This window comes from Pithys albifrons, chromosome 11 (assembly GCF_047495875.1).
Source record: "Pithys albifrons albifrons isolate INPA30051 chromosome 11, PitAlb_v1, whole genome shotgun sequence".
NCBI classification, from domain to species: domain Eukaryota; kingdom Metazoa; phylum Chordata; class Aves; order Passeriformes; family Thamnophilidae; genus Pithys; species Pithys albifrons.
The window spans coordinates 17,840-86,853 of record NC_092468.1 but is presented as its reverse complement, the minus strand read 5'-3'; the positions used below and the strand labels follow the sequence as shown (position 1 = coordinate 86,853).

At 50.3% G+C, this 69,014-nt stretch overlaps 3 protein-coding genes across 22 annotated transcripts; 1 reads left to right on the top strand and 2 right to left on the bottom strand.

The window, feature by feature from the left end:
• Positions 1-6,309: 6,309 nt before the first annotated feature.
• LOC139676800 (uncharacterized) lies at positions 6,310-14,368 on the bottom strand. 3 transcript variants are annotated; one of them, XM_071566127.1, is made up of 8 exons: positions 14,169-14,368; positions 13,645-13,689; positions 13,061-13,447; positions 11,410-11,454; positions 10,814-11,107; positions 10,405-10,443; positions 10,038-10,076; positions 6,310-9,952 (listed from the first exon to the last, which is right to left on the bottom strand). In XM_071566127.1, exons 1-8 carry the CDS (start codon positions 14,263-14,265, stop codon positions 9,795-9,797), a joined length of 1,104 nt encoding a protein of 367 aa, XP_071422228.1. In that variant the 5' UTR covers positions 14,266-14,368; the 3' UTR covers positions 6,310-9,794. The 3 variants fall into 3 exon arrangements, with proteins under 3 accessions (XP_071422228.1, XP_071422230.1, XP_071422229.1); XM_071566129.1 differs by having other exon boundaries at positions 13,061-13,354; XM_071566128.1 differs by lacking the exon at positions 11,410-11,454.
• Positions 14,369-27,566: 13,198 nt separating this feature from the next.
• On the top strand, positions 27,567-35,625 carry LOC139677170 (uncharacterized). 2 transcript variants are annotated; one of them, XM_071566880.1, is made up of 8 exons: positions 27,567-27,766; positions 28,246-28,290; positions 28,581-28,874; positions 30,481-30,525; positions 30,828-31,121; positions 31,492-31,530; positions 31,859-31,897; positions 31,983-35,625. In XM_071566880.1, exons 1-8 carry the CDS (start codon positions 27,670-27,672, stop codon positions 32,138-32,140), a joined length of 1,011 nt encoding a protein of 336 aa, XP_071422981.1. In that variant the 5' UTR covers positions 27,567-27,669; the 3' UTR covers positions 32,141-35,625. The 2 variants fall into 2 exon arrangements, with proteins under 2 accessions (XP_071422981.1, XP_071422982.1); XM_071566881.1 differs by lacking the exon at positions 30,481-30,525.
• On the bottom strand, positions 33,236-60,690 carry LOC139677171 (non-structural maintenance of chromosomes element 4 homolog A-like). Of its 17 annotated transcripts, none has more exons than XM_071566890.1 (6): positions 60,296-60,690; positions 59,420-59,651; positions 57,961-58,041; positions 56,701-56,857; positions 54,796-54,909; positions 33,236-34,633 (listed from the first exon to the last, which is right to left on the bottom strand). In XM_071566890.1, the coding sequence occupies exons 1-5, from the start codon at positions 60,344-60,346 to the stop codon at positions 54,798-54,800; spliced, it is 633 nt and encodes a 210-aa protein (XP_071422991.1). In that variant the 5' UTR covers positions 60,347-60,690; the 3' UTR covers positions 33,236-34,633; positions 54,796-54,797. The 17 variants fall into 17 exon arrangements, 12 of the variants coding, with proteins under 12 accessions (XP_071422991.1, XP_071422992.1, XP_071422985.1 ...); XM_071566891.1 differs by lacking the exon at positions 33,236-34,633 and adding an exon at positions 36,744-36,844; XM_071566884.1 differs by lacking the exon at positions 33,236-34,633 and adding an exon at positions 48,419-54,526 and having other exon boundaries at positions 54,786-54,909.
• Positions 60,691-69,014: the final 8,324 nt, after the last annotated feature.

Genomic DNA, 69,014 nt, shown 5'->3' with positions numbered 1-69,014 from the left:
GGTTCCAGTCTTAAAGATGTATAAAAGTGTGTGTGCGTATGAATAAAGGGCCTGTTGCTGCTGACTCCTGTGGAGTCGTCTCTCAGGTCCAAAAACCCGTCTCCCTCGGTTACAGGCTTATTGCTTTTTGAGGTTTTTGTCTTCCTTCCTTTTCCATCCTCGTCCTTTTCCACCTTAAAACTCCTGTCACTTAGCAATCTCTGGTAATAAAAAACCCCCTGTTTGTTAATCTCTCAAGAGCGTGTCTGTTTTAATTTCCAGCAGCCTTTTGAACCCACCCTAATACAGGGGGGAAGTTGGGCTAGAGACTCTTGTAGGTCTTTTCCAACCCAAACCATTTCATCAGTCTTTCATGCCCAGCTCCATCTCTACAGAGCTGTAAATACCTTCATACACCAGTTTAGCATTTTAATGGGACCTAATCTCCAGCACCTTATACAAATGAAAGAACTGCCAGTTTAGGAACATGAATTTTCAGGGTTTTGGAGGAACCATTCAAAAGTCAAAAGTTCCAAAGGAACTAAAAGATATTTACAGCATCTCTGCATGAAAGGCTCTCCAAGTGGTCAGTGGCAGAGCCATCCAGGATGACCTTGCAGCTGAGGTTGGGCGTTTCTGTCTCAGAGTCTGAGACTCATAATGGGCAGGCAGAGAGAGAATATGGGGACTGGGCAAGACTTGCCATGGGACATTTAGCAAAAAACAAAGTACTGGAATGGAAAGGGTATGGGGAACATTGTTGTCTCTGGTGCAATAAGCATAAGAAGTGTTATGGGTTTAGCCAAGTAGGCCAAAAAATTAGGCTTTAAAGTTCGGATTAGGCCTGAAATTGTCAGCTGACCTGAGCTGGGCTGAGCAAGCTAACAGCTGACTTCTTCTAGTCAATAATATTGTATTCCATACCATATTGCATCATCTCAAAGGCATAAGAGCTGGTGTGTGGGTGTGGCTTAGTCTGTTGCTTCACAGCTGTGGCCTCAGCAAGACACTCGGCCATCCCAGGAGGGATGGGGAGGCCCAAGCCCGGAGCACCAGCTCACCATCATGCTATCTTAGGGAAGTAAGGTGTTTGTTCTTAGCTTTTTTGCCTGCTTAAGTCTGTCTCTGAAGAATTGACCTCTCTAGAATGATTTGTAGTTAAAATGGTAGAATTTGTGTTTACTGGGAAGTGGGAAGTTATTTCTTGTTATACATAACTTGTGTGACTGTGTGTTATATTGTAGTTTCCTCTTAATTTTCTCTTCTGTATAAATACATGTAGTTAGTTTCAGCATAAACCTGCTTTGAGGGGTTTCTTTTCCTCTCCCTCTTCTCTTTCCCTTAGCTGGTTGGGGGGAGGAGGAACCCTCTTCACTCTGTCCTGGACAGCTGGTGTTTTGCCAGCTCAACCCAGGACAGAAGAGAGAGATATAAAGGGGGTGGAAGGATCTGGCCATGTGTAAAAAGGTGACTGGTCAGTGCCCATTCCTGTCCATGGCGTGAAACTGACCCCACAGCCTGTCCCATTTCATGAATCCCTCCATTACCAAGAACTTTCTGGGAAAAGGGAACTTTCTGCTTTTAGTGTGGAGGAAGGTCCAAGTGCCAAGCACTAGAGTGGGAGTCACAAACCATCAGGTCTTGTGTTCTTTGGAGGCCAGAAACTGGTGAGACTGGTGTGTGTGCACATAACACTGGTGGGTGTGTGGGTGGTGTAACCACCAGGGAGCATCAAACCAGAGCAACCAGCGTGTGGCAGAGGCCTGGGAGCCACTGTCTGAGATCATCTCCTGGAAGGATCCAAATTGTCTGGGTGTCTCTGGAGCTCTGCATCTTCTCCTGACATGGCAGAGCACACAAACAGCCCACCCCTGTGTCCCATTCTCCACTCAATATGCTTTGGTTTGGCCCAGAAACCTCCCGAAGTCCCTTCCAGGATGAGTCCCTGTGCACTTCCCTCCCTCGTGGGCCTTCCCTTCCTGATGCAGCATCTGTGGGGCAGCAAAGGTGGGTCAGTGCAGGGGCAGGGCTGGCTCTGACAGGGGCCATGAAGCCACTGCCAGGAGGTGACAGCAAGGACAGTCTGCAAAGGGGAAATTTAGATCTGGGGACTTTGTTGGAATCAAGAGGCCATTGTGACAAGGGAGAACCTCTTGGAATCAAGGACCCATTGTCACAGTGGAGAACCTCATGGGCAATGACTATTGTGACACTTCAAGTCCTCATGGAACCAAAGGAAGCCTAGGACAGTGAGGAACTTCATGGAATCAAGGGCCTGTTGTGACACTGCAGAACCTCATGGAACCAAAGGATCTCTGAGAGACCGTGGAACCTCATGGAATCAAACAGCCATTGTGACACTGGAGAGCCTCATGGAGACAAAGAAAAGTGGGGAAACTGCAGAAACTCATTAAATCAAGTGGCCATTGTGAAGTGAGGGACCTCATGGAAGAAAAGGAATCCTGAGACATTTTGGAGCTTTCTGGAATCAAGGAGCCATTGTGACACTGCAGGGAGTCATGGAATCCAGAGCCCATTGGCACACTTTAGTACCTCATGGAATCAAGGGCCAATGTGACACTGTGGAACCTCATGGAATCCATGTGGTAGGAAACCACTGGAGGTGGAAAGCTGCTGTGTGGAGTCCCACACGACAGGTCATTGAGGCTGCTGAAGGAGAGGGCGAGTCAAGCCAATGTGCAGAAGTGAAAGCCATCCCAGCAGCCCTACAGGTGTCTGGATCAGAACGGTGGCCTGGACTGTGTCTCTGCACTGACTCCTGGGTGGGGGCTGATGCCCTGTGGGAGTGGCTACAGCAATGGAAGAAGAGCAGCTGACAATGCCGGGGCAAACCCAGCTGGGCTGCTGCTCTGGGGCAGGACATCACTGCACAGGGGGAAAACATGACTCTGAAGGGGTGTCATGTCCCTGTTCACATGGCCAAAAGTTGTGCCACTGAGGAACACCAGAGCAATGAGCAGGTGGATAAGGCTGCCAAGGTTGGAATAGCCCAGGCAGACTTGGACGGGAGTGGAAGGGTGAGCTATTTGTAGTCTGATGGACCCATGAAACATCAGGACATCTGGGAAGAGATATGACATACGGATGGGCTTGTGATCGAGGAGTGGACCTGACCATAGAGGCCATCAGGTTATTCACGACTGTGAATCATGTGCTGCCCTCTGTCCCATGAAAAGGGGAGATTTCCTTGACCCTCAGTGTTTGATTTGTCTGTCAGGGCCCCAGGAAATCCGAGCCCCTCATTCCTGACCAGTCTGTCAGTGCCCCGTTCTGGGGACCCTTCACCCAACCGTCCTGCTGCATCAGAGGGGAATTCAACTGCCCTTCCCAGGGGGCTGAGCCAACAGCACAAGGGAGACCCCTCAGTGTGTCTTTTCACTTTATTCCAGTGGGTTCCTGCTGCAGCAGCTGCTGCGCCCAGGAAGGACTCCCAGGGACAGGTTACAGAATAACACTCTTTATTAATAGAAAACTGGGACAGGTTAAGGTTTGAAGGTTGCCAGTGACAGTGCCTGACTGCAAATACGTATTTAAAGCAACACCCAGACAAGTTCTAATCCCAATAAAAGTATTCAGTGTGTGGAGAGTACAGTTCTTACCCAACAAGCTCCTGTGGGGCAGAGACAGGTTCAGCCCTGCAGTTATGATGATTTCTTCCCTCACTTTTCCCCCATTCTTGAGTTACTTTTATGCTATTTCTTTATGTTTAGGTGGAGTTTATGTTTAATCATAAACACCCTTGTTCCTGATGGGTGTAAAATTCTCTCACTCTAAGAGAAGAGAGTCAAAAAATGCACATGCCCAGTGATGGGTGGTTCTAACCTGGAGGGGGGTAACTTTGGGATGGAAGTGTGTGTTAATGTTACAAATAGGCTTTAGTGATGCTGTGTATCAGTTTTGGTAACAGTGAGGGGGCTGCAGGTTTCAATGAGGTCAGAAGAGACTAAGGGTTGATTGACTCTGTTACAGAGAGAACTCCAAAATGGACCAGCCGGTGCCCAAAGCTGAGCCAATAAACAATTCTAGTGGCACCTCTGTGATAACCCTTTGGAGAAAGGACAAATTCCAGGGTGCCATAACTGAGACAGGAGTGAGGGAAATGTGAGAGAAACAACCCTGAAGGCACCCAGGGGAACAAAAAAGAAGGACTGAGAGAGTGCCTTGGTGGGCACCTGGCAGTCGAAAGCCAACCCCCAGCGCCTGACAGTGAGAGCTCAGGACAGCACAAAAGCTGCTTGAGCTCTGGAGGTTCTTTGCTGCAGCTTTTTAGCAGAGCTGCCACCTGGGCCAGCAAAGGTGATGCTGAGCTGTAAAGCTATAAATGTGGAGGATCAAAGAACATCACACAATGAAACTGTGGTTTTAGGTAGAATGCCATTTATTGATACACTGCAAGTGGTTTCTATAGGGTCAAAGCTACCTGCTAATTGGCTATAGTAATATTCACACCATGAAGCAACATTTCTTGTTGGTTCTATTCCATATCTCACAAGTCCAGTGTTTTGATAAAACATCCTAACGGTTCCCAGGTGAATATCAAGAGTCTTGTGAGAAACTTTCATGAGTTCTTGTGTGGAAGTCTGGGGAGTTGCTGTGGGAACTCCTGGGGAGTGATTTCTTCTTTACCACTCAGCAGCAGCTGTGCCTTGGTTTATTTGCTGGTAGCTGCTTCACTCTCCCAGAGTCCACACAGTCTGGATCGCTCACATGGCCATTTTCTGTAACAAATCCCTCTACAGACTGGGGTCTGAAACCTGTGTGAGCCTTGTCAGCTTTGGATGAAGTAGAATGATAGAAGAGTTTGGGTAGGAAGGAACCCTTAAAGTTCATCTAGTCCAACCCCCCTGCAATGAGCAAGGACATCTTCAACCAGATCAGGTTCAGAGCCCCGTCCAACCTGCCCTTGAATGTTTCCAGGGAGGAGGCATCACCTTTCTGGGCAACTTGTGCCAGTCTTTCAACAACTTCATTGTAAAACTTTCTTGTCATATCTAGTTCTAATCTGTCCTCTTTTAGTTTAAAACCATTACCTCTTGTCTTACCCCAGCTATGTCTAGGCCCTACAGAAAGTTTGTCCCCATCTTTCTTAGAAGCCTCTGTGCTGGTGCATCCCCCCCGCCGTTCTCCTCAGGCCTGCTCCATGATCTCAGGAGCTCCTGACAAGCCTTGACCAAATCAGCTGAGCAATGAAGAGCCCCTTGACCGTTCCAGGTGTGTGGTGAAGTGTCCCTTGACTGTACCAGGTGCTCCTGTATGATAAAGGTGGGAACAATCCTGAATGTAACAGGACAGTAAGTCATGCCCTGAAAGCCTTGGAACATTTCTACATAAATTGTAGCCCAAATGAAACAATTTGGATACAATTTCCAAATATCTTTTAAACTGCAGTAATTACTGACACGAGGATGGAAATTCAGTAGATAACTAAAGCCAGGCACCTTGTGACCCCACAGACAGCAATCCTGAGGGAGGCCCTGGAGCTCCCCAGCACCTCCCTCTCAGTGGGACACCCCTGGGAGCCTCTTGGAGCTCGGGAACCCTCAAGTTTGCAACACTCCAAAGAGTGTCCTTGTACAGTCTTGGGCGGAGGGGAGGCATCTCCCGCCTGCCTCCGGAGCCGAGGGGGCGCAGAGACAGGAGATGTTTCCACTCCGGAGGCGAGAGGCAAAAGACGTTTATTGCGAAATACACAAGGCTTTTATAAGTTACTGGGGGGAAGGTGCCAGGGCTGGGACTGGGTTGGGTAAGAACTCTGGAAGCGGAAAGGGGCTTAGGTGCTTAGCCAGCATATAGGAAAGGGAGGGGACTAACACCCAATAGAAACCCAAGGATTGGGGACAGATGGGGACGGTAACAAATAGAATTGGGATGTGGGTGGAAAGGGGCGGCAGCCGAAGCTCCGCTGCAGGAGGCAGAGCCAGACCGGCACGGAGCTGCTCTGCTTGGACTGGCGGGGGCCTCTCTGGTTCGTCCCGGGGCTGCGGGGGCGGCCCGTGCAAGTCCCGCAGCTGGCGCTGCTCCTGCCGCGGAGAAACAACAGCTGTCCTGGCGTGTTCCCGGGGCTCCTGCCGCGGAGAAACAACAGCTGTCCTGGCGTGTTCCCGGGGCTCCTGCCGCGGAGAAACAACAGCTGTCCTGGCGTGTTCCCGGGGCTCCTGCCGCGGAGAAACAACAGCTGTCCTGGCGTGTTCCCGGGGCTCCTGCCGCGGAGAAACAACAGCTGTCCTGGCGTGTTCCCGGGGCTCCTGCCTCGGAGAAACAACAGCTGTCCTGGCGTGTTCCCGGGGCTCCTGCCGCGACAGTGCGGGGAGAGCGGCGGACGGGGGGTGAGCGGGTCTGAGACCCTCCCGATCCCGGGGATGTCCCGGGAAGAGACAGTGCTGTCGATGATGGATGACTCATTCAGGAGAACAAACCTCCTGGAGACACACAGACCTGGTGTGGTAAAAGCCCATAAGGAAAGCTCTGTAAATGATTTGCGGGATAGAGACTCTATATATCCCATAAGGCTATAGAGAGGTACGTTTATTCCAGGCCTGGGTGCCTGGGGAACAGCTCCTCCAAAAACATGCACACCTGGTCGAGTTAACAACGTTTATATGTAAGTCAGTTATACATACTCATTATTTCCTCATGCATAAACATTATTTTCCTAGAGAAGGCAGGGTTATTATAATGAGTTCTAAGGACTGATTTCCAGCTTCTCGGCCTCTGTGCACCTCCTGGGAATTAGGGACGAAGGTCTCTGGTGGTCTTTGGGGATGAAGTTTGGAGTCTTCCTCATGTGTCCTTTTTACCTTTGGCTCCAAACTGTCCCAAATCGGATCTGTCAGCAAGGGTAACCGGTCTAATGGGTGAATTTGTCTAATTATCCTGTTCTTTTGACATCTGATTTATCTCTGTTTCATATGGTGTCCAGTCTATATTAGTTAATATGGGAAATCCCTAATGCCCCTTAGTATAGAAGCATCAAGGCCAAGTCCTACACATCTGTACCTTAGGATTTTTGCCAAAAGCTAAGCTACTTTATATGAAGTGATTTCTATAATAACTATTAAGCAAATTCTGATAGATGTTATCAATTATTAAGATCATCAATCAATAAAGAAGTCCCTCCAATCACAACAAGCTGGGACAAGTCATAAAAAAACTTCTGAAAAAAAACCCCAGTACTAGTAAAACTGCTTCATTCTAAAACTTCAGCAACAACTCTCTAGTATGCAGCTACTTAGGCTCAGAGTGCTTCTTCAGTGGTGTGCTCGAGGTCCACAATTAAAACCCGTTCTTTCCACTCTTCATAGTCTGGTGTGTTTCCCATCAACTGTTGCACCACAAAGACCTGAGGTGTTTTCTGAAACGAGCCCAGAAAATTGGACAAAAGGCTTTGATTATTGTCGATCACACTGTGGAAGAAATACATCACATGAGTGATCTGCAGTGCCACAGGGATCAGGAAACGTGTCCTCAGCTTTCCATGCACAGCAGTGGATGAGATGGACCCCTGGCAGGGCTCGAGCAAAGTGTAAGGGCAGGAACTGAGCTCCTCCAGCTCAGCCCACATCTAAAGAAGAAGGAGCTGCTGCTGCAGTGGAGCCACATCAGCTGCAGACCCTTTTGCTGAAAGGCCCCAGAGGCCAAAGCAGGAGTGGGAGGTGGGGGCTGCAGTGGGCAGGGCAAGGTGGCTGTCCCTGCTCCCCACAGCTGAGATGGCTCCTGACAAGCACAGGCAGGGCCTTTGGCAGCATGGTGTGGGGTGATGGCCAGAATAAGGTCTTGATTAGTTGAGGGCAATGCCTCAGCCCCGCTGGAGGGATGCTGATATTGATGGTGTTACCGAAGAATGGAATGTTATTGAATTAGCATGGCCTTTCTTCGCCGCACCCTGCGGCACCCTGCAGAGACCCAAAGAGCCACCCCTTAGGCATCTATCACCCCCAAAGTATTGACTTTAGTCACACAAACCACCTAAAGGAAAAAAAAGGTATAAAAAAAATTGAGTATAAACCAAAACTGGGGAGAAGTGCCATCATCTCTGTGGAGGTAACTGCAAGCGGCTTGTCCTGCCTCCTCCCACCTCTTCGGACAATGTAGGGGTGAGAAACTATGGGCTTTCTATACTTCATTTTTCATATCTTATACTTTACTCTCTTACAAAGCTTATTACTTTATGCATTCTATCTTATATCTTATGCTTACGGCTACTTTGATTCTTACTCTATAATCACCTTATTTACTTACTGTGTTTTGCTACTTTAATACTAATACCAGTGACTTGCTATACACTTTGCAACTTACTAAGTACTTTATATTAGTCGTGTTCTTTTGCAGCGTGCAGTTCTTTTTCAACGTGTGTTGATGAGAAGTAGCTCTGTTCTTTCCTTTTGTTTTGTGTTACAGAGAAGGGGGTGTGCAAGCTATTTTATTGCCCTATGTTACTGAGGGGGTGTCTAGATAAGGGTTTTGGGTGGTTGTGTTTCTAGTTAGTATTTTCTGTTGCTGATTTCTGTCTGTCTTGAGAATGGAATACACTGCTGTACTGAAATTTAAGTTTGATATGCTTGTCTCTGTAAAATGTGTTTTGTGCTGGTTTCTTTTGGGGTCTTTTGTTGTCAATTAAATACAATCCTGCAGCTCCACGTTATGACCGACAACACAAAACTCACAATAACTGTCACATACTTGTATTAATAAATGTTATTTCGGGAGCTGTTGTGGAAAAATTTATTTTCTTGCTATTAAGTGTCATCTCATAGGAGAGGCCAGAGACCCTTCTAACCCATGCGCTGTCCATAGTTTGACAGGCAGTGTTGAGACTACAAGACTCTGATTTTCTGGAGACCCTTAGAGCTAATAAGTTCTCCCTGGCTTAAGTGTGGTCCTCACAGGGAGGTCAAAAATCTTTCCAGCCTATGTTCTGTCCATTGTTTGACAGGCAGTGCTGGGTTCATAAAGCTTTGATTGTTCCGAGGATGCTTATAGCTAATAACTTTATGTTAATAGAGGTAAGACGAGAAATCTTTGCGTTTCTGTCTCTCCTTTTCACATGAAACCCATCTCACCAGTTTTCTGGACTGCAGTTCCAGAGCCTCATGCCTGTTGTACAAGGTACCAGTCCTGCCTGTCAAATCCTGAGGAGGAACTTCCCCCTGGTATGTGCAGTGACCTGCTTCCAGCCTTCATCTCTAACAGACCTTTGACTAGCAGTCCTCTGACTAATTACCGGGTAAGGCTCTGAGTCCACCTCCTTCTCCACTACAATGGAGGTTTGAGACTCCCCAGAGTGTTGAAACTGTAATCATCTCTCTCTTGCTCATTTGCTCCAATACTATGCAGCTTCTGCTCTTCTTCCTGTAGTTCTATCACCTGGAGACACAGCTCTTCAACCATGGCACACCCTGTCCAAAAGAACTCCTTGCTGGCCCCAGCCTCACCAAGAGGCATCAGGCACTCCTGGACACTGCAGAGCTGTGTCTGCCCACAGCAGGTCTGGTTGGCTGGTGGCCTCTGGCAGGGCTGGTTCAGTGACTCCTGCAGCTACAGGATGGAGCTTTACGGGGTGTCAACATCATAACTGCGGAAGGTTAAACTAATATGCTAATAAGTGCAAGTTCAACAGGGCTGTGCCTGAGGAGAGAGCAGGGGCTGAGCAAAGCAGAGCAGGGCAGTGGCAGCACATCCCTTGGGCACACTGCCCCAGCTGGCCTGAGCCCAAAGGGAGCTGGGGGTGGGGTTGGTCACATTCTGTTCCTGTGCAGAGACACAGGCACAGCAGGGAGTCCAGGGCAGGGAGGACATCAGAGGACAGTGGGGATGGGGATGTCTCCAGGCTGAGCAGCCCCAGCGGCACTTTGGCTCCTTCTCTCCAGGATGAGGATGATGATGGGGACAGACAAGAGGAGGAACAAGGTGAGGACACAGCGCAGGATCCAGATCCAGAGGGGAATGGCTGGCCCTGGAAGAAAGGGAAGGTCACAAAATGGAAAATGCAGAATAATAATGAAGGACATGGTAGAAAGAGCTCACCAACAATCACCTACCTCTGGATTGGAGCACTGTATTGGTCGAGGGGTTGCTGCCTACCAAAGGAATGCAGAGCTTGTGAGTCTCAGTGCTCTATGCAGGGACCATCCCAGATACTGAGCAGAGCCCCCAGCTCACATCTTGCTTCACTGGATGAATGTGGAACCACCCTGCTAAAGAAAATCTGCCCAATGTCCCTGACATGGTGTCTTAGAGGTAGAGAGGAGACCAGAGAAGGCATGATGGGGAGAGGAAGCTTAGACAAGTATATACCCTTAGAGGCAAGCTAGAGCCTGATTGAAGACACCCCTAATAAGCTGGTGGAGGTAGCTGGGCAGCCATGGCCTCGTCTTCAGGCACAAGGAGCATTTGGGGATCACTCACCTTCAGTGGATGTTCCTGTCAGGGAGCTGGACCCGCTGCCTGGGAGGAGAAAGGCACAGGGTGAGGGTCTGCAGCTCCCCCAGGTGCTGCACAGACTCAGACACTGTGGGGAACCCCGATAAACCATCCATCAACTGTGGGGATCAATAAATGAATGCCCTGCCCAGCTGTGGCTCTGTATTAGATGTGACACCACCACTCTCCCCTTTCCATCATGCTGGGGCAAGAGACAAGCAGGATTCTTTCCCTGACTAGGAAGAGTGTCCCTGGTGCCAAAGACTGGGCTGAACTGACCTCCAGCATCCCACCTGTCTGGAGACATGCCAGGGGGCAGGGCAGAATCCTTTACAATACCTGGGGTCTGTGGGACCTGAGTGTTGTTTGCCTGTACCCCAGGGCCACCTCTCACCTGTGACACTCAGGATCAGGGGAGCGCTGAGGGCAGAGTTCCTCACTCGGTTCTTGTTGTCCTTGTGCTGGTATCCACATGTGTATGTCCCTGAGCTCCCCCTCATCATGGTCAAGGGCACAAAGTAACTCAGCTTCCCCTGCTGGGCTTTCAGGCTGTGCACCTCCTCCCCCTCCTTACAAAAGACGATCCGGATATTGGGAGACCAATGGGCAATAAGGCAGCGGAACAGAACCTGTTCTCCCTGCTGAGCGTTGGAGGTGTTCATGAAGAGGGCAGGAGCTGGGAGGTCACCTGGAGAGATGGCACATGAATGGTCTGGTACAATGTTACTGTTATCAGGATGGGAACATGCTTCTGAATCCAGGAGGGGAACAGTTTTATCTCCTGGGGTTCACCCAGAAAAGGAAAACCAGAAAAGCAAACAACCAACAAAAACCCCTCAAACATAAACCCAAACAACACCACCCACAATCAAAAAAGCAAAAGAAACTCTCCAAAAACCAAAACCAACACCAACCCAAGAACAAAGCCACTCTCCCCTTCCATCTCCAGCCACACACAGTGCCATTTCCAGGACCTATCCCTGTACTCACCAGCACCCGGGGAGCTGCAGATCTCCTGGGCCATCACACCAGCAACTGCACCGTGGGGCACAGAGGGATTTGGTGAGTGGGGCAGCAACCCAGCTCAGCCCAGTGTTCCCTGTCCACATTCCCATTGCTGAGTATTTGCTGGGTGAACACATTCCCACCTATGTGGCTCAAACCTGTATGTCCTTTGTCCCTGTTTTGACACCTTCACAAACCCATTTTGGGTTGGTTTTCCTTCCTGGTGGATGTCTCTGCCTTCAATAATATACTTCAGCATCTGCCAAATCTCACACTATGACCAGAACTCCCTCAGAGGGGCTGGAAATTGCCCCCTTTACCCAGAGGTCCTTGGGAGCTGCAGGAAGCAATTGCCCTCCTGCCCTCCCCAAAGCAGCTCTGCCCCTCATTGCTGCACGGCTGCTCCACACACCCTTGCCCTGTGTCCTGCCCTGTGCCCAGCACGGGCCCTGTCCTGCCCCGCTCAGCAGCCCCCCAGTGCTGAGCCCCAAGGCAGAGCCAGCCCCCAGCTCACCCAGCAGCAGCAGCAGGAGGAGGAGGAAGAGGAGGAGGAGGAGGAAGGCTGGGCGAGCAGGAGACAGCCTGGCACATCCCACCAGCCCCAGCATTGTTTGGGCACTGCAGGAACAGCCTCTCCTGGAAGTGTCTGCTGTGGGATGAGCTCTGCACAGCGGCTCAAGAGCTGCCTGGCCCGTGGCTTGCAGCACCCGGGGCTGGTCCTGCAGCATGTCTGTGGCTGGCAGGACCTTCCCCACAAGGAGGGGCTGTGATGAGAGTGGGCCCTGCCTCAGCCCCACTGCGGCCGCTGCCCTGCAGAGCCCCCGCTTTCATTGGCAGACACTGCCAGCCCAGAGCACCAACAGTGTTTGCCCTTCCCTCTGGGGCAGCATCCTCCCTGCAAAGCCCTGCTGCCCCTTGGCCCCCACCCTGCTCTCACTGCTGCTCCCACCTCTTCTGACACAAGGAGCCAAGGGGAAACTGGCCATGGGCACAAGTGGCTCCAGAGCTCTGGGGGTGGTATCCAAGGCCATGGGGGCACATGCAGTTTTCTCCTCAATCCTGCTCTGGATGCAAGAAAGGGGATGAAGAGGAGGATTTGGATATTACAGGCCAAGACGTGGCTGTGATGCTGATTTGGGTCACAGAGTTTTGTGCTCTGTGTTTGCAGCTCAGCATCCACTGGGCAGAGCTGGGACCCACCTCACCAAGCAGGACTGAGCTGCTTCATCCAATAGGATGGTTGAGAGTTTAAAACTGGGAATGATGGAGGAAGGAGAAATGAACTGGGCCTGCTGTGAGGGAGTTACAGACAACACTCATAAGCAAAGGCCAGGGGTGATGGGACAGAAATGAAATCCAAGCAAATGAGGCTCCAGCAGGGTCACCTCCAGCACTGGGGATCAATAAGTGAATGCCCTGCCCAGTTTTGGCTCTGAATTAGATGTGACACCACCACTCTCCCCTTTCCATCATGCTGGGGCAAGAGACAAGCAGGATTCTTTCCCTTTGCTAGGAAGAGTGTTCCTGGTGCCAAAAATTGGGCTGAACTGACCCCCAGCATCCCACCTTCCTGGGGACATGCCATGGGGCAGAGTCTGTGGGGCCTGAGTGTTGTTTGCCCAGTGCCACCACTCACCTGTGACACTCAGGTTCAGGGGAGCGCTGAGGGCAGAGTTCATCACTCGGTTCTTGTTGTCCTTGTGCTGGTATCCACATGTGTATGTCCCTGAGCTACCCCTCATCATGGTCAAGGGCACAAAGTAACTCAGCTTCCCCTGCTGGGCTTTCAGGCTGTGCACCTCCTCCCCCTCCTTACAAAAGACGATCCGGATATTGGGAGACCAATGGGCAATAAGGCAGCGGAACAGAACCTGTTCTCCCTGCTGAGCGTTGGAGGTGTTCATGAAGAGGGCAGGAGCTGGGAGGTCACCTGGAGAGATGGCACATGGATGGTCTGGTACAATGTTACTGTTATCAGGATGGGAACATGCCTCTGAATCCAGGAGGGGAACAGTTTTATCTCCTGGGGTTCACCAGAAAAGGAAAACCAGAAAAGTAAACAACCAACAAAAACCCCTCAAACATAAAACCAAACAAAACCACCCACAAACAAACAAGTAAAATAAACTCTCCAAAAAACCTACCCAAGAACAAAACCACCCTCCCCTTCCATCTCCAGCCACACACAGTGCCATTTCCAGGACCTATTCCTGTACTCACCAGCACCTGGGGAGCTGCAGATCTCCTGGGCCATCACACCGGCAACTGCACCGTGGGGCACAGAGGGATTTGGTGAGAGGGGCAGCAACCCAGCCCAGTCCTGTGTTACCTGTGCATGTTCCCACTGCTGAGTCTGTGCTGGGCAAGCACCTCCAGCCTGGGCAGCTCCACTGTGAGTGTCCCTTTTCTCCCGATTTGACACCTCAACAAGTCCCTTTGGGTCGGGTTTGAGGTTCCAAGTGGATTCCTCCAGTTCTCAAAAGGACTCCAGCATGTATCACATCACATGATATGATCCCCTTAGAGAGGGATCGGAAATTCCCCCATTGCTCAGAGATCCCTGGGAGCTGCAGGAAGCAATTGCCCTCCTGCCCTCCCCAAAGCAGCTCTGCCCCTCATTGCTGCACGGCTGCTCCACACACCCTTGCCCTGTGTCCTACCCTGGGCCCAGCACGGGCCCTGTCCTGCCCCACTCAGCAGCCCCCCAGTGCTGAGCCCCAAGGCAGAGCCAGCCCCCAGCTCACCCAGCACCAGCAGCAGCAGGAGGAGGAGGAAGAGGAGGAGGAGGAGGAAGGCTGGACGAGCAGGAGACAGCCTGGCACATCCCACCAGCCCCAGCATTGTTTGGGCACTGCAGGAACAGCCTCTCCTGGAAGTGTCTGCTGTGGGATGAGCTCTGCACAGCGGCTCAAGAGCTGCCTGGCCCGTGGCTTGCAGCACCCGGGGCTGGTCCTGCAGCATGTCTGTGGCTGGCAGGACCTTCCCCACAAGGAGGGGCTGTGATGAGAGTGGGCCCTGCCTCAGCCCCACTGCGGCCGCCGCCCTGCAGAGCCCCCGCTTTCATTGGCAGACACTGCCAGCCCAGAGCACCAGCCGTGTTTGCCCTTCCCTCTGGGGCAGCATCCTCCCTGCAAAGCCCTGCTGCCCCTTGGCCCCCACCCTGCTCTGCCCTGCTCTCACTGCTGCTCCCACCTCTTCTGACACAAGGAGCCAAGGGGAAACTGGCCATGGGCACAAGTGGCTCCAGAGCTCTGGGGGTGGTATCCAAGGCCATGGGGGCACATGTAGTTTTCTCCTCAATCCTGCTCTGGATGCAAGAAAGGGGATGAAGAGGAGGATTTGGATATTACAGGTCAAGACGTGGCTGTGATGCTGATTTGGGTCACAGAGTTTTGTGCTCTGTGTTTGCAGCTCAGCATCCACTGGGCAGAGCTGGGACCCACCTCACCAAGCAGGACTGAGCTGCTTCATCCAATAGGATGGTTGAGAGTTTAAAACTGGGAATGATGGAGGAAGGAGAGATGAACTGGGCCTGCTGTGAGGGAGTTACAGACAACACTCATAAGCAAAGGCCAGGGGTGATGGGACAGAAATGAAATCCAAGCAAATGAGGCTCCAGCAGGGTCACCTCCAGCACTGGCATTTTCATCAGGAAGTGCCAACAATGCTCCATTGTGGAGAAACCCCCAAGCCCTTTCTGGGCAGTCCAAGTGCTGAGGGAATTCTGGGAAGGGCCTGTCCACTAATGCACCCCCTGTGAGGAATGAAGAGGATGAGGCAGAGATCTGGGTGTGATCTCAGTGCTGTGATCCTGTTGGGATCAGGGAGATGGGGTGCAGTGGTTGCTGTGAGTGTAGAGTTGTGATGGAGCCACACAGGTTTCCAGGAAGGACAACCAGGAAAAGAGTGGAGGGAGAGTTGCCCCTTATGTGATGGAGAGCTGGAAGCTGTGGAAGTGCCCTGGGGATGGGTGAGGAGGAAATGGAAAGCTCCCATGTTGGAATTCAAAGGGAGAGCTCCAGGTGACATTGGAGTGGCAGTCTGCTGCAGCCCATCTGAGCAGGAAGGACAAGGGGATGATTCCTCTACAGACAGACAGGAGCAGCTTCACGTTCACAGGGTCTGGTCCTTCTGGGGGACTTCAACAGCTCCTGTATCTGTTTGTGGGAGAACATGGCAGGATATCTCCTGTTCCAGCACACTGAGAGTCAGACAAGGCTGGACTTTAAAATCACTGAGACCAGTAACAAGCCTGTGTATGACATTTGCAATGCCACGTGCTCCATTCCATCCCCACAGGAGCCACCAGGAGCTGCCAACCTGGAGCAAGGAGATGTATCCACAGCTTCTGCAGCTGCCATTCCCTTGGATCCCTCCCTTTGCCTGTTGGCACTGAATCTTTCACTTCATCAGATTATTAATCAAATAGGAACAATGTCTTTTCTTGTGGTCCTGAGTGCTCAGACATTGCTGATTTTCACTGTCTGTGACCTCTTGGTCACTTGTAAAATTCTCATCAAGGGGGACCCAGATCCTTTCCTGCTCAGATTGCCTTGGACTGCCAGGTATCCAAGATTGCCTGAAAGTCGACTGCAGGTGTTTGGGGATCATTGTGTCTTTGCAGGCATTTTAATGGGCCATTTTAATGTATGGATCAGTCTTAACAGAGGTCCTTGAATTTCAAAAAGGTGGTGTTTAGTTGGGGTGGTTCCTCCCTTGAGGTGCCTGTTTATCTTCAGCTCAAAACAGAAGTTGTTTCTCTGCAGCATAAATGAAAGTGCCCTTCCCTGGGCCAGGATCCAACCCCACCTGGGTCAAGCCCAGTGCAGACAGTGCTGGCAATAAATCCCCTATAGAGCTGTCTCCTTGGGAGATTATTTGCATTTGTACTTGTCCCACACCTCTGCACTGCCCTTATGTCCCTGCTGCTCATTGTGAGGGGTCTGCAGACACCTGGGAAGGACTGAGAGACCCCTTGGGCTGTTCCAGCTGGATCACTTAGGGGCACATGCAGCCATTGGGTGACACCAGGGCACCACTTTGGGGGAGGTTGCAGAGGGCTGGTGGACCCATCTGGCTGCTGTGGCCAGGCCTGAGCCTCCTGCTCTGATCTCACAGCTCTGACAGCAAATGTGCTCAGGGAGGAAGTTCTGTGGCTGTGCAGATTAACCACAGCTGGAGGGACCTGTATTACTGACAGAGTTGGGTTTGCAGGGCTTGTGTTCTCAAGGGTGCAGTTCTCTGAGCTGGGAGATCAGATGAGGCTCTCTCAGGGGGAAGGTCTGACCATGCCAGCACTGCCAAACATCTCTGAGCAGAGCCCAGCCCTTCATTTCTGGTTCAAGGCAAAAGCCCTTCTGTGGAACTGGCAATCACCAGAGTCTTTCCTCCCTCCCAGGTCACAGCTGATCATGGGAGAGGAAACAACAAGAACAAATTGAACCTGAGTAAGTGTGTTTAACTCCAAGAGCAGCAGTGAGGATGTGTTAATGCTAAGCCTGGTATTCTCTGTTGTCCTGAGCCCATGGGAAGGACAGAGGGTGCTGGACTCAGCTGCTCACACACAAACCTCTCGGCACAGCAGAGATGCCCCGGGCTGTCAGTCCATGTACCCCCAGAAGGGCCCAGCTCTGCTGCACATGAGAGCTGCCTCACCCACAGGTTGGGGCTCAGTGCAGTTTGAAATGTTTTCAGCTTAGTGAGCCAGGATGTTTCTGCTTTCAGGTGCTCAATTGCCCTGCAGGAATTTTGGAGCAGAAACTTCAGACCAGGGGAGTCACTCAGGGCACATTTAGAGAATGACATCAAATGTTTGAAACTTCCCTTTGGTTAAACATGTTCCAATGCAATTCCATTCCTTTGCAGAGTGTGCTCTGGCCCCTCTAAGACCCTGCTCTAGGCCATGCTGGGAAGAGGGCAGAGAAGAGGAGAGATTCAGCAGCCAATTGAGGCCCAGGGTTTGTCCAGGCACAGGAATTTCTTGCTGGGCTGACTTTGCTCAAGGTGGGAGCCCCAGAGCTGCTCAGGAACAAACAGCCCCATGTCCAGTGGGCTGCTCCCTCCCACCTTCATCTCTCTGGGAGCAGAACAGACCCAGCTCCCAGGGATGAGGGGCATTTGCTGATGGCTTCCAGTATCTCTTGTTGAGAGATGCATCCCAAAAAACTTGACTGTTGGGGTTGCAGCTGCATTGGCTGTACCTGATGCTGGGCAAGCAGCTGCAATTGGCCCTGCTTGAGCAGTGGGGCTGGAGCAGATGAACTCCAGAGGTGCCTCCAAGCTGAGCCAGTGTGTGAAACAGCCCCCACTGTAGGAATTGCCTCGGGGGAGAGGGGGCTGTTGAGGAGGAGCCTCTTGCAGAGGTTTCCTCTCCTCTTTGCTGTGTCTGTGCAGGCTGAGTGTGTGTGGGGAAGGAAAACCCCGGCAGTGGGGACGTGTCTGCCCAGCAGCTGCAAGCAGAGCTTCCAGAAAGGATCAAGCTGCTTTGGCTCTGGGTTTGCTCTCACCAAAACACTCCTTTTAAGGCCCTGCCAAAATAGGGGTTTGGAGGTTTTACCATGTGATCTGTAATAAACAAAACCACAGAATGAAAAGACACGTTCAAGAGACAAAGGAATGACTTTACCTCTGTCCACCTGGGCACAGAGTGGCAGATAAAGCTCTGTTAGCTGGGCAAAGACAGAAAACACCATGGACTGGGGGAAATGCAGCCAAACTTTCAACCCTGCTCTGCATCCATGGGTGGAAGGGCAGCTTTGTCTACTGCAGGAATAGGATGAGGTATAGGGGGAAAGAGGGCAGAGTATTCAGTGCTGACCCCAGAGTTATCTGCTGTTCAAAGGCAGGGTGGGACTTGTCCCTCCCAGAACAGAAAGAAAGGGCTCACTCTGTGCTTTTTGTCTGCCAGCAGACTCCACCATCACCCACCTTGGATGGACCAGGGTGAGTTGTGGCAAAGCCTTGGTGACAAATAGGGGAGCAGGGCCCGGGGATGGGATGTGAGTGTCAGGGTCTTTGTTGGTTGAATGGGTTGGGGAGTCCCACAGGGCCATTCCCACCAAGAACTGAAGGGAGGCTCTTGCAGATAAAGATATTTAGAAGGTAATTTTTCATCAAAGCAAATAATTTTCATTTCTCAGAATTTTCTGTATATCTTTTCCCTGCAAAAATATTTCATGCTGAAATGTCACATGGAAAAATTTAGGGATTGTCAAGTGGGGAAAATAATCAAACTCAAACTGAAGGCAAAGGGCCCAGCTCCCTGCAGCTCTCCTGTAGCCCAGGGCCAGAGGGTTGTGCAGGGCTTGCAGCCAGCAGGGAAATAACACGGTTTCCTTTTCCCTCCAAAGCCTCGTGTGCAGGAGCTGAGCAGCAGCACAGCCCATGCCCAGGTGAGGCCCTCCTGCAGCCAGCCCAGGGATTGCTCCAGCACAGCCAGTGCCCAGGGAGAGTGGCCCACACTGCCCTGTTCTCTCTGACAGAGCTCCTGTGCTGGGAAAACGGGGCTGGGCTGTGCAGCCTGGGCTTGTCTGGGCTTTGCTGTGCTGGCCAAGGGCTGGGAGCTGGGAGCCCTGGGGCTGCTCCTCCAGCTCCTGCTCTCACCGTGTTCCCCCCCTTCCCTTCCCACTCCACTTCCACTCTCCATGGCACATGGGGTTTCCAGACATCCCTGCAGCTCCCAGTGGGTTTGTCCCTGACCCCATGAACGTGCCCTGTGCCAACCCCTTGGCTCATCTGCACCAGTTCTGTGGGGAATTAATTGTCAGTGCTTGGCTTGGGAGGGCAACAGCTCCCCACAGTCTCTGGCCATGCCAACATGTCCACACCCAGCCCTTGCACCAGGCCCAGCCTGTTTCACACCCCTCAGAAATGGATTCTGGATGGCTTTAACCAGTAGTCTCTCTGTGACTTGTACATGTATGTACAATGTCCGATGGATAAGCAGAAATCAAATATGTTCCCTATATTGTACATGATCACATGAGCTCCTTGAATAAAGACATGTCCATCCCACTGTGTCAAATGGAACACACGTGTCCATAAATCACATGATACAACTCCAGGGGTGCTCTTCTCTCTGCCCACCCTGATGCTCACCTGGATGCTCAGGTGCACAGGTACACAGGCACAGGTCTCTCCCAAATATATATTTATTAAAAAAAAAGTCTATTGTGCAGTGGGGGAAGATGCTTTAAAATTCTTTTAACTTTAGCATAGTATTGTTTGATCCCCATATCCACAGTTAATGCTTAGTTTTGTACCATACAGTGCTTTGTAGAAATGCCAGAAAGTAATGTGGCTCTCTGCTAACTCCCTACATCTGTGGCTAATTATTCTTGGCCAGCTAATGATTCCTTATTTACCCCTATCAGTGATTATTTTGGACTGGCAGATGTCTTAGCTTTGATAGCAAAGATTGTGTGCTGAAGCAAAGAATGTTAGAAGAAGTGCATCATGTCGTGACCACATAGTTGAGATTTAGAGAAAATATTCATTAAAAGATCCAGAGCCATAAATGGAAAACTGGGGGAACAAGATGTTCCCAAATGACCACCAAATACCCTCAAAAGACCCTCATTCATGCTCAGAAATATCCTTGGAATTAATTTGCATATCTCTAAGTAGTCAGGATAGGTAATGAATATGGAATAACAGTGTTGTAAATATGCATTAATTTCACTCATATAACCCGGTCTGTGAGGCTGCTCATTGTGCATTTAGGTGGAGGGGTACTCAGTGGTGCCTCCAGAAATGAACCCTTCATGTACAGCTGGAGGAACCAGGAGCTCAAGGATGCCCTGTGGAAACTACTGGAATACACATTACTCCAATAACAATAAAGTGCTCCTCATCCTCACAGGACTCACAGTGTAGCTCAGAAAATTCCAGGACCAGCAGCTGATAATAGATGTAAAGTTTTACTTGTGGGTTTTGTATTGGGATTTTGGGTTTTCTTGTGAGTTGGTGGTTTGTCTGTTTGTTTGTTTGTTTGTTTGTTTGTTTGTTTATACAGTTCTATGATACTATTCTTGGCCTCTGATGGGTGTTTTGTGATTCAGAGACATTATGGACATTTGGATCCAGGCTCCCTGTTGAGTTAAACTCTCTGAAGAGATCAGCAGGAAGAGCTTTGTCTCAGCTCCTGTCCATTCCCATCTCTTCCAGACCTGGGCCATGCCCAGCATGCAGGAGGATGTTCAGGAGCCAAGAGCTCAGAGGTCCCACTGAACAGAGGCCTGGTAGCCCCCAGAGCTGCCCCTCATGGCTTTGGCTGCCTCTGCTGACTGGGAGTCAGGGCTGCTGCTTCCTTGGAATCTTAGCAGTGGAATGCAACAAGATGTGCCTTTTTTAACTCTGGTCTCTTCTCCCTTCCACTCTGTCCCCTCATGTCCTTGCCTTTGTGTAATCCCTGAGGGCTCATGGAACTGGTGGCAGTGCTGGTGTCTCTGCAGCAGCACCCCTGGGCCAGTGTCAGAGCCTCTCTAGGGGCACCCCCATGAGCCTGGGGGCTCCTCGGAGCAGGCCCAGAGGGCTGGACACCTCTGGCGTGGGCAGGAGGGGGGTGGCAGAGCAGGAGAGCTGAGTGGGACTGAGCACCAATGGCTGTCAGGGCACTTGGCCAGGGTGCTCCATTCTCAGCCCTGAAACACCCGTCCCAGTGGGCTCCTGCACAGGACATGGTGTGGGGCTGGGATGGTGTCTGGACAGGGCACTGTCAGTGCACCTCAGGGAGGAGACAATCCCCTACCCTGTCCCTAACAGGCAGGAGGGGACCTCAGAGACAGGGGGAATGGAGACTGGTCTGTTCTTGGGCTGGCAGGCAAATCCTCTCCCAGCATCCCACTCATTCCCAGGTCCCCCTATGGAACAAGTAGGAAATGTGGAAACTGAATGCCAGGAAAATGATGAGATGGATGAAGGACCATCTGGAGGTGCCCTGGGGTGAGTCGGCCAACCCCATATACTACAGTGAGCCCTATAAAGAAAAGAGAAGTGCAATCATCACAGGGGAATCCCGTCTGAGATAAATGGAGGGCCCAAGAAACCAACCAGACTCACCCCACAGAAAGGTCTCCTGCCTCCCTGGGGCTCAGGAAAGGGACATTAGGAGTGATGCCTTAAAAGTCTGTAAAAAAGACTTCAAGCCAAACTTTGGTAGGAGATAAGATAAAAGGGTAGTGACTTTAATGAGCACCCAGGCTCACCCAGGGATACATCGACATGCACGTGGGCAAGCTTTAAATTCCATAGCTTTTATAATATGATCCATCCAATCATCACTTTACACATTTCCAGTTCCACCTCTGTCCTGCCCCAGTCCCACCCTCCAGGAATTGGGTATGGGGTCAGTGAGACCCCCTCTTCATCAGTCCTCCTCTTCCTCAGGCTCCTGGAAACTTCCAATGTTCTTTCTTCTGGGTCACTCTGACCTGCGTTTGTCTTCTTTTGATACCCTTCAATCTTGTACCTTGAACAAGAGACTAAAGAGCTGAGGAATCTGAGCTTTCTGTTCTGGGACAGGGGTAGCAATAGAAAGACATTAAACTTAAGCTGTTAGAAATATTAATACACTGGATCTACTTTGCTACAGCTACTGTGTTCCTAAAATCTATAAAATGGGAAAATCAAAACTCAAAAATCCTTCCTACATCAGGGGAAGGCAATAGAATCCAGTGGAATGACTAATTTCCTACCAAAACGATTTTGGTTTATTGTAATACTGCAGGAACAGCCTCTCCTGGAAGTGTCTGCCTTGGGCTGAGCTCTGCACAGCGGCTCAAGAGCTGCCTGGCCCATGGCTTGCAGCACCTGGGGCTGGTCCTGCTGCATGTCTGTGGCTGGCAGGACCTTTCCCACAAGGAGGGGCTGTGGCGAGGGGGGGCCCTGCCTCAGCCCCACTGCGGCCGCTGTCCTGCAGAGCCCCCGCTTTCATTGGCGGACACTGCCAGCCCAGAGCTGTGTGAGCACAGCAGTGCCTGTGTACCTGTGCCCCTGAGAATCCAGGTGAGCATCGGGGTGGGCAGAGAGAAGAGCACACCCAGAACTGGGTCACGTGGTTTGTGTACACACAGGTTCCATCTGACACAGAGGGATGGACACGTCTTCACTCAGTGTGTTCATGTGACCATGTACAATATATGGAATATATTTGATCTGTATTTATCTGTCAGACCTTGTACATACATGTACAAGTCACAGATATCCTTTTGGTTCAAGCCATCCAGAATGGATTTCAGATGCCTGTGGCAAGGCTGGGTGTGGACATGTTAGCATGGCCAGAGATTATGGGGAGGTGTTGCCCTTCAAGGCCAAACACTGGCAATTCCCCACAGAACTGGTGCAGATGAGCCAAGGGGTTGGCACAGGGCACGTTCATGGGGTCAGGGACAAACCCACTGGGAGCTGCAGGGATGTCTGGAAACCCCATGTGCCATGGAGAGTGGAAGTGGAGTGGGAAGGGAAGGCAAAGGGGGGAACACGGTGAGAGCAGGAGCTGGAGGAGCAGCCCCTGGGCTCCCAGCTCCCAGCCCTTGGCCAGCACAGCAAAGCCCAGACAAGCCCAGGCTGCACAGCCCAGCCCAGTTTTCCCAGCACAGGAGCTCTGTCAGAGAGAACAGGGCAGTGTGGGCCACTCTCCCTGGGCACTGGCTGTGCTGGAGCAATCCCTGGGCTGGCTGCAGGAGGGCCTCACCTGGGCATGGGCTGTGCTGCTGCTCAGCTCCTGCACATGAGGCTTTGGAGGGAAAAGGAAACCGTGTTTTTCCCCTGCTGGCTGCAAGCCCTGCACAACCCTCTGGCCCTGGGCTACAGGAGAGCTGCAGGGAGCTGGGCCCTTTGCCTTCAGTTTGGGGTTGATTATTTTCCCTACTTGATAATTCTTAAATTTCTACATATGACATTTCAGCATGAAATATTTTTGCAGGAAAGAGATATACAGAAAATTCTGAGAAATGAAAATTATTTGCTTTGATGAAAAATTACCTTCTTAATCTCTTTATCTGCAAGAGCTTCCCTTCAGTTCTTGGTGGGAATGGCCCTGTGGGACTCCTCAGCCCATTCAACCAACAAAGACCCTGACACCCACATCCCATCCCCGGGCCCTGCTCCCCCATTGGTCACCAAGGCTTTGCCACAACTCACCCTGGTCCATCCAAGGTGGGTGATGGTGGAGTCTGTTGGCAGACAAAAAGCACAGAGTGAGCCCTTTCTTTCTGTTCTGGGAGGGACAAGTCCCACCCTGCCTTTGAACAGCAGATAACTCTGGGGTCAGCACTGAATACTCTGCCCTCTTTCCCCCTATACCTCATCCTATTCCTGCAGTAGACAAAGCTGCCCTTCCACCCATGGATGCAGAGCAGGGTTGAAAGTTTGGCTGCATTTCCCCCAGTCCATGGTGTTTTCTGTCTTTGCCCAGCTAACAGAGCTTTATCTGCCACTCTGTGCCCAGGTGGACAGAGGTAAAGTCATTCCTTTGTCTCTTGAACGTGTCTTTTCATTCTGTGGTTTTGTTTATTACAGATCACATGGTAAAACCTCCAAACCCCTATTTTGGCAGGGCCTTAAAAGGAGTGTTTTGGTGAGAGCAAACCCAGAGCCAAAGCAGCTTGATCCTTTCTGGAAGCTCTGCTTGCAGCTGCTGGGCAGACACGTCCCCACTGCCGGGGTTTTCCTTCCCCCCCACACACTCAGTCTGCACAGACACAGCAAAGAGGAGAGGAAACCTCTGCAAGAGGCTCCTCCTCAACAGCCCCCTCTCCCCCGAGGCAATTCCTACAGTGGGGGCTGTTTCACACACTGGCTCAGCTTGGAGGCACCTCTGGAGTTCATCTGCTCCAGCCCCACTGCTCAAGCAGGGCCAATTGCAGCTGCTTGCCCAGCATCAGGTACAGCCAATGCAGCTGCAACCCCAACAGTCAAGTTTTTTGGGATGCATCTCTCAACAAGAGATGCTGGAAGCCATCAGCAAATGCCCCTCATCCCTGGGAGCTGGGTCTGTTCTGCTCCCAGAGAGATGAGGGTGGGAGGGAGCAGCCCACTGGACATGGGGCTGTTTGTTCCTGAGCAGCTCTGGGGCAACCACCTTGAGCAAAGTCAGCCCAGCAAGAAATTCCTGTGCCTGGACAAACCCTGGGCCTCAATTGGCTGCTGAATCTCTCCTCTTCTCTGCCCTCTTCCCAGCATGGCCTAGAGCAGGGTCTTAGAGGGGCCAGAGCACACTCTGCAAAGGAATGGAATTGCATTGGAACATGTTTAACCAAAGGGAAGTTTCAAACATTTGATGTCATTCTCTAAATGTGCCCTGAGTGACTCCCCTGGTCTGAAGTTTCTGCTCCAAAATTCCTGCAGGGCAATTGAGCACCTGAAAGCAGAAACATCCTGGCTCACTAAGCTGAAAACATTTCAAGCTGCACTGAGCCCCAACCTGTGGGTGAGGCAGCTCTCATGTGCAGCAGAGCTGGGCCCTTCTGGGGGTACATGGACTGACAGCCCGGGGCATCTCTGCTGTGCCGAGAGGTTTGTGTGTGAGCAGCTGAGTCCAGCACCCTCTGTCCTTCCCATGGGCTCAGGACAACAGAGAATACCAGGCTTAGCATTAACACATCCTCACTGCTGCTCTTGGAGTTAAACACACTTACTCAGGTTCAATTTGTTCTTGTTGTTTCCTCTCCCATGATCAGCTGTGACCTGGGAGGGAGGAAAGACTCTGGTGATTGCCAGTTCCACAGAAGGGCTTTTGCCTTGAACCAGAAATGAAGGGCTGGGCTCTGCTCAGAGATGTTTGGCAGTGCTGGCATGGTCAGACCTTCCCCCTGAGAGAGCCTCATCTGATCTCCCAGCTCAGAGAACTGCACCCTTGAGAACACAAGCCCTGCAAACCCAACTCTGTCAGTAATACAGGTCCCTCCAGCTGTGGTTAATCTGCACAGCCACAGAACTTCCTCCCTGAGCACATTTGCTGTCAGAGCTGTGAGATCAGAGCAGGAGGCTCAGGCCTGGCCACAGCAGCCAGATGGGTCCACCAGCCCTCTGCAACCTCCCCCAAAGTGGTGCCCTGGTGTCACCCAATGGCTGCATGTGCCCCTAAGTGATCCAGCTGGAACAGCCCAAGGGGTCTCTCAGTCCTTCCCAGGTGTCTGCAGACCCCTCACAATGAGCAGCAGGGACATAAGGGCAGTGCAGAGATGTGGGACAAGTACAAATGCAAATAATCTCCCAAGGAGACAGCTCTATAGGGGATTTATTGCCAGCACTGTCTGCACTGGGCTTGACCCAGGTGGGGTTGGATCCTGGCCCAGGGAAGGGCACTTTCATTTATGCTGCAGAGAAACAACTTCTGTTTTGAGCTGAAGATAAACAGGCACCTCAAGGGAGGAACCACCCCAACTAAACACCACCTTTTTGAAATTCAAGGACCTCTGTTAAGACTGATCCATACATTAAAATGGCCCATTAAAATGCCTGCAAAGACACAATGATCCCCAAACACCTGCAATCGACTTTCAGGCAATCTTGGATACCTGGCAGTCCAAGGCAATCTGAGCAGGAAAGGATCTGGGTCCCCCTTGATGAGAATTTTACAAGTGACCAAGAGGTCACAGACAGTGAAAATCAGCAATGTCTGAGCACTCAGGACCACAAGAAAAGACATTGTTCCTATTTGATTAATAATCTGATGAAGTGAAAGATTCAGTGCCAACAGGCAGAAGGGAGGGATCCAAGGGAATGGCAGCTGCAGAAGCTGTGGATACATCTCCTTGCTCCAGGTTGGCAGCTCCTGGTGGCTCCTGTGGGGATGGAATGGAGCACGTGGCATTGCAAATGTCATACACAGGCTTGTTACTGGTCTCAGTGATTTTAAAGTCCAGCCTTGTCTGACTCTCAGTGTGCTGGAACAGGAGATATCCTGCCATGTTCTCCCACAAACAGATACAGGAGCTGTTGAAGTCCCCCAGAAGGACCAGACCCTGTGAACGTGAAGCTGCTCCTGTCTGTCTGTAGAGGAATCATCCCCTTGTCCTTCCTGCTCAGATGGGCTGCAGCAGACTGCCACTCCAATGTCACCTGGAGCTCTCCCTTTGAATTCCAACATGGGAGCTTTCCATTTCCTCCTCACCCATCCCCAGGGCACTTCCACAGCTTCCAGCTCTCCATCACATAAGGGGCAACTCTCCCTCCACTCTTTTCCCTGGTTGTCCTTCCTGAAAACCTGTGTGGCTCCATCACAACTCCACACTCACAGCAACCACTGCACCCCATCTCCCTGATCCCAACAGGATCACAGCACTGAGATCACACCCAGATCTCTGCCTCATCCTCTTCATTCCTCACAGGGGGTGCATTAGTGGACAGGCCCTTCCCAGAATTCTCTCAGCACTTGGACTGCCCAGAAAGGGCTTGGGGGTTTCTCCACAATGGAGCATTGTTGGCACTTCCTGATGAAAATGCCAGTGCTGGAGGTGACCCTGCTGGAGCCTCGTTTCCTTGGATTTCATTTCTGTCCCATCACCCCTGGCCTTTGCTTATGAGTGTTGTCTGTAACTCCCTCACAGCAGGCCCAGTTCATCTCTCCTTCCTCCATCATTCCCAGTTTTAAACTCTCAACCATCCTATTGGATGAAGCAGCTCAGTCCTGCTTGGTGAGGTGGGTCCCAGCTCTGCCCAGTGGATGCTGAGCTGCAAACACAGAGCACAAAACTCTGTGACCCAAATCAGCATCACAGCCACGTCTTGACCTGTAATATCCAAATCCTCCTCTTCATCCCCTTTCTTGCATCCAGAGCAGGATTGAGGAGAAAACTACATGTGCCCCCATGGCCTTGGATACCACCCCCAGAGCTCTGGAGCCACTTGTGCCCATGGCCAGTTTCCCTCTGTCTCCTTGTGTCAGAAGAGGTGGGAGCAGCAGTGAGAGCAGGGCAGAGCAGGGTGGGGGCCAAGGGGCAGCAGGGCTTTGCAGGGAGGATGCTGCCCCAGAGGGAAGGGCAAACACGGCTGGTGCTCTGGGCTGGCAGTGTCTGCCAATGAAAGCGGGGGCTCTGCAGGACAGCGGCCGCAGTGGGGCTGAGGCAGGGCCCCCGCTCGCCACAGCCCCTCCTTGTGGGGAAGGTCCTGCCAGCCACAGACATGCTGCAGGACCAGCCCCAGGTGCTGCAAGCCACGGGCCAGGCAGCTCTTGAGCCGCTGTGCAGAGCTCATCCCACAGCAGACACTTCCAGGAGAGGCTGTTCCTGCAGTGCCCAAACAATGCTGGGGCTGGTGGGATGTGCCAGGCTGTCTCCTGCTCGTCCAGCCTTCCTCCTCCTCCTCCTCTTCCTCCTCCTCCTGCTGCTGCTGGTGCTGGGTGAGCTGGGGGCTGGCTCTGCCTTGGGGCTCAGCACTGGGGGGCTGCTGAGTGGGGCAGGACAGGGCCCGTGCTGGGCCCAGGGTAGGACACAGGGCAAGGGTGTGTGGAGCAGCCGTGCAGCAATGAGGGGCAGAGCTGCTTTGGGGAGGGCAGGAGGGCAATTGCTTCCTGCAGCTCCCAGGGATCTCTGAGCAATGGGGGAATTTCCGATCCCTCTCTAAGGGGATCATATCATGTGATGTGATACATGCTGGAGTCCTTTTGAGAACTGGAGGAATCCACTTGGAACCTCAAACCCGACCCAAAGGGACTTGTTGAGGTGTCAAATCGGGAGAAAAGGGACACTCACAGTGGAGCTGCCCAGGCTGGAGGTGCTTGCCCAGCACAGACTCAGCAGTGGGAACATGCACAGGTAACACAGGACTGGGCTGGGTTGCTGCCCCACTCACCAAATCCCTCTGTGCCCCACGGTGCAGTTGCCGGTGTGATGGCCCAGGAGATCTGCAGCTCCCCGGGTGCTGGTGAGTACAGGGATACGTCCTGGAAATGGCACTGTGTGTGGCTGGAGATGGAAGGGGAGGGTGGCTTTGTTCTTGGGTAGGTTTTTTTAGTGTTTATTTTACTTGTTTGTTTGTGGGTGGTTTTGTTTGGTTTTATGTTTGGGAGGTTTTTGTTGGTTGTTTACTTTTCTGGTTTTCCTTTTCTGGGTGAACCCCAGGAGATAAAACTGTTCCCCTCCTGGATTCAGAGGCATGTTCCCATCCTGATAACAGTAACATTGTACCAGACCATCCATGTGCCATCTCTCCAGGTGACCTCCCAGCCCCTGCGCTCTTCATGAACACCTCCAACGCTCAGCAGGGAGAACAGGTTCTGTTCCGCTGCCTTATTGCCCATTGGTCTCCCAATATCCGGATCGTCTTTTGTAAGGAGGGGGAGGAGGTGCACAGCCTGAAAGCCCAGCAGGGGAAGCTGAGTTACTTTGTGCCCTTGACCATGATGAGGGGTAGCTCAGGGACATACACATGTGGATACCAGCACAAGGACAACAAGAACCGAGTGATGAACTCTGCCCTCAGCGCTCCCCTGAACCTGAGTGTCACAGGTGAGTGGTGGCACTGGGCAAACAACACTCAGGCCCCACAGACTCTGCCCCATGGCATGTCCCCAGGAAGGTGGGATGCTGGGGGTCAGTTCAGCCCAATTTTTGGCACCAGGAACACTCTTCCTAGCAAAGGGAAAGAATCCTGCTTGTCTCTTGCCCCAGCATGATGGAAAGGGGAGAGTGGTGGTGTCACATCTAATTCAGAGCCAAAACTGGGCAGGGCATTCACTTATTGATCCCCAGTGCTGGAGGTGACCCTGCTGGAGCCTCGTTTCCTTGGATTTCATTTCTGTCCCATCACCCCTGGCCTTTGCTTATGAGTGTTGTCTGTAACTCCCTCACAGCAGGCCCAGTTCATTTCTCCTTCCTCCATCATTCCCAGTTTTAAACTCTCAACCATCCTATTGGATGAAGCAGCTCAGTCCTGCTTGGTGAGGTGGGTCCCAGCTCTGCCCAGTGGATGCTGAGCTGCAAACACAGAGCACAAAACTCTGTGACCCAAATCAGCATCACAGCCACGTCTTGGCCTGTAATATCCAAATCCTCCTCTTCATCCCCTTTCTTGCATCCAGAGCAGGATTGAGGAGAAAACTGCATGTGCCCCCATGGCCTTGGATACCACCCCCAGAGCTCTGGAGCCACTTGTGCCCATGGCCAGTTTCCCCTTGGCTCCTTGTGTCAGAAGAGGTGGGAGCAGCAGTGAGAGCAGGGTGGGGGCCAAGGGGCAGCAGGGCTTTGCAGGGAGGATGCTGCCCCAGAGGGAAGGGCAAACACTGTTGGTGCTCTGGGCTGGCAGTGTCTGCCAATGAAAGCGGGGGCTCTGCAGGGCAGCGGCCGCAGTGGGGCTGAGGCAGGGCCCACTCTCATCACAGCCCCTCCTTGTGGGGAAGGTCCTGCCAGCCACAGACATGCTGCAGGACCAGCCCCGGGTGCTGCAAGCCACGGGCCAGGCAGCTCTTGAGCCGCTGTGCAGAGCTCATCCCACAGCAGACACTTCCAGGAGAGGCTGTTCCTGCAGTGCCCAAACAATGCTGGGGCTGGTGGGATGTGCCAGGCTGTCTCCTGCTCGCCCAGCCTTCCTCCTCCTCCTCCTCTTCCTCCTCCTCCTGCTGCTGCTGCTGGGTGAGCTGGGGGCTGGCTCTGCCTTGGGGCTCAGCACTGGGGGGCTGCTGAGCGGGGCAGGACAGGGCCCGTGCTGGGCACAGGGCAGGACACAGGGCAAGGGTGTGTGGAGCAGCCGTGCAGCAATGAGGGGCAGAGCTGCTTTGGGGAGGGCAGGAGGGCAATTGCTTCCTGCAGCTCCCAAGGACCTCTGGGTAAAGGGGGCAATTTCCAGCCCCTCTGAGGGAGTTCTGGTCATAGTGTGAGATTTGGCAGATGCTGAAGTATATTATTGAAGGCAGAGACATCCACCAGGAAGGAAAACCAACCCAAAATGGGTTTGTGAAGGTGTCAAAACAGGGACAAAGGACATACAGGTTGGAGCCACATAGGTGGGAATGTGTTCACCCAGCAAATACTCAGCAATGGGAATGTGGACAGGGAACACTGGGCTGAGCTGGGTTGCTGCCCCACTCACCAAATCCCTCTGTGCCCCACGGTGCAGTTGCTGGTGTGATGGCCCAGGAGATCTGCAGCTCCCCGGGTGCTGGTGAGTACAGGGATAGGTCCTGGAAATGGCACTGTGTGTGGCTGGAGATGGAAGGGGAGAGTGGCTTTGTTCTTGGGTTGGTGTTGGTTTTGGTTTTTGGAGAGTTTCTTTTGCTTTTTTGATTGTGGGTGGTGTTGTTTGGGTTTATGTTTGAGGGGTTTTTGTTGGTTGTTTGCTTTTCTGGTTTTCCTTTTCTGGGTGAACCCCAGGAGATAAAACTGTTCCCCTCCTGGATTCAGAAGCATGTTCCCATCCTGATAACAGTAACATTGTACCAGACCATTCATGTGCCATCTCTCCAGGTGACCTCCCAGCTCCTGCCCTCTTCATGAACACCTCCAACGCTCAGCAGGGAGAACAGGTTCTGTTCCGCTGCCCTATTGCCCATTGGTCTCCCAATATCCGGATCGTCTTTTGTAAGGAGGGGGAGGAGGTGCACAGCCTGAAAGCCCAGCAGGGGAAGCTGAGTTACTTTGTGCCCTTGACCATGATGAGGGGGAGCTCAGGGACATACACATGTGGATACCAGCACAAGGACAACAAGAACCGAGTGAGGAACTCTGCCCTCAGCGCTCCCCTGATCCTGAGTGTCACAGGTGAGAGGTGGCCCTGGGGTACAGGCAAACAACACTCAGGTCCCACAGACCCCAGGTATTGTAAAGGATTCTGCCCTGCCCCCTGGCATGTCTCCAGACAGGTGGGATGCTGGAGGTCAGTTCAGCCCAGTCTTTGGCACCAGGGACACTCTTCCTAGTCAGGGAAAGAATCCTGCTTGTCTCTTGCCCCAGCATGATGGAAAGGGGAGAGTGGTGGTGTCACATCTAATACAGAGCCACAGCTGGGCAGGGCATTCATTTATTGATCCCCACAGTTGATGGATGGTTTATCGGGGTTCCCCACAGTGTCTGAGTCTGTGCAGCACCTGGGGGAGCTGCAGACCCTCACCCTGTGCCTTTCTCCTCCCAGGCAGCGGGTCCAGCTCCCTGACAGGAACATCCACTGAAGGTGAGTGATCCCCAAATGCTCCTTGTGCCTGAAGACGAGGCCAAGGCTGCCCAGCTACCTCCACCAGCTTATTAGGGGTGTCTTCAATCAGGCTCTAGCTTGCCTCTAAGGGTATATACTTGTCTAAGCTTCCTCTCCCCATCATGCCTTCTCTGGTCTCCTCTCTACCTCTAAGACACCATGTCAGGGACATTGGGCAGATTTTCTTTAGCAGGGTGGTTCCACATTCATCCAGTGAAGCAAGATGTGAGCTGGGGGCTCTGCTCAGTATCTGGGATGGTCCCTGCATAGAGCACTGAGACTCACAAGCTCTGCATTCCTTTGGTAGGCAGCAACCCCTCGACCAATACAGTGCTCCAATCCAGAGGTAGGTGATTGTTGGTGAGCTCTTTCTACCACGTCCTTCATTATTATTCTGCATTTTCCATTTTGTGACCTTCCCTTTCTTCCAGGGCCAGCCATTCCCCTCTGGATCTGGATCCTGCGCTGTGTCCTCACCTTGTTCCTCCTCTTGTCTGTCCCCATCATCATCCTCATCCTGGAGAGAAGGAGCCAAAGTGCCGCTGGGGCTGCTCAGCCTGGAGACATCCCCATCCCCACTGTCCTCTGATGTCCTCCCTGCCCTGGACTCCCTGCTGTGCCTGTGTCTCTGCACAGGAACAGAATGTGACCAACCCCACCCCCAGCTCCCTTTGGGCTCAGGCCAGCTGGGGCAGTGTGCCCAAGGGATGTGCTGCCACTGCCCTGCTCTGCTTTGCTCAGCCCCTGCTCTCTCCTCAGGCACAGCCCTGTTGAACTTGCACTTATTAGCATATTAGTTTAACCTTCCGCAGTTATGATGTTGACACCCCGTAAAGCTCCATCCTGTAGCTGCAGGAGTCACTGAACCAGCCCTGCCAGAGGCCACCAGCCAACCAGACCTGCTGTGGGCAGACACAGCTCTGCAGTGTCCAGGAGTGCCTGATGCCTCTTGGTGAGGCTGGGGCCAGCAAGGAGTTCTTTTGGACAGGGTGTGCCATGGTTGAAGAGCTGTGTCTCCAGGTGATAGAACTACAGGAAGAAGAGCAGAAGCTGCATAGTATTGGAGCAAATGAGCAAGAGAGAGATGATTACAGTTTCAACACTCTGGGGAGTCTCAAACCTCCATTGTAGTGGAGAAGGAGGTGGACTCAGAGCCTTACCCGGTAATTAGTCAGAGGACTGCTAGTCAAAGGTCTGTTAGAGATGAAGGCTGGAAGCAGGTCACTGCACATACCAGGGGGAAGTTCCTCCTCAGGATTTGACAGGCAGGACTGGTACCTTGTACAACAGGCATGAGGCTCTGGAACTGCAGTCCAGAAAACTGGTGAGATGGGTTTCATGTGAAAAGGAGAGACAGAAACGCAAAGATTTCTCGTCTTACCTCTATTAACATAAAGTTATTAGCTATAAGCATCCTCGGAACAATCAAAGCTTTATGAACCCAGCACTGCCTGTCAAACAATGGACAGAACATAGGCTGGAAAGATTTTTGACCTCCCTGTGAGGACCACACTTAAGCCAGGGAGAACTTATTAGCTCTAAGGGTCTCCAGAAAATCAGAGTCTTGTAGTCTCAACACTGCCTGTCAAACTATGGACAGCGCATGGGTTAGAAGGGTCTCTGGCCTCTCCTATGAGATGACACTTAATAGCAAGAAAATAAATTTTTCCACAACAGCTCCCGAAATAACATTTATTAATACAAGTATGTGACAGTTATTGTGAGTTTTGTGTTGTCGGTCATAACGTGGAGCTGCAGGATTGTATTTAATTGACAACAAAAGACCCCAAAAGAAACCAGCACAAAACACATTTTACAGAGACAAGCATATCAAACTTAAATTTCAGTACAGCAGTGTATTCCATTCTCAAGACAGACAGAAATCAGCAACAGAAAATACTAACTAGAAACACAACCACCCAAAACCCTTATCTAGACACCCCCTCAGTAACATAGGGCAATAAAATAGCTTGCACACCCCCTTCTCTGTAACACAAAACAAAAGGAAAGAACAGAGCTACTTCTCATCAACACACGTTGAAAAAGAACTGCACGCTGCAAAAGAACACGACTAATATAAAGTACTTAGTAAGTTGCAAAGTGTATAGCAAGTCACTGGTATTAGTATTAAAGTAGCAAAACACAGTAAGTAAATAAGGTGATTATAGAGTAAGAATCAAAGTAGCCGTAAGCATAAGATATAAGATAGAATGCATAAAGTAATAAGCTTTGTAAGAGAGTAAAGTATAAGATATGAAAAATGAAGTATAGAAAGCCCATAGTTTCTCACCCCTACATTGTCCGAAGAGGTGGGAGGAGGCAGGACAAGCCGCTTGCAGTTACCTCCACAGAGATGATGGCACTTCTCCCCAGTTTTGGTTTATACTCAATTTTTTTTATACCTTTTTTTTCCTTTAGGTGGTTTGTGTGACTAAAGTCAATACTTTGGGGGTGATAGATGCCTAAGGGGTGGCTCTTTGGGTCTCTGCAGGGTGCCGCAGGGTGCGGCGAAGAAAGGCCATGCTAATTCAATAACATTCCATTCTTCGGTAACACCATCAATATCAGCATCCCTCCAGCGGGGCTGAGGCATTGCCCTCAACTAATCAAGACCTTATTCTGGCCATCACCCCACACCATGCTGCCAAAGGCCCTGCCTGTGCTTGTCAGGAGCCATCTCAGCTGTGGGGAGCAGGGACAGCCACCTTGCCCTGCCCACTGCAGCCCCCACCTCCCACTCCTGCTTTGGCCTCTGGGGCCTTTCAGCAAAAGGGTCTGCAGCTGATGTGGCTCCACTGCAGCAGCAGCTCCTTCTTCTTTAGATGTGGGCTGAGCTGGAGGAGCTCAGTTCCTGCCCTTACACTTTGCTCGAGCCCTGCCAGGGGTCCATCTCATCCACTGCTGTGCATGGAAAGCTGAGGACACGTTTCCTGATCCCTGTGGCACTGCAGATCACTCATGTGATGTATTTCTTCCACAGTGTGATCGACAATAATCAAAGCCTTTTGTCCAATTTTCTGGGCTCGTTTCAGAAAACACCTCAGGTCTTTGTGGTGCAACAGTTGATGGGAAACACACCAGACTATGAAGAGTGGAAAGAACGGGTTTTAATTGTGGACCTCGAGCACACCACTGAAGAAGCACTCTGAGCCTAAGTAGCTGCATACTAGAGAGTTGTTGCTGAAGTTTTAGAATGAAGCAGTTTTACTAGTACTGGGGTTTTTTTTCAGAAGTTTTTTTATGACTTGTCCCAGCTTGTTGTGATTGGAGGGACTTCTTTATTGATTGATGATCTTAATAATTGATAACATCTATCAGAATTTGCTTAATAGTTATTATAGAAATCACTTCATATAAAGTAGCTTAGCTTTTGGCAAAAATCCTAAGGTACAGATGTGTAGGACTTGGCCTTGATGCTTCTATACTAAGGGGCATTAGGGATTTCCCATATTAACTAATATAGACTGGACACCATATGAAACAGAGATAAATCAGATGTCAAAAGAACAGGATAATTAGACAAATTCACCCATTAGACCGGTTACCCTTGCTGACAGATCCGATTTGGGACAGTTTGGAGCCAAAGGTAAAAAGGACACATGAGGAAGACTCCAAACTTCATCCCCAAAGACCACCAGAGACCTTCGTCCCTAATTCCCAGGAGGTGCACAGAGGCCGAGAAGCTGGAAATCAGTCCTTAGAACTCATTATAATAACCCTGCCTTCTCTAGGAAAATAATGTTTATGCATGAGGAAATAATGAGTATGTATAACTGACTTACATATAAACGTTGTTAACTCGACCAGGTGTGCATGTTTTTGGAGGAGCTGTTCCCCAGGCACCCAGGCCTGGAATAAACGTACCTCTCTATAGCCTTATGGGATATATAGAGTCTCTATCCCGCAAATCATTTACAGAGCTTTCCTTATGGGCTTTTACCACACCAGGTCTGTGTGTCTCCAGGAGGTTTGTTCTCCTGAATGAGTCATCCATCATCGACAGCACTGTCTCTTCCCGGGACATCCCCGGGATCGGGAGGGTCTCAGACCCGCTCACCCCCCGTCCGCCGCTCTCCCCGCACTGTCGCGGCAGGAGCCCCGGGAACACGCCAGGACAGCTGTTGTTTCTCCGAGGCAGGAGCCCCGGGAACACGCCAGGACAGCTGTTGTTTCTCCGCGGCAGGAGCCCCGGGAACACGCCAGGACAGCTGTTGTTTCTCCGCGGCAGGAGCCCCGGGAACACGCCAGGACAGCTGTTGTTTCTCCGCGGCAGGAGCCCCGGGAACACGCCAGGACAGCTGTTGTTTCTCCGCGGCAGGAGCCCCGGGAACACGCCAGGACAGCTGTTGTTTCTCCGCGGCAGGAGCAGCGCCAGCTGCGGGACTTGCACGGGCCGCCCCCGCAGCCCCGGGACGAACCAGAGAGGCCCCCGCCAGTCCAAGCAGAGCAGCTCCGTGCCGGTCTGGCTCTGCCTCCTGCAGCGGAGCTTCGGCTGCCGCCCCTTTCCACCCACATCCCAATTCTATTTGTTACCGTCCCCATCTGTCCCCAATCCTTGGGTTTCTATTGGGTGTTAGTCCCCTCCCTTTCCTATATGCTGGCTAAGCACCTAAGCCCCTTTCCGCTTCCAGAGTTCTTACCCAACCCAGTCCCAGCCCTGGCACCTTCCCCCCAGTAACTTATAAAAGCCTTGTGTATTTCGCAATAAACGTCTTTTGCCTCTCGCCTCCGGAGTGGAAACATCTCCTGTCTCTGCGCCCCCTCGGCTCCGGAGGCAGGCGGGAGATGCCTCCCCTCCGCCCAAGACTGTACAAGGACACTCTTTGGAGTGTTGCAAACTTGAGGGTTCCCGAGCTCCAAGAGGCTCCCAGGGGTGTCCCACTGAGAGGGAGGTGCTGGGGAGCTCCAGGGCCTCCCTCAGGATTGCTGTCTGTGGGGTCACAAGGTGCCTGGCTTTAGTTATCTACTGAATTTCCATCCTCGTGTCAGTAATTACTGCAGTTTAAAAGATATTTGGAAATTGTATCCAAATTGTTTCATTTGGGCTACAATTTATGTAGAAATGTTCCAAGGCTTTCAGGGCATGACTTACTGTCCTGTTACATTCAGGATTGTTCCCACCTTTATCATACAGGAGCACCTGGTACAGTCAAGGGACACTTCACCACACACCTGGAATGGTCAAGGGGCTCTTCATTGCTCAGCTGATTTGGTCAAGGCTTGTCAGGAGCTCCTGAGATCATGGAGCAGGCCTGAGGAGAACGGCGGGGGGGATGCACCAGCACAGAGGCTTCTAAGAAAGATGGGGACAAACTTTCTGTAGGGCCTAGACATAGCTGGGGTAAGACAAGAGGTAATGGTTTTAAACTAAAAGAGGACAGATTAGAACTAGATATGACAAGAAAGTTTTACAATGAAGTTGTTGAAAGACTGGCACAAGTTGCCCAGAAAGGTGATGCCTCCTCCCTGGAAACATTCAAGGGCAGGTTGGACGGGGCTCTGAACCTGATCTGGTTGAAGATGTCCTTGCTCATTGCAGGGGGGTTGGACTAGATGAACTTTAAGGGTTCCTTCCTACCCAAACTCTTCTATCATTCTACTTCATCCAAAGCTGACAAGGCTCACACAGGTTTCAGACCCCAGTCTGTAGAGGGATTTGTTACAGAAAATGGCCATGTGAGCGATCCAGACTGTGTGGACTCTGGGAGAGTGAAGCAGCTACCAGCAAATAAACCAAGGCACAGCTGCTGCTGAGTGGTAAAGAAGAAATCACTCCCCAGGAGTTCCCACAGCAACTCCCCAGACTTCCACACAAGAACTCATGAAAGTTTCTCACAAGACTCTTGATATTCACCTGGGAACCGTTAGGATGTTTTATCAAAACACTGGACTTGTGAGATATGGAATAGAACCAACAAGAAATGTTGCTTCATGGTGTGAATATTACTATAGCCAATTAGCAGGTAGCTTTGACCCTATAGAAACCACTTGCAGTGTATCAATAAATGGCATTCTACCTAAAACCACAGTTTCATTGTGTGATGTTCTTTGATCCTCCACATTTATAGCTTTACAGCTCAGCATCACCTTTGCTGGCCCAGGTGGCAGCTCTGCTAAAAAGCTGCAGCAAAGAACCTCCAGAGCTCAAGCAGCTTTTGTGCTGTCCTGAGCTCTCACTGTCAGGGGCTGGGGGTTGGCTTTCGACTGCCAGGTGCCCACCAAGGCACTCTCTCAGTCCTTCTTTTTTGTTCCCCTGGGTGCCTTCAGGGTTGTTTCTCTCACATTTCCCTCACTCCTGTCTCAGTTATGGCACCCTGGAATTTGTCCTTTCTCCAAAGGGTTATCACAGAGGTGCCACTAGAATTGTTTATTGGCTCAGCTTTGGGCACCGGCTGGTCCATTTTGGAGTTCTCTCTGTAACAGAGTCAATCAACCCTTAGTCTCTTCTGACCTCATTGAAACCTGCAGCCCCCTCACTGTTACCAAAACTGATACACAGCATCACTAAAGCCTATTTGTAACATTAACACACACTTCCATCCCAAAGTTACCCCCCTCCAGGTTAGAACCACCCATCACTGGGCATGTGCATTTTTTGACTCTCTTCTCTTAGAGTGAGAGAATTTTACACCCATCAGGAACAAGGGTGTTTATGATTAAACATAAACTCCACCTAAACATAAAGAAATAGCATAAAAGTAACTCAAGAATGGGGGAAAAGTGAGGGAAGAAATCATCATAACTGCAGGGCTGAACCTGTCTCTGCCCCACAGGAGCTTGTTGGGTAAGAACTGTACTCTCCACACACTGAATACTTTTATTGGGATTAGAACTTGTCTGGGTGTTGCTTTAAATACGTATTTGCAGTCAGGCACTGTCACTGGCAACCTTCAAACCTTAACCTGTCCCAGTTTTCTATTAATAAAGAGTGTTATTCTGTAACCTGTCCCTGGGAGTCCTTCCTGGGCGCAGCAGCTGCTGCAGCAGGAACCCACTGGAATAAAGTGAAAAGACACACTGAGGGGTCTCCCTTGTGCTGTTGGCTCAGCCCCCTGGGAAGGGCAGTTGAATTCCCCTCTGATGCAGCAGGACGGTTGGGTGAAGGGTCCCCAGAACGGGGCACTGACAGACTGGTCAGGAATGAGGGGCTCGGATTTCCTGGGGCCCTGACAGACAAATCAAACACTGAGGGTCAAGGAAATCTCCCCTTTTCATGGGACAGAGGGCAGCACATGATTCACAGTCGTGAATAACCTGATGGCCTCTATGGTCAGGTCCACTCCTCGATCACAAGCCCATCCGTATGTCATATCTCTTCCCAGATGTCCTGATGTTTCATGGGTCCATCAGACTACAAATAGCTCACCCTTCCACTCCCGTCCAAGTCTGCCTGGGCTATTCCAACCTTGGCAGCCTTATCCACCTGCTCATTGCTCTGGTGTTCCTCAGTGGCACAACTTTTGGCCATGTGAACAGGGACATGACACCCCTTCAGAGTCATGTTTTCCCCCTGTGCAGTGATGTCCTGCCCCAGAGCAGCAGCCCAGCTGGGTTTGCCCCGGCATTGTCAGCTGCTCTTCTTCCATTGCTGTAGCCACTCCCACAGGGCATCAGCCCCCACCCAGGAGTCAGTGCAGAGACACAGTCCAGGCCACCGTTCTGATCCAGACACCTGTAGGGCTGCTGGGATGGCTTTCACTTCTGCACATTGGCTTGACTCGCCCTCTCCTTCAGCAGCCTCAATGACCTGTCGTGTGGGACTCCACACAGCAGCTTTCCACCTCCAGTGGTTTCCTACCACATGGATTCCATGAGGTTCCACAGTGTCACATTGGCCCTTGATTCCATGAGGTACTAAAGTGTGCCAATGGGCTCTGGATTCCATGACTCCCTGCAGTGTCACAATGGCTCCTTGATTCCAGAAAGCTCCAAAATGTCTCAGGATTCCTTTTCTTCCATGAGGTCCCTCACTTCACAATGGCCACTTGATTTAATGAGTTTCTGCAGTTTCCCCACTTTTCTTTGTCTCCATGAGGCTCTCCAGTGTCACAATGGCTGTTTGATTCCATGAGGTTCCACGGTCTCTCAGAGATCCTTTGGTTCCATGAGGTTCTGCAGTGTCACAACAGGCCCTTGATTCCATGAAGTTCCTCACTGTCCTAGGCTTCCTTTGGTTCCATGAGGACTTGAAGTGTCACAATAGTCATTGCCCATGAGGTTCTCCACTGTGACAATGGGTCCTTGATTCCAAGAGGTTCTCCCTTGTCACAATGGCCTCTTGATTCCAACAAAGTCCCCAGATCTAAATTTCCCCTTTGCAGACTGTCCTTGCTGTCACCTCCTGGCAGTGGCTTCATGGCCCCTGTCAGAGCCAGCCCTGCCCCTGCACTGACTGTCCTAGTTCAGCTGGAGGGACCAGCTAACCCTGTGTGGTGGTGATCAAACCTGTGTATTCCACCCCCTCTATTCATTCCCCAAGGACAATGGGCCATTAGCAGCAGCTGCCCAGGGAGCCATTATCACTTCACACCCAGCCTGAGGGGGGCGGAGCTGCTAATGGGCCATCAACAGCTCAACAACCCCTGGCTCCCAGAGTTAATCACCCATTGTGTGAGTCCCCGCCCAGGGGGAGGGACTGGGTGCTCCCTGAGGGTACATAAGTGGTGGGTAAGAAGACCTCAGGACCTTCTCGTCGGATCCAGAGCAGCAGCAGGACCTCGACAGCAGGAGATCACCGCTCTCGCCCAGACCACAGCCCTCGCCTGCACCAACAGGTTTTTCTTTTCCTTTTGCTCTGGACTTGGGGGAGCCACAGGGGTCTCAGCAGAAGGGCAAACAAACCCCCTTGGGTTTGTGCCCCAGGACACTGGGTTATACTGCTGGGGTATTGTGAGTTGAAAGCAATTTCCCTTGTGTATCAGTGTTGTTATTGTAATATTATTATTAAATTTTAGCTCTGACTTATAATCTCTCTCGTGGTGAGTTCATTTCCCCTGCTGGTTCACCTTCAAACCAGCACATCTTTTGGCGCCCAACGTGGGGCCACGAGAGAGAAGTCAGAATTACAATTTCATTTTGTGTATTTGGATACAGAAACTCCCTGACTACCATGTTGCTTGATGTATTCATGTGGATGGTGTATCTGGGCCTGTTCATATTTCGACACATGGGGAACCATGTGCCTATTTTGATGCTCTCTTTAATACCAGGGAGAAGGATCAAAATTGCTTTATTAATATACTATGTTTATGTTGTCATAACATCAGAAGCAATGAATTTCATTGTGAATGTATATTCAGTCTGGTGTGCCTGTCCTGGATTGGGTTGTTACCTCTGGGGTCTCATTAAAAATAGCACCCAGACTGTGGGGAAAACAGGCGGAGATGGTTACTTCCACCTTTTCACCTCTGCTACAACAATCATTGAAAATATTGAGCTTCCTTTTGATGTTAGGGACAGTATAATCCTACTGTTAGTGCTGTTAGTGTTGCTTTGTCTCCTCTGTACTGTATACACCATGTTTAGGGTCAGAACTGGGCTCTCTAAGGAGACTTGCTGGAGGCCTGCCCTGGGAGCGGATGATGTTGAGTGGCACGGGAAGTGGGAAGATATGGGCCAGTATTTGGAGACCTTCTCTCCTCAAATGATCTGGAAATTCACCCCAGAACAACTGCAGGACCCTGCCAAAATGCTAAGCTATGTGAAAGGAAGATGCTCTGGTAGTCCCAGAGATGTGCAGCTCACAGCAACCTGCTGGGCCCTGGCCACTGCCTACCGCACACTGCTTGGTGTGGTACAGCATCATCAGGAGGAGGAGAAAAGGAGCAAATCCACAGGCACCATGTCTACCCAAACCACGGCTGAGCCAGAGAGGAAGAGAGATACATCAACCAGCGGCATGTCCACCCAGACCATGACTGAGCCAGAGAGGAAGAGAGGTACATCAACCAGCAGCATGTCCGTCCAGACCATGACTGAGCCGGAGAGAAGAGACACATCAACCAGCACCATGCCCACACAAACCACAGCTGAGCCAGAGAGAAAGGGAAACAAATCAACCAGCACCATGTCCACACAAACCATGGAGGAGCCAGAAGGACAACAGAAACCGATAGCAGTTGCCCCTGTCCAGAAAAGAAAATCAAAGACCAAATCAGTTCGTATAGTGAATGACGAGGAAGAGTCAGGACCTTCATCTCAAGCAGAAGAAATGGAGCCAGAAATAATCACCCGGTCCCTATCCCTGGGAGAGCTGCGTGAGCTCCGGAGAGAGTTCACACGACAGGCAAATGAGTCCATCTTGACCTGGCTACTTCGAATCTGGGATGCTGCAGCCAATGATACAATTCTAGATGGGAGTGAGGCAAGGCAGCTGGGATCCCTGTCTCGAGATGTTGTCATTGATCAGGGCATTGGAAAGAGACAGGAAACTCTCAGCCTCTGGCGGCGACTGTTGTCAAGCGTGAGGGAGAGATATCTTTGTAAGGAGGACCTCCACGTACAGCAAGGACAGTGGAACACGATGGAACAAGGTATCCGGTGCTTAAGGGAATTAGCCGTACTGGAGATAATCTTTTCAGAGGATGAGAGATTCCCTAAAAGTCCAGATGGTGTCCAGTGCACATCCCAGATGTGGTTAAAATTTGCACGACTTGGGCCAGAAATGTATTCTCGCTACCTTGCAACATTGCAGTGGAGAGAGGGAGAAGACAAGGTGGGTGCACTGGTCAGCAAACTCAGGATTTATGAAGACACTGTCACTGCTCCATTACGAGCCCATGTCTCAGCTGTGGAAACAAAACTGGCTGAACTGGAAGAGAAGATTAAGGAAGGACTCTTCCATATCTCTCCAGAACAAACAAGAGTCTCCGCCATCAGAAGCAGGCGTCTCCCAGCTAAGGAGAAAGGGTACACTCCACGCGGCAATCTGTGGTTTTACCTCCATGAGCATGGAGAAGATATGAGGAGGTGGGATGGGAAACCCACCTCTTCCTTAGCAGCTCGGGTACGTGAATTGCAAAGAGGCACAACTAACACAGGCAATTCTTCAAGGTTGAAGGCTGCTCCGGTCTCTCGTGGGCAAGGCTCCAGACAGTATAGGAATGATGATGTTATGCCCGATCCTCTTGAAGGAACCTCCCGGTCATATTCACAGGGAGAGCGCAGTGAATACCATGACCAGAACTAGGGGGGCCCTGCCTCTAGCCAGGTAGAGGAGAGGGACAATCGGGTTTATTGGACTGTGTGGATTCGGTGGCCTGGCTCATCAGACCCACAGAAATACAAAGCTTTAGTGGACACTGGCGCACAATGCACGTTGATGCCATCAGGATACGTCGGGGCAGAATCCATCTCTATTTCTGGGGTAACAGGGGGATCCCAACAGCTGACTGTACTGGAAGCTGAAGTCAGCTTGACTGGCAAGGAATGGCATAGACACCCCATTGTGACTGGTCCAGAAGCCCCATGTATCCTTGGCATAGACTACCTAAGGAATGGATATTTCAAAGACCCAAAGGGACTGCGTTGGGCCTTTGGCATAGCTGCTGTGGAGACAGAGGAAATCAGACAGCTGAGCACCTTGCCTGGCCTCTCAGAGGACCCTTCTGCTGTAGGACTGCTGAAAGTTGAAGAACAATTGGTACCGCTGGCCACAGCCACAGTGCACCGTCGGCAATACCGCACTGACCGAGACTCTGTGACCCCCATACACAAGATGATTCGTGAGCTGGAGAGCCAAGGGGTGGTCAGCAAGACTCACTCACCCTTTAATAGCCCCATATGGCCAGTACGAAAGTCCAGTGGAGAGTGGAGGCTGACGGTGGATTACCGTGGTCTCAATGAGGTCACACCCCCCCTGAGTGCCGCTGTGCCGGACATGCTGGAGCTTCAGTATGAGCTGGAGTCCAAGGCAGCCAAGTGGTATGCCACCATCGACATTGCCAATGCCTTTTTCTCCATTCCGTTGGCAGCAGAGTGCAGGCCGCAGTTTGCTTTCACCTGGAAGGGGGTGCAGTACACCTGGAATCGACTGCCCCAGGGGTGGAAACACAGTCCCACCATTTGCCATGGACTGATCCAGACTGCATTGGAAAAGGGTGAGGCTCCAGAACATCTACAGTACATCGATGACATCATTGTATGGGGGAACACAGCAGGGGAGGTTTTTGAGAAAGGAAAGAAGATAATCCAGATTCTCCTAAGAGCTGGTTTTGCCATTAAACGAAGTAAGGTCAAGGGACCTGCTCAGGAAATTCAGTTCCTAGGAGTGAAGTGGCAAGACGGGCGTCGTCAGATTCCAACAGAGGTGATCAACAAAATAGCAGCTATGTCCCCACCGACCAGCAAGAAGGAAACTCAGGCTTTCCTAGGCGCCGTGGGCTTTTGGAGGATGCATATCCCTGAGTACAGTCAGATTGTAAGCCCTCTCTACCTTGTGACACGGAAGAAAAATGATTTCCAGTGGGGCCCTGAACAACAACAAGCCTTTGAGCAGATTAAACAGGAGATTACCCACGCAGTAGCCCTTGGGCCAGTCAGGACAGGACAGGATGTGAAGAATGTGCTCTACACTGCAGCCGGGGAGAATGGCCCATCCTGGAGCCTCTGGCAGAAAGTACCTGGGGAGACTCGAGGACGACCGCTGGGATTCTGGAGCCGGGGATACAAAGGATCTGAGGCCAGCTACACCCCAACTGAGAAAGAGATCCTGGCAGCGTATGAAGGAGTTCGAGCTGCCTCAGAAGTGATTGGCACTGAGGCACAGCTCATCCTGGCACCCCGACTACCAGTGTTGGGCTGGATGTTCAAAGGAAAAGCTCCTTCTACCCATCACGCCACTGATGCCACATGGAGTAAGTGGATCGCTCTGATCACACAGCGAACCCGGATAGGGAATCCTAATCGCCCTGGGATTTTGGAAATCATCACCAACTGGCCGGAAGGTGAGAGTTTCGGATTGTCCTCTGAAGAAGAAGAGGAGCAGGTGACACGAGCTGAGGAGGCCCCACCATATAACCAGCTACCAGAAGAGGAGAAGCGATATGCTCTCTTCACAGATGGCTCCTGCCGCATTGTAGGGACAAGCCGGAAATGGAAAGCAGCTGTATGGAGTCCTACACGTCGAGTTGCAGAAGCGACTGAAGGACAAGGTGGATCGAGTCAGGTCGCAGAGCTGAAAGCTGTTCAGCTGGCTTTGGATATCGCCGAACGAGAGAAGTGGCCAAGACTCTACCTTTACACTGACTCGTGGATGGTGGCCAATGCTCTGTGGGGATGGCTGGAGCGCTGGAGAAAGGCCGGCTGGCAGCGCAAAGGGAAACCCATCTGGGCGGCTGAGATGTGGCAGGACATCGCTGCCCGGGTAGAGAAGCTGAGTGTGAAGGTCCGTCACGTAGATGCTCATGTACCCAAGAGCCGGGCTAATGAGGAGCATCGTAACAACGAGCAGGTGGATCGAGCTGCCAAGATTGAAGTCTCTCAGGTGGATCTGGATTGGCAGCATAAAGGTGAATTGTTTCTAGCCCGATGGGCCCATGATGCTTCTGGTCATCAAGGCAGAGATGCAACATACAGATGGGCTCGTGACCGAGGGGTGGATCTAACCATGGACAGTGTCTCACAGGTTATCCATGACTGTGACACATGTGCTGCCATCAAGCAGGCCAAGCGGGTGAAGCCTCTATGGTATGGTGGACGGTGGTCGAAATACAGGTATGGGGAAGCCTGGCAAGTTGACTACATCACACTTCCCCAAACACGCCAAGGCAAGCGCTACGTGCTGACCATGGTAGAGGCAACCACTGGATGGCTAGAGACATACCCCGTATCTCACGCCACTGCCCGGAATACCATCCTGGGCCTTGAGAAACAAGTCCTGTGGAGACACGGCACACCAGAAAGAATAGAGTCTGACAACGGCACCCACTTCAAGAACAGCCTCATAGACACCTGGGCCAGAGAGCACGGCATTGAGTGGGTGTATCATATCCCCTACCATGCTCCAGCTGCCGGGAAAGTTGAGCGATGTAATGGACTGCTGAAAACAACCTTGAAGGCGTTGGGTGGGGGAACTTTCAAACACTGGGAGCTGCATTTGGCAAAGGCCACCTGGTTGGTCAACACCCGGGGCTCCATCAATCGAGCTGGCCCTGCCCAATCAGAACTCTTGAATACTGTAGATGGAGATAAAGTCCCTGTGGTCCATATGAGAGGTATGTTAGGAAAGACTGTTTGGGTGAGTCCCACCTCAAACAAAGGCAAACCCATCCGAGGGATTGTCTTTGCTCAAGGACCTGGTTGCACTTGGTGGGTAATGCAAAAAGATGGAGAAACACATTGTGTACCACAAGGGGACCTAATTTTGAGCGAGAAGAGTTTGTAATGTTTCATTGTATACATGTGTATATATATGTATAGGTAAAAAGGGGGTTAATTTGGGAATGACTAGATGGAGTGGAATAAGGGGTGGATAATGTCCTAGTTCAGCTGGAGGGACCAGCTAACCCTGTGTGGTGGTGATCAAACCTGTGTATTCCACCCCCTCTATTCATTCCCCAAGGACAATGGGCCATTAGCAGCAGCTGCCCAGGGAGCCATTATCACTTCACACCCAGCCTGAGGGGGGCGGAGCTGCTAATGGGCCATCAACAGCTCAACAACCCCTGGCTCCCAGAGTTAATCACCCATTGTGTGAGTCCCCGCCCAGGGGGAGGGACTGGGTGCTCCCTGAGGGTACATAAGTGGTGGGTAAGAAGACCTCAGGACCTTCTCGTCGGATCCAGAGCAGCAGCAGGACCTCGACAGCAGGAGATCACCGCTCTCGCCCAGACCACAGCCCTCGCCTGCACCAACAGGTTTTTCTTTTCCTTTTGCTCTGGACTTGGGGGAGCCACAGGGGTCTCAGCAGAAGGGCAAACAAACCCCCTTGGGTTTGTGCCCCAGGACACTGGGTTATACTGCTGGGGTATTGTGAGTTGAAAGCAATTTCCCTTGTGTATCAGTGTTGTTATTGTAATATTATTATTAAATTTTAGCTCTGACTTATAATCTCTCTCGTGGTGAGTTCATTTCCCCTGCTGGTTCACCTTCAAACCAGCACACTGACCCACCTTTGCTGCCCCACAGATGCTGCATCAGGAAGGGAAGGCCCACGAGGGAGGGAAGTGCACAGGGACTCATCCTGGAAGGGACTTCGGGAGGTTTCTGGGCCAAACCAAAGCATATTGAGTGGAGAATGGGACACAGGGGTGGGCTGTTTGTGTGCTCTGCCATGTCAGGAGAAGATGCAGAGCTCCAGAGACACCCAGACAATTTGGATCCTTCCAGGAGATGATCTCAGACAGTGGCTCCCAGGCCTCTGCCACACGCTGGTTGCTCTGGTTTGATGCTCCCTGGTGGTTACACCACCCACACACCCACCAGTGTTATGTGCACACACACCAGTCTCACCAGTTTCTGGCCTCCAAAGAACACAAGACCTGATGGTTTGTGACTCCCACTCTAGTGCTTGGCACTTGGACCTTCCTCCACACTAAAAGCAGAAAGTTCCCTTTTCCCAGAAAGTTCTTGGTAATGGAGGGATTCATGAAATGGGACAGGCTGTGGGGTCAGTTTCACGCCATGGACAGGAATGGGCACTGACCAGTCACCTTTTTACACATGGCCAGATCCTTCCACCCCCTTTATATCTCTCTCTTCTGTCCTGGGTTGAGCTGGCAAAACACCAGCTGTCCAGGACAGAGTGAAGAGGGTTCCTCCTCCCCCCAACCAGCTAAGGGAAAGAGAAGAGGGAGAGGAAAAGAAACCCCTCAAAGCAGGTTTATGCTGAAACTAACTACATGTATTTATACAGAAGAGAAAATTAAGAGGAAACTACAATATAACACACAGTCACACAAGTTATGTATAACAAGAAATAACTTCCCACTTCCCAGTAAACACAAATTCTACCATTTTAACTACAAATCATTCTAGAGAGGTCAATTCTTCAGAGACAGACTTAAGCAGGCAAAAAAGCTAAGAACAAACACCTTACTTCCCTAAGATAGCATGATGGTGAGCTGGTGCTCCGGGCTTGGGCCTCCCCATCCCTCCTGGGATGGCCGAGTGTCTTGCTGAGGCCACAGCTGTGAAGCAACAGACTAAGCCACACCCACACACCAGCTCTTATGCCTTTGAGATGATGCAATATGGTATGGAATACAATATTATTGACTAGAAGAAGTCAGCTGTTAGCTTGCTCAGCCCAGCTCAGGTCAGCTGACAATTTCAGGCCTAATCCGAACTTTAAAGCCTAATTTTTTGGCCTACTTGGCTAAACCCATAACACTTCTTATGCTTATTGCACCAGAGACAACAATGTTCCCCATACCCTTTCCATTCCAGTACTTTGTTTTTTGCTAAATGTCCCATGGCAAGTCTTGCCCAGTCCCCATATTCTCTCTCTGCCTGCCCATTATGAGTCTCAGACTCTGAGACAGAAACGCCCAACCTCAGCTGCAAGGTCATCCTGGATGGCTCTGCCACTGACCACTTGGAGAGCCTTTCATGCAGAGATGCTGTAAATATCTTTTAGTTCCTTTGGAACTTTTGACTTTTGAATGGTTCCTCCAAAACCCTGAAAATTCATGTTCCTAAACTGGCAGTTCTTTCATTTGTATAAGGTGCTGGAGATTAGGTCCCATTAAAATGCTAAACTGGTGTATGAAGGTATTTACAGCTCTGTAGAGATGGAGCTGGGCATGAAAGACTGATGAAATGGTTTGGGTTGGAAAAGACCTACAAGAGTCTCTAGCCCAACTTCCCCCCTGTATTAGGGTGGGTTCAAAAGGCTGCTGGAAATTAAAACAGACACGCTCTTGAGAGATTAACAAACAGGGGGTTTTTTATTACCAGAGATTGCTAAGTGACAGGAGTTTTAAGGTGGAAAAGGACGAGGATGGAAAAGGAAGGAAGACAAAAACCTCAAAAAGCAATAAGCCTGTAACCGAGGGAGACGGGTTTTTGGACCTGAGAGACGACTCCACAGGAGTCAGCAGCAACAGGCCCTTTATTCATACGCACACACACTTTTATACATCTTTAAGACTGGAACCTTCCGCAGGTGATGACACTTTGGCACTGATTATTGGCTAATAATGCTGTTTACATTACAAAGCTTCTCATAATTGGCTGACCATGCACATCTGCTGAGAAAGTCGGCAGCAGCCATTTCTGATTTCATTAATTAGTTCTTAAGGCTACAGCACTAATTTACATAGACAGTTCAGCATATGGCTTGCTTTTTAGGTGAAATACCATATGAAATTCCAACATATGCCCTCCTTTTTTTTTGAACTGCCTGTGTCTGGTTACTGCTTACAGAATGGCTTGTCTAATACACTTAAACATCCTAATAGCATAATATTAACACACACAGCAATAATACTAATAAGATTTGCTTAATTAAATTATGAAGCTACTTATTAATTCTAAGGAATTGAATTAAGAATTTGAAAGAGAAACATTATCCACACCAGTTGCTAAAACAGATAAAATACTGGCATTATTAATGCTATAAGGCACTGATTAGCTATTGAACTTAGAATGCTACTTAAACATGTTTTAAAAGGGTTTCTTACTTGAGATCAGCTACCACAAAGCTCTTGCTATCTGGTTACATTGACAAAGGTAAACTAAATGTCTTGAGTTGGCAGTAGATTAAAGCTGACTTCATTCATAACAGCAGAGCCACAAACAGCATTTACAGTTCCATTGCTTTTGCAGATGACAACTTATGTGACCTAAATTTTTTTATTAAGATTTATTTAATCATTTACTTAGTTTTCCTCCTTTTTTTTTTAATTATAAGAACTAGTAACTTAAATGCTGCTGTTATGTAATGTAGTAAGCTTAATATAGGAAGGGTACTAGTTAACACCGAGCTATAAATGTAACTTAATTCTAATGACTTAAACTTGGACTAAATGAACATTACTTAGATAACTTAATTAATACTTTAATTTAACTTATTTTGCTTGATATTTTAACCTTTTAACAAATTAAAAACACTATTTAATTTTACTTAAAATCCTTATTTGCTTAATAAGTTAAAAATGTTATTTTATTAGCTTAACAACTTAATTTTCTTAACAAATGAAAAAACATTCCTGCAGGCATTGTCATTGGTGCACCAAAAGAAACTTAAAACTTTAACAGAAATATAACAATACTACACAACATTATTTCTATAAACTGTATTTTTTTATCAAAAGGAACATAACTAATCTAATGCTATATAACTAAAATCATTATGTGTTTTAATTTACTTTGGTAGTTTTAGAAGAGCTTTTGGAAAATGCTTAACACTAACAAATTGTTATGGGTTCACCTAGGTGGGCCTAAATTTGGGCTCTGAAGTCTGGACTAGGCCAAAGCTGTCAGCTGACTTGAGCTGGGCTGAGTTAACAGCTGACCTCTTCTAGCCAGTAATTTTGTATTCCATACCACATTATGACATCATCTCCAGGGAAGTGGGAACCAGTGTGGGAGTGGTTAAGGGAGTCGCTTCTCAGCCTTCCTCTTGGGAGGACGCACGATGCTGTCCCAGGGGGGATGGAGAGGACCAGGCCCACCACTGGCTCACAGGGTATCTCAGGAAAGTAAAATGTGCTGTTCTGGGTCTCTCCTTTCTGCTTGGGTTTGTCTCCCTGGGGAATAAGCTTCTTCTTAAGTAATGTGTAGTTAGGACAGTAGAATTTGTGTGTTTGTTAAGAAGTTGAGGTGGGGAACTTGTTGTTGCAAACTTGTGTGAGTGTATATTTGTACTCTCTTCTAATTGTCTCTTCCTTTCTGTGAAAAATATATGTAGTTTTAGTATAAATGCAGTTTGAAGTGTTTTTTTCTTTCCCCTCTCTTTTCCTCCCTTTCCCTGGTGTTAGGAGGGAGGCTTTTCTCTCTGTGCTTGGGGGGGTTGGCAGTTGCTTATCTCAAACCAAGACACAAATGGAAACACATCAATTACTATCAGGTGTTCTGAATTTTGAATTTGAGGGATTAAATGAAAAGCTTCAACTAGTTGCTCGAATGTTCTGGTAACTGATCTTGATTCAGTTAGAGGAAATTGGTTGTTCTTATCCATTGCTGACTTCAACTTGTGGAGAGAAAAATAGAAACTTTTCCCTAGATTATTAAATGCTTATAACACTTTATTTAACAAAAGCTAAATTAACAGAGAATCAGTTCAACAGATTTCTTTTAGACTTCTTTGCTGCTCTCTGAATTGCTGGAGAAAGATACTGCATTCTGTCCTCGCATGATGTATTATAAGGCTGTGACTGGAAGGCATCAGGTGCTTGAGTTTCGTTGTCTCAAAAGGAAGCTGAGTGGATGGTTGTTAAAGTGAGTTCGTTGAGGCTACTTGCTGTATGCAAGAGAGAGGCTTGCAGTTCGTCGGGGGGGTATGCTGGAACTACAATTCTCAAGGCTCTTTGCGAGATCACTACATTTCCCATACGACCTTGCAAGGAGCCGATGACGTAATGCAAAGCTTTATCTGTCCAAACTACAACTCCCAGAATGTCTTGCGAGACTTGCGCATGACAGAAATAGCCGATGATCCAATGCGAGAAGCTCTCCCCCCTTTCTTTAGAGCCAGGGGGAGAACTTTTCCTCCCCGTGGGAGAAGAAGCGCCATGTTCGAATTGCGTAGCACAAAATTCTTTCATAACGCAAGCTGGAGTGCGGCTGGAAAAAACACTTTTGCAGCGTTAGAGATGGAAACGAAGCAAAACAGAGTCAAGACAACAGTTTCCGGCAACTTTACAGCACTTTGCAGGCTGAGGAGGAACACGCAGAGCTCAGAGATGGTACAAACAAAGCCCACGTGGTGCGATGGGGGCTATACTATTTTACTAATAGAGAGCTTTTCTTTTTACTTCTCGTTCTGTGCTGGTTTTTTTTGCGCCGATGCTGGGACCCTTGGCAGGGCAGCAGGGGCGAGCGGGAGCGGTGCAGCGATCCTTGAAAGCAGCGGGAGATGGACTCGCGCGGCGGCTGCCAGGGCTGGGGGGCTGGGAATGGGCTCGTTGTCAGAGTTTTCAGACGACCGCCAAGTTTCTTTTCTCCCCCGAGCCAGAGGCGATGGCTGAAAAGCTGTTGTGGCTTTTTGCGTCTATGTAACAGCTGCCAAGCCGCGACTGTTACGGTTTCTGCCGCTGTATACTGCTTAAGGCGGTTTATGACTTCTCGCCAGGCTGGCCCTAAAATTTTCAGTTCTTTGCCCCCGTCAATGGCTTTGTTCCAAAGCTTATCGCCTAATTCTTGCCATTCCGTTATATCAAAGAGTTGTGAGGGCAATTTAAAGAGTCCTGCTTTTTCAGCCCACATAAGCAGAAATAAGAGCTTATTTACGGGCACGGCAGCTTCTCGCATAGCGAGGAATTCTAAAAATAACTTTTCAGCTGCTTCGTTTTCCATTATGCGAGATTACAGCTTACCGCGCGTCCGGGGTGCCGGCCAGCCCTTGACGGCAATGACCTTTTCTCCCAAACTTCTTCCTCTTCCAAGGGCACTCACACGTCCAGCCGGGGCTGGATTCTGTGGGTCAGCATCCTGCACGTCCCAGTAACCGGATTCTGTGGGACAGGGTCCGCACGTCTGGATTCTTCAGATTTTGCGGACTGGAATCCCACATCTGGTCCTGCCAGATTTTGTGAACGGCTTTGTCCCTGTTCGGGCGCCAGTTGTAACCGAGGGAGACGAGTTTGTGACCTGCTGAGACGACTTCACAGAAGTTAGCAGCAACTTTATTCATACACACACACACTAATATACATCTTTAAGACTGGAACCTTCCGCAGGTGATGACACTTTGGCACTGATTATTGGCTAACAATGCTGTTTACATTACAAGGCCTCTCATAATTGGCTGACCATGAACATCTGCTGAGAAAGTCGGCAGCAGCCATTTCTGATTTCATTAATTAGTTCTTAAGGCTACAGCACTAATTTACATAGACAGTTCAGCATATGGCTCGCTTTTTAGGTGAAATACCATATAAAATTCCAACACACAAAAGCTGCACAAAAATCAAATCAGTTCTGCATGTTCCACCCAGTCTCTATCAACAGCCTGTGCCAGGTACTGCTTAAGGTATTTCCTTACTCTCAACTCCTAAAAATTTAGGAACAAACACTTTTCAGAGTCCCAGAAAGACTGAAGTATTTCATTCCTTAACAAATCCCACCAAAGCCCGTTGATATGCTGTGGGAATGAAAGCCAAAGCCCTTATGTGCAGCATGGAATTTCCCTTCCAACCCTTTTGAAGCTGCAGCAGTTCCCAACTCAAGAGAGACAACGAGACTCCTTGCACACAAAAAATGGCTTTTTTAGCAAAGCATAGCAATGTTCATGTAGTTATTAGCAAAAATGTAACTTGACAGGAAAGGTAATAAGTACTGATTTCTATTAATAGAATTAATTTGTATAAATGAGCATAATGGTCTCTTTTTCATGTATTGATATTTGAAAAGGCTCAATCCTTTCAGCTCATGGTAAATCTCTTCCTGCCTTCAATTCACTGCGTATCTCCAGCTAAAAATATACCTAAGCCTTTGGGAACATGTGATGTTGTAAGAAAAAACACTTAGGGCCTTTTAAAGCTGGATTTTACCTATTACTGGCAATCCATCATCATCCAGCCTTATTTCTGCGAGACCATCCTAAAAGACAGTGGGATGCAAACTTTCAGAAGTCAGACGTGTCCAGTCAGGATTATGCACTGGGATTTCATATTCCTTCTTACTGCACAATCCTAAACAGTTACAAATATTGATAAAGAATCTTCACTGGCATACCCAGTAAGAGAAAACGATTTAAATACAGGACTTACTCACGAAGAATGCAGCCCATGTAGAACAGGAGGTAACAGTGGATTATGAAAGATTTGCTTCATTAAAACCATTAATAATGATTAAACGTTCCCATCACTGTTCACTATAAACCTGAATTTAGTCACAGTGTCTTTGTCAGTTTTTGTCTTGTCTAAAATTAGTTCTACTAGACAAACTAAGTATAGTTTGAGGTGCAAAGCTCTGCATACAAAAAGAACACAAAACCCTGCACTAACATACTCTCCTACAACCTGAATAACTCTTCTATACTCTATGGCTACTTTTCTGTATCTAAAACTGTGAGCCAAAACCTTTTTGGAAAAGCATATTGACAGCAAAAATTTCACTACTGTTTTGCTGGCAAATAGAGTGCAGCAGAAAAATCTAAGAAGAAAATGAGTCTGTCAACCTGGCTTTTGTTCCATTACCAAAATATCACAGATTGTTGGGAGAAAATAAATTAATATTCCTAATATTTAAATCCTACTTTTTCAATCTTGAAGACGTAAAAAAAGAATCAGCTTGTCTCCAGATAATTCCAATACATAAAGTGAGATTTCAAATGACTGTGTTTCTCCTGAGCAAGGGACAAAGGAGGAGAGCTGTATGTGCTCAAAACTACTTTTTGGCTGCTAAAGTTTATTACAAACAGCAAACAATGAGGAAATAGTGTGGAAAGCTTCCTCTCCAGAAGCAACATATGGAAGGGAAGAAACAGACCCCAAATTTACACCGGCCTGGTACAAAACAGTGCTGGGAAAAAGTCAGTGCACAGCTTAAGAGCACGGAAACTGACCAGGCCTCAGGGATCAAAGAGGGAACTGTGATCCCAATTCTCAGTTTTCTTGCAGTTGAAAACACCTCACAGAGTGATTCATGATCACTCTGGCATCCACAAGGTCAAATGCAATGATAACATACACAGGAACACTTCTCCTCACAGCTCTCAGATGCATCTTATGAGGAAGAAAAAAAGAATTAGTCCAAAGTATCAAATGGTCTCTGTGGTACCTTCCATTCCTGCTGGGTCAGAGACATGACCCCTGGTTCCTTTTGCCAGGTTCCTGGGTAGAATCCACTCCCTTCCTGGATTTTGTAGGCTCTGCTCAAATACAGTATTTTCAGCAAAAATTTCACTACTGTTTTGCTGGCAAATAGAGTGCAGCAGAAAAATCTAAGAAGAAAATGAGTCTGTCATCCTGGCTTTTGTTCCATTACCAAAATATCACAGATTGTTGGGAGAAAATAAATTAATATTCCTAATATTTAAATCCTACTTTTTCAATCTTGAAGATGTAAAAAAAAAAATCAGCTTGTCTCCAGATAATTCCAATACATAAAGTGAGATTTCAAGAACATACCATGCCTTACCCTTACAAGGAAGGACACATGAAACAGTTTTCCACAGTGCGTGCAAAGGAGTTTGGGTCAATCACAAAATTCAAGAAGGAAATCGGTGAACCAGCTGAAGATGCAAAAATGGCTCTGTTAAAACAAACAAACAAACAGGTGGTGTACACAGACCCAACAGATGAAAATACAACTTCAAGAGGGCCAGCACTCCTTTCAAAAGCCAACAGGATGTTTGCCAATTTATTCACAATGCTGCATTCCCAGCCCTGAAAGAAACAAATGCTCTATTACAGAGCGTATTATTTTCTTCCATCTTTTCCCCCATGCAGATCCATATGCAGGGACTATTGGATTGCCTTCTAAAAAATGGCAGGCTCTAATCAGTGGGAGAGGATTTACGTTTACTTTGCAGTCAAACAGCCACTAAGGAGTGTTCACAAAAAACACACAGTTGGTGTATGTGCTTTAACACAAAGATTTCTACTTGCAAACTTCACCTCATTTTGTCTCCGCAGCTCAACCTGACTGTACAAGACAGAGAATATTCATTTCCTCCAATTAATGCTCAATTTCATCATCCTTACCCTCACTTTCAAAATGAGTCTGCAATATTCCCAAGAGCCTCTCTACGTCTTTTTCTGCAGCTGCCTCATGAGACTCCTCCCTTTTTTCTAACTGGGAAACAGAAGCAGAGATTCGCCTCAAACACCCACTGTTGTATTACAGACTATGCAAAGGGCCTTTTATGAACACAGACCATAAAAGCTGCATTTTCCTCCCTCTGTGCACCATTACAGACACACTTATGCAGGTTGTCTCATGTTTGCAAACAAAGAGCTTTAGGGTTTAATTCCCATCTTACACTATCAAGCCCAAAGGCCGTGCCTTGGATGCTTTGAGCCCATTGGGGGCTACATTCACTTTTCAACAGCTCTGTGGAATTGGGTTACACAGCAATACAACCTGTGAGGTTAATGAAGAAGATAATTAATAAGCAATTCACAAACCCTGCAGCTTCTCTTCTTCCCAGTACAAACATGAAATCAGTCTGTAAATCCTGTTTCCTTCCACTCAGTGAAACATTGCAGCCCACACAAGTCAAGAAGCCTAATAATGAAGGCAGAGTAGTGCAGAAGCCCAGAAAGGGCTGATGTGTACGTTTCAAACACAGCTGGATGGCTGCAGAGCCAACCACAGACTGCTTGCAGTAACAATCAAGGAGTGTTGTTAACAATACACTGTGAGAAAAAACCACACAGAGGCAGGGCAGCACTTTTCTGGGACAAATGTCCTTGTTTGGCTCCTGGAGTTAAAGCACAACCCAGAACAGCACAAGAATCTGTGAATCTTGGCTGCTCCCTTCCCCTTGAGGGTGGGATGTCACTAAGACAGTTGCTAAGTACAAAACCCAAAGAGAAAGATTTACAAGTCACCAGTAATAACTATGCCACAACAAGTGGTTAATCAACACTTTGCAAACCTGAGCAGGCATTGCACGTTTTGCTTCTCCTCTTGAAGCTTTTTCCTGCCTCTCAATCCGCTGCTCTGCTACAGGAGGATCTGACTTGAAAGATCCCAACCCAACCAAAATACAAAGAACACATCCATGGAATCTGGTTTACACTGCATGCTTAGAAATCCATATGCTGAGCAGTGGATCTGCTGAGAAAAGTGCAGTGAGTGACAGCTAAAGATTCAGAGACTTGTGGAAAGAACCATCCCCAAAAGGTGCTCCCAATACCTTGGCAGCCTCATAACCAGAGCTATCGACCCATGTAGAAAATTTGATGCAATTATTCCAACTTTCTTTATAGACTGAAAACTTCCCAACTACTTTTCTTAAAGCTAGTTAAGAAATTAATCAGAGTATATGGATCCACTACCTGGTGCTGCAGTATATAGTATTTCCTTAAGGAAACTTACAGATAGTGAAAAGTAGGTGCTCTTCTCAAGCACTTTAGTGCTTCTTCTCCCAGTTTCTCCCAGGCATCACCTGGTAAAAACCCACCAGGTTCGCTGCCATTTTCTTCTCCTTCAGTGCCATTTATGCCCATGGTGGTCAGGTACAACCGAAAAAGAGCTGCAATTAAATTCACTTGGGGATAAACCACTCATGGTGACACTTCCCAGGAAGCCCAGCCCCTCAAATATCATAAAGCAACTTCTTCAGCCCAGTCCAGACTAACCCACTGCATCCACCAGTCCAGACTAACCCAGGAAAAACTTCAATAAAACAACTGAAGTCAATGGGGTTTTATATTTCAGAGATCTAGACTTGACCAAAGACTCAGATTACTTATTGATCTGCTGGAACATAAGGGAAAAGTTTCAAGGAGGAAAAAACCCCAAGAGCCTGCATAAAAGCTATTCTGAACCAGCTCTTCCACCCAGCCACAGCACAAAGAGACAAACATGTTGAGTGTAAAAGCATTCAGGTCATCCAACGTCCTGTCAGTGATACAGCACCTTAAGAACTCCATCCAAACCCACAGAAAGCAGGAGACAGGATAAAGAAACTGCTTGGCTACTGAGAAACTACAAAAGAGGGACTCTGAAAAGTGTGCAGAAGACCTTAAGAGCACAGACTGACTGAGCAGTAAAGCAGCAGCAGTGCAATACTGTTGGGGGGTGTCTGCATTTTAAATTACATTCTCCCCTATTCAAAGTGCTTAATACATAGTTTAAAGCAATTAACACCACCAACCAGATAAAGAAAGTTAATCAAAGAAAGTCACAGGGAGAGCATTCAATTCTATCAGAACTGCCAAGTATTGCCTGACAATCTCAGCCTTTTGCTTTATGATTCTGTAGCAAACAGGGCAATCCTCCAGCAAAACTGTTGACAAATTCAGAGCCCGGAACTCACCAGGTCTTCTACAAATGCTGTTGAATCAAATGATGTCATCTCAGACTGTAACTCGTTGGCCTTCTCCTTCCCTAGATTGGATGCTCAGAGCAGAAACTGGGCATCCAGAGCAGCCTCTGGTGCACAGCACACTGTGACAGCAAAGACTTTATGCTAACATGAAAGTCTCAAAAATATAATAATAAAATTCAGCATAGGGACTATCCTGGCATTAGAGCTTTGTAAATCATTTTATACATGACCACTAATGCACTCACTTCTGTAATCCTTAAAATAATACTTGCATTAAAAAATAAAGATGACAGAATCTGTTTTACCTCTATCAAAGAGTTCATTGGCTTCTTCCAGAGCTTCTGTCAGCCTGTTGCTTTTTGAACTCAGCATCTCCTCACGATTTTCTAGGGGGAAAAGACACCTATGAAGTCCTACATTACTTAAACATAGAAGCATTAAGAAATACTGTGCTTGTTTGACTCTGACTGGAGGCCAGGGGCCCACCAAAGCTCCATCACTCCCCTCCTCAGCTGGATGGGAGAAAGAAAATAGAGCAAAAGGCTCGTGGGTTGAGATAAAGACAGGGAGAGATCCCTCAGCAGTCACCATCATGGGCACAACAGGTTTGCCGTGGGGAAACTGGTGGAGTTTATCAAACAAAACCAGAGCTGGACAATAAGAAGTAAACCAGACCTTAAAAACACCTTCTCCCCATCCCTCCCCTCCCTCTCGGGCTTCACTTTATTCCAGATTCCCTCCTTCCTCCTCTCCAGTGGTGCAGGGAGATGGGAAATGGGAGTTACAGTCAGTTCTTCACATGTTGTTTCTGCCACTGGTCCATCCTTAGGGACAGGAGCCCTTCTTCCCCTGCTCCAGCCTGGGGTCACTCCCATGGGAGACAGTCCTCCACCAACTTCTCCAGCATCAGTCCATTGCAGGGGCAACAGTTCTTTACAGACTGCTCCAGGGGTACCTTCAGGAACAGGCTGTGCCAGCAGGGGCTCCTCTCTCCACAGGTCCCTGCCAGGACCCAGCTCCAGTGCAGGCTTCTCATGGCATCACAACCTGGGGGTCTGTGCAGCTGCTTCTCTCACATGTTCTCGCTCCTCTCTTCCCTGGCCACAATTACTGATGCACAATTATTATTTTTCCTTCTTAAACATGTTATTGCAGAGGTGTTGCTGCCATCACTGATGGGCTCAGCCTTGGCCAGGAGCAGGTCCCTCTTGGCTCTGGCAGACATGGGGGAAGCTTCTGGAAGCTTTTCAAATCCATAGCCCCCGTGCTACCAAAACCTGGCCACACAAACCATATACAAATACACACTCAGAACCTGATCAAACTTAGCTGCTGCCTTGCCCATCATACACACAACAATACAGAATAAACAGCACATTAATTCCAGGATGATGTAGGCTCCTTTTTTATTAATGCTTATGCCTTAACTAAGTCTGAAGTAGCAATTTTCCAGGTACTTCAATGGTGTAACATTTGTATGGTTGAATCCAGGTCAGCAAGGACGGCTGCCCCATCCCTGGGAGCGTCCACGGCCAGGCTGGACGGGGCTTGGAGCGCCGTAGGCTGGTGGGAGCTGTCCCTGCCCGTGCCAGGGGGTGGCACTGGATATCTTTAAGTCCCTCCCCAGCACTCCACGATTCTGCTATTCCATACAAACACTTCCCGGGAGTCGAGTTTCCATGGAAGCACAAGCCCCAGTGCCCGGAGTTCCCCGCAGCCCCAGCCCCGCCGGCACGGCCTCCCCGCCCGCTACCCCCGCCTTACGCTGAGGGGCTGAGATGAGCTCCCGGTACTGCCTGCGGATCGTCCGGCTGCGCGGACTGTCGGCTCCATCTCCGATGCCCACACGCCTCGCCCGCTCGCTCGCCGTGTCCGCGCCCTGCGGCCACTCCCGGGAGGCGGCCGGGGAGGCGTCCCCGCGGTGCGCCATGGCCGAGTCGCGCTGCCGGAAAGGCCCCCCGTGCTCTGCGCGGCCCCGATTTCCCCCTTTCGGCTTCTAGAAAAAAACAACAACAAATAAATCCCATTTCCCTGCTTTTTAGGGCCGCTCGCGTGTCTCACTCGGCTGCACTTCGAGATCCCAGTTTAGGGGTCCTGGGGGAGGTGGCGGAGGGGGGATTGTTGGGGGGAAGTTGAGAGAATTTGGGCAGGTCTGGCTGCTTTCGAAGGGGGTTTTGGGGTCCTGTGGTGGTTTGGGAGGTCTGGGAGGGGATTTAGGGCAGTGTGGGGTCATTTGGGGGGTTCTGGGCAGTTTAGACCCTCTGGGAGAGGTTTCGGGGTCTGGGAGGGGATTTAGGGAGTCCATGCGGTACTTGGGGGGGGACGGACGGGGTATTTCAGGGACCCCGGAGAGTTCAGGAGGGGATTTGGGACACCCTGAGGGAGTTTGGGGAGTCCAAGGTGGGATGTTACAGGTTACGATGGGGGTTTTGGGGGGGTGTTTGGGGTTCCAGGGGGGATTTCGAATTCCTGAGGCGGATCCCGGGCTGGGGGGAGGGGTCCTCCGGCTTCTTCACCGTCACGGCCAACACGGTCCCGGAGGGGTCCCGGGGGTCTGTAGGGGGTGGGCAGGTCATGAGGGACCCCCAAAACCCGCCCTGAGTCCCCAAAATATCCCCAAACCCGCCGCCATTCACTCACCTGTCCCCTCAGCACCGTCGCGTCCCGCGCTCCGGCTGCGCTGCCTCTCATTGGTCGCCGCGCCCGCCCGTCAACGCCCGCAGCCAATCAGAGTCCAGGAATGCAGCGGCGGGGCGGGTCCTGGGGTCCGCGCCATTTTGGGCCTTGACTGGACTACGACTCCCGTCATGCAGCGCGGCAGGACAGCCGCGGGCTCGGCTCGGGCTGCCCCGGGGGAGCGTCTCGTTGTCGCGACCCAACGAACAACGACCGAAGAGAACCCCAGAACACAACGGCGGCAAACGAAGCCTTAGTCCTTAAGGGGTCCCGGCGCTGCGGGGGCTTCCGCCGGCTCCGCACCCAGGGGCTGGGGCCAGCAGGGAGCGGCGCAGCCCCGGGGCAGCGGCCCGGGAGAGGGCAGAGGGTCTCCCGGTTCGTGCCGTCGGGGCCGGGGCCGGGGACGAGGGAACGGGCGCTCGGGCAGGAACCTACGGGCGAGGGCGGTGCGGCCGCCGGGAGCGGCTCCGGCGCTGCCCCGGGCCGGCCGGGCTTAAGAGCCGTCGGGCGAGCGCCGGACAATGGCCGGGAGGAGGGGGCCGGTTCGGGGGGCGGTGGGAGGCGGGGAGGGGCCGGGGCCGCCACTCCGCCCCCCACGTCTGGCGCAAACCCGGCTCCCGGCTGAAGGAACCGGCGAGCTACCGGCGCCCGGGGCTGGTGGTACCGCGGACGGCTCGGCCCGGCCCGTCGCGTCCCGGCCCGCCGCGCCGTGTCGCTGAGCCCCAAGCACAGGGCACCCTGCTCGGTCACCGACATCCTGAGCCCGATGGATGGAGGAGAGCTACAAGAAGCTCGGCGGCATAGACGGGGCGGGCGGGCTGGCCGCGCCCCTCGGGCCCTGCCGGCAGGCACCGGTGCCCCCTGTCTGGGGTTTAGCCCGGCTTTCTCCCGCCAAGCCCGGGCTGCCCAGACTGGGGAAAAAGCCTGAAAAGACGGCAAGAACTCAAACGAAACTGGACTGAATTAATGCATATATATATATATTCTAACATTTATCACTGCACACGGAATTGTACCCACCCAGGGGTCCCCAGGGAAGAGGGGAGAAAGGGGAAAGGGGGATGGCAATGAGAAGGAACAAAAACAAACACACAACAAACGGAATACAATCAAAGCTTTGGAAAAATAACTGGCAAGGATACAGTCTCACCACCCCAAGGGACAGAACCGAGCGAAACAAAAGATCTCCGTCTAAGCCTGTTCTGCTTCCCCTGTGCCTCCCTCGAAAGCAGCAAACCTAAAACTAAACTCTCTCCCGTTAGGTGGAAAACACGTGTGGAATACCCACGTAATTCCCACTTCCCTGGTTACAGCTGGTTACTAAGGAAGCCCAGATCAAACCCGTCACACAGGGATTTGGGGGTCCCTGGGGTGATTTTGGAGTCTCTTGGGGAATTTGGGGGTCCCTGCTCAGCCTGCACAGGTTGGGGATCCCAGGGGGCCTGTGGGCCTTTGGGCATCCCTGGGGGAGATTTGGGGGTCCCAGGGTGGCCTGGGGGGCTTTGAGGATCCCTGGAGGGGATTTGGGGGTCCCGGGGGGGGGGGAGGAGTTGGGGGCTTTTGGAGGTTCTCAGGGGAGGATGAGGGGGTTTGGGGTGCTCTGGGCTGGTTTGAGTGGGGCGTTGGGGGTCCTTGGGGACGTTGGGGGTTCTCAGGGGGGTTGAGTGAGTTTTGGGGTACTCTGGGGTGGTTTCGTGGGAATTGGGGGTTCTTGGCAGTGTTGGGAACTCTCAGGGGGCTTTGAGAGTGTTTCGTGGTGCTCTGGGGTGGGTTTTGGGGAGATTGGAGGTTTGAGGGCTCTCAGGGGGTTTGGGGGCTCTCTGGGGTGGTTTGAGGGCTCTCAGAGGGTTTGGGGGCTCTCAGGGGGTTTGGGGGCTCTCAGGGGAGTTGGGGGCCCTCAGAGGAGGTTTGGGGACTCTCAGGGGAGTTGGGGGCCCTCAGAGGAGGTTTGGGGACTCTCAGGGGGTGGTTTGGGGACTCTCAGGGGGTGGTTTGTGTCCTCTCAGGGGTGGTTTGGGGACTCTCAGGGGTGGTTTGGGGGCTCTCAGGGGGTGGTTTGGGGGCTCTCAGGGGTTTCTGGGGGTCTGAGCCCCCCCTGCCCCCAGGGAGGGGATGCAATTCGCCTTCCAGGAGCCCCCCCAGCCCCAATTTGGGGAGGGGTCTCCCCTCAATCTGCCCTTCCTTGAGGTGCTTAGCGAGTTCTCCCCGAGGCTGCAGCCCCCAGACTGGGCCCTCATGTGAGTGGGGGGGCTTGGGGGTCTCTGGGGGGCCCAGGGGGAAGCTGGGGTCCTGAGGTGGGCGGGGGATTCTGGGGGTCTCTGGAGGGCATTTGGGGAGATCCCTGAGGGTGATTTGGGGGTCCCTGAGGGGTCCCTGCACAGCCTCCACGGGTTGGGGGTCCTGGGAGAATCTGGGGGTCTTTGGGGGTCCCTGGGAGGGGCTCTGGGGGTACCCAGGGGGCAGTTGGGGTCCCATTTGAGGTCCCTGGGGGTGATTTGGGGTCTGGGGGGGCTCTGGGGGACCTCAGGAAGAAGTTGGGGTCCCTAGGGGAGCTCTGGGGGTCTCTTTGGGGTCCCCCCTCTACGGGGTCACTGGGGGTCTCTGGTGGTCTCTCTGGGGGTCTCTGGCGTCTCTCTGGGGGTCTCGGGGGTCTCTGGAGGTGCCAGAGGTCTCCCGGGGGTCTCTCTAGGGGTTTCTGGGGGTCTGTCTGGTGGTCTCTGGGGGTCTCTGGCGTCTCTCTGGGTGTCTCTGGGGGACTCTGGGGTCTCTCCGGGGTCTCAGGGGGTCTCTCTGGGGGTCTCGGGGATCTCTCTGGGGGTCTGAGAGGTCTCCTGGGCGTCTCTCAGGGGGTCTCTGGGGGGTCTCCAGGGGTCCCCCCCATTTAGGGAGTCTCTCTGTGCCCCCCAGACTCTCGTTCCTGGTGCAGACCCTGCAGGAGAGGGGAGGGGTCTCTCTGAGGGTCTCTGGGGTTCTCTCTGAGGGTCTCTCTGGGGTCTCTCAAGAGGTCTCTGGAATCTCTCTGGGGGTCCCTCTGGGGATCTCCCCCCATGGCTCCTCCTGCTCACCGACTGCCACTGTCTGAGCCCCCAGCCTGGGGAGGTGACGCCCCCCCAGCCTGAAGAGAGCCCGCCTGGAGGCTGAGGGGCACCCCAGACTGGGGGGTCCTGGGTTATGGGGGCATTGAATTTGGGGGGTCTTTGGGGGGCACTGAATTTGGGGGTCTTTGGGGGTTACGGGGTGCCCCCAGGTGTGGGTTCTGCCTCACTTTGGTGTCTCCCCCCCCCCCCCCCGCAGCCCCTCGGAGCCCCCAGTTCCAGCCCGTGGCCCCCCATCCCCACCCTCCCCTCCACGGCCCTGATGGGACCCTCCCGACCCTCCTGAAAAAATGGGGGGCACCTCCGGAGTCCCCTCAGTCTGCACTGGTGAGACCCCCCGAAAAATGGGGGCCCCCCCAAAAATAGGGACCCCCAAAATAATGGGGGACACTCCCCCGAACCCCCCCCCCCCCCAGTCTGCACTGGTGAGACCCCCCAAAAATGAGGGACTTCCCCCAAAAATGAGGGACCCCCCCGAGCCCCTTCCCTGCACAGGTGAGACCCCCCTCAAGTTAATAGAGAGACCCCAGCCCAAAATGGGGGGCACCCCCAAGGCCCCCCTCCCTGCTCCGGTGAGACCCCCCCAAATTAATGGGGGCCCCCTCAATTAATGGGGGGGGACCCTCCAGATCCCCCTTAATTAATGGGAAGAAACCCCCTAAATTAATATGGGGATCCCCAAAACCACGGGGGGATCCCCCCAAATAAATAAGGGGAGACCCCCATGACCCCCCTAAATAATGGAGGGGAACCCCCAAATTAATTTGCGGAGATCCCCCCGAAATAGAGGGGACCCTCCTGAGCCCCCCAGTTAATGTGGGGGAACCCCCAGGTAAATATGGGGGGACCCTTCTGAGCCCCCCAAATGAAAACAGGGGACTCCCCAGGCCCCCCCTCCTGCACAGGTGAGACCCCCCCAAATGAATGGGGGGACCCAAATAAATAAGGGGGGACCCCCTGACTCCCCAATTAATGGAGAGGCCCCCAAATAAGGTGGGAACCCCCTGAGCCCCCCAATTCCTGTGGGGGAACCCCCTGATTTAATGTGGGGGACTCCCCAGATAACTATGGGGGGACCCTCCTGAGCCCCCCAAAAAATGAGGGGAAATAAAACTGGGGGGGCTTCCCCCAAGAAAACGAGGAGGGGTCCCTCCAAAAAATGGGGGATCCCCCTGACCCCCCCCAACAAACTCGGGGTTGGCCCCCAAAAAATCGAGGGGGACCCCCAACAAATGGAGGTCCACTAAGACTGTAATATGTATTATCTATATTTTAGAATGATATAATGATGCAATGATATAAAATGTAATTTATATTATATATATAATAAACCCTCATTGCAATAGTAACAGTAATAATATTATTAGTAATAGTAACAATATCAATAACAACAACAAAACAACAACAAACAACAAAACAACAACAACAAACAACAAAACAACAATATTAATAGAAATAATAGTAGTAATAATAATAATAACAATAATAGCAATGGCTCTGAAATTCCAGACCCCTTTCAGGGAACTCGCCCTGACTCAAGATTGGTCTGAAAAAGTCTGTTGGAGGGCAAATCAAGGGCTATATTTTATAGTCATTTAAACAAGATTCTTAACAGACTTTGGAATGGAATTCCAGGTTGATGTGGAGATGTGTCAGAAGCTGGTGAGGGGAAACCAACACTGGGGTCCTTTGTCCCCTTGCCCAGAGTGCCCCCTCGGTTGGATCCTCTGCCACCTCATGCCCACCAGGGCTGGGGAACCAGCTGGGGCTTTTTTTCTTTTAAAATAAAGTAAGTTTGAAAATATATCGTGTAAAAACACATTAGCATAATTTTCCTCCTTGTTGGGACCCGTTGCCAGGGGCTGTTTCCGTGTCAACAAGCAGGGGAACAGTGCGAGGGGTCAGGTGCTGTGTCACAGAGGGGGCCCTTTGTGACACCCCGGTGTGGTCAGCACAGCCACAGTGTCTGGCAGGACAGCGACAGGACGAGACGGGAGTGTGGAGTTGGCGAGAACTTTCTCAGCCCAGCCCAATTCTTTCCCTCTCGCCCTGCGGTGATACATTTTTTCCACAAAGCTTTACTCTCCCCCCTCCTGTACGTCTGGTCATCTTCTTGCAGGAGGGAGAAGAAACCCCCCAGAAAGCCCAGGGTGGCCTGGGTGAACGAGGGTTCTGCCCAGGAAAGCAGTTCTTCAGCAGAACTCTAGCGGGGGATTCTGGCAAACCCAACCCAGCTGCAGATGGGTGAGTGAGGGGCCCTTGTTCACATCTCCCCAGCGCGCTGGCAGCAAAGGTCCTGGGGGGGGATGTGATGGCCCAATGCTGAGGCTGCTCAGGGCTGGACGGCAGCCCCAGCACAGCCTGTGCTCAGGAGGAGGGGGAGAGCAGAGGGGGCAGCGAGGGGCAGCTGGGCTGGCAGGAGGCAGTCATGCTGTGGGACCTCTCCTGTCCATCTGCCAGCCCCTTCCTCAGCCCGGGGCGCTGGGGCTTGCCCTGCCATGGTCAGCTCCAGCCCGGCTGATAAGCGAAAATGCTGCAAAAATAACCGCTAAGAGAAAAAATTGTATCTATTGGCAGTAAGGCATTTATTGCCAACATAGGAGGCAAGCCAGTTCATGCTGGGCAAAACCTTGCCTAACTTGTTGGAGTAAAATAAGCCATTTATAGCCTTAAGTTCTTAGTTAACACCCTCTAATTTCCATATGAATGACTGGGTGGAATCTTGGGCGGAGCTTTCCTTTTGGCTTCCAATTTGGGTAGTGCTCTCCTGACTTCATCCCTCGGGCTGGGCTTGAAGCGTCTTCATCACTGCTGGACTGCTGCCTTTTCTTTGTTCAGTGACATGACGTGTCAAACTTGCAAAACCTTGGCTCTAACTCCTAAAAATCTTGAATCTTTACCATTTCATCCTATTGAAATGTCTGGCTTAGTTTAATGTATGACTTTTAACCACGGCACACCAGTTTCTATAATTATTAGACAATTTGTACCTGAACAAAGTGGCTCCAGCACTTCATGCTGTTCGTGGCCTTGCTGTGCAAACAACATTCTGCAGAGCAGAAATAGAAATTTCACTGAACTAGGGGGGGTTTTTTGGTCTCTTTTCTCTTTCAGCCCCCCCTGTGTTTCAAAGTATACAAAGTCTTTTGCTCAGTTTTAGTAGTGTTGGATTTTGCTATGCATGTACTATTGCTAATATCACTTACATGTTTCTGGGTTTAGTGCATAATTTGTACTATAGCTAAACATTGAGCAGTGCCAGCAAGATTATTGCTGTAATTCTGATTGGGTGTACCAGGGACTTTAAAGACTTGTGAGGCAGTGAGGGGATATCTTCAAAAAATGTCTTACTAGTGGTGGGTCTTTACTTGTTTAACTTTGGTTAAGATAGTTTTAATGCTTTCAGGATCATGTTTAATTTGCCACAGCACGTGCTGAGTTATTTTGTTTAGGTGTCAGCATTTCTTTAAACAGGTTAATATCTATACTAATTTTGCAATTCAGGTACATCATGATGCAACATAAAATTAAACAAAATTTTAACATTCACAGCTGTTGCTGACATCAAATACATCCACTGGTAAAACACCCAACAAAGGCTTGAGCCTGTGGCTATTTTAAAATAAAAGCTTGTGTTAAAGTCATTATACTTATTTAAAGTTCAACAACTTGTGTTGAGTGAATTGGAGGGTAGTTGGTTTCTCAGGTACTGAGGTTAATTTTTTCTCAGAAGGCTTTTCTTTTATCCAGACTGCTGGGAACAGGGTTAGCAACACTTGAAACAGCCCATTTCATTTTTCTTGTAAAGGGTCTCCTGAAAAATTCTTAACATACACAATCACTACAGGTACATAAATACAGTTTGCAATCAGATACTATTCTTTTATTTCACAGAATTTTAATAACTTTTCTTGATTTGCTGGTTTTGGATAGGAATGTTTTTGGTCACTCAGGAAATATATCTGTGAAAACTGAAAAATAACAGAAACTCTCCCCCTTTTTTAAGAGCTTAAAAGTCAATTCACTAAATTTCACTTTAAAACTGTCTTTTGTTTATTGCTCCTTGTTGTATTTTGGTTCCAGCATTTGGGTTATTTCCCAAACATGTTTTCCATTGAAACGTAACTTGTTTTATTGTTGTGAACAGATTTGGGTTGGCTACTCAGGTTTAAATATTGGTATGATAAATCTAATTTTTAGTGTGTTTTGTCATGTTCAGTTTTACAAAATGCTAAACTACTTTTTCAGGTAGTAACTAAGTAACTTTTTGTTGTTATTATTATTATATTTTTATATATTTATTTGAAATCTGATTTTTGATACAGTATTTGTTTGCCAGGTTTTTTGTCTGTTCATTTGGTTTTTTCTGGTACTGGGCTGCTATTTGCTTTTTACAGTTTTAGCAGCTTGTTTTGCTTTAGCATTGGCTTTTATGTTGCTTACCTTTCAACACTGTGACCTTTTTGGTGTTTTTCTCTAGTACATAATGGCCACTTCTGATGGGAGTTTTAGTGCTTCTAACAATTTCAGAATTCCTTCATCATTTTTTTTTTGTGCAATTAAAAGGTTTTTGGTTTTTTGTTTTCTTTTTAAATGCTCTCTGAGCATGGACGATGCTACAAATGTATTTAAAGTTAGTCCAGATGTTGATTTTGCCAGTTCTAGAGCTCAGGTGCTCTCAGTCTTTCTTTCTGGGCTGAAGTTCCTGTAGGCAGAGGATTTAATTCAATTACTTTGTCTCACAAAGCTGCTACTGGCAGAAGACCAGTTTTCTGCTTTAGGAGTGGTTCTCCTTAAGCTGCTTCAGTGGTCTCCAGGCAGTCAGGTACAACACATTTAGTTGTGGGTTCACCTTCTAGGAATGGAGCTGGTTGACAATGGGAGTTACTTGAATCCGTATGAAATTTCCTGGCTTCGTCTGTCCTTATGATCTCTGCTGCTCTTTGCTCTCAGGCAGCTGGGCCAGCTTTGCTCACTTCATCTCATTGCTCAGAGAAGTGGCTCCCGGCTTTTTGTCTGGCTCCAGCTGCTGTGCCAGGACCGCCAGGACTTTCCTTGCTGCTCATGCAGAAACAGCCCAAAGGGCTTCCTCACGTCAGGCAATCCCAACGCCGGAGCCCTCAGGAGTTCTCGGATTAGCTGCTCAAAGGCCTTATTTGCTGCAGGGTCCAGGTTCTGTTGTCTGTAGCAGCTTTTAGTAGGTTACACAAGTTTTGCAATTAGCCAGGATAGCTTGGCATTTTAGGAACTGAGTGACAGTCAGTGGTTCCCTTTCTGCTCCAGCACTGCTGGCACACCCATCTGTCATGCCCAGAAAGGCTCGAAGATCTCTCACTGTCTGTGGTTCAGAGGTCTGGCAGTGGCTTCTTCCTTTGCTGTTCTTGGGGAGTGTTGTCTGCTGGAAACTGCGTATCTCAGGTGGAACTCTTGCTTCCCTACCAGCTGCTCTTTCCTCTTGAGAAACTCAATGCTCATTTAGCAAACTTGCAGTCCACAGCATAAAATCTTCTTGGTTTTCAGTGGTTATTAATAAGTTACTTTATCAATTGCAGAAGAAAACTTTCTCCCAGTGGCAAGAGCTATTGTTT

What these genes read in the sequence shown, in the direction of transcription:
- LOC139676800 (XM_071566127.1), bottom strand. Translation starts at nt 14,265, where the DNA reads ATGCTGGGGCTGGTGGGATGTGCCAGGCTGTCTCCTGCTCGTCCAGCC. An exon ending in CCTGAACCTGAGTGTCACAG is followed by an intron (nt 11,455 to 13,060) that starts GTGAGTGGTGGC and finishes CCCACGGTGCAG; the next exon opens with TTGCTGGTGTGATGGCCCAG. An exon ending in CCTGATCCTGAGTGTCACAG is followed by an intron (nt 10,444 to 10,813) that starts GTGAGAGGTGGC and finishes TTCTCCTCCCAG; the next exon opens with GCAGCGGGTCCAGCTCCCTG.
- LOC139677170 (XM_071566880.1), top strand. Translation starts at nt 27,670, where the DNA reads ATGCTGGGGCTGGTGGGATGTGCCAGGCTGTCTCCTGCTCGTCCAGCC. An exon ending in CCTGCTGCTGCTGGTGCTGG is followed by an intron (nt 27,767 to 28,245) that starts GTGAGCTGGGGG and finishes CCCACGGTGCAG; the next exon opens with TTGCCGGTGTGATGGCCCAG. An exon ending in CCTGATCCTGAGTGTCACAG is followed by an intron (nt 31,122 to 31,491) that starts GTGAGAGGTGGC and finishes TTCTCCTCCCAG; the next exon opens with GCAGCGGGTCCAGCTCCCTG.
- LOC139677171 (XM_071566890.1), bottom strand. Translation starts at nt 60,346, where the DNA reads ATGAGAGGCAGCGCAGCCGGAGCGCGGGACGCGACGGTGCTGAGGGGA. An exon ending in CAATGAACTCTTTGATAGAG is followed by an intron (nt 56,858 to 57,960) that starts GTAAAACAGATT and finishes ATTTAATTGCAG; the next exon opens with CTCTTTTTCGGTTGTACCTG. An exon ending in GCACCTACTTTTCACTATCT is followed by an intron (nt 54,910 to 56,700) that starts GTAAGTTTCCTT and finishes TTGTTTTAACAG; the next exon opens with AGCCATTTTTGCATCTTCAG.